General features: G+C 45.8%; 4 protein-coding genes and 1 long non-coding RNA gene across 7 annotated transcripts; 1 reads left to right on the forward strand and 4 right to left on the reverse strand.

Annotated features, from left to right (window-relative positions):
• Positions 1-5,823: 5,823 nt before the first annotated feature.
• LOC103647643 (uncharacterized) lies at positions 5,824-16,062 on the reverse strand. The gene is made up of 5 exons (XM_020549129.1): positions 15,814-16,062; positions 15,255-15,355; positions 6,398-6,541; positions 5,999-6,264; positions 5,824-5,919 (listed from the first exon to the last, which is right to left on the reverse strand). The coding sequence occupies exons 1-5, from the start codon at positions 16,060-16,062 to the stop codon at positions 5,858-5,860; spliced, it is 822 nt and encodes a 273-aa protein (XP_020404718.1). The 3' UTR covers positions 5,824-5,857.
• A 319-nt stretch (positions 16,063-16,381) lies between these two features.
• Positions 16,382-19,641, reverse strand: LOC103647644 (mitochondrial phosphate carrier protein 1, mitochondrial). 2 transcript variants are annotated; one of them, XM_020548553.3, is made up of 7 exons: positions 19,277-19,622; positions 18,665-18,792; positions 18,443-18,580; positions 18,279-18,322; positions 17,493-17,707; positions 17,276-17,400; positions 16,382-16,798 (listed from the first exon to the last, which is right to left on the reverse strand). In XM_020548553.3, the coding sequence occupies exons 1-7, from the start codon at positions 19,448-19,450 to the stop codon at positions 16,750-16,752; spliced, it is 873 nt and encodes a 290-aa protein (XP_020404142.1). In that variant the 5' UTR covers positions 19,451-19,622; the 3' UTR covers positions 16,382-16,749. The 2 variants fall into 2 exon arrangements, with proteins under 2 accessions (XP_020404142.1, XP_008670370.1); XM_008672148.4 differs by having other exon boundaries at positions 18,443-18,792; positions 19,277-19,641.
• A 4,912-nt stretch (positions 19,642-24,553) lies between these two features.
• On the forward strand, positions 24,554-25,254 carry LOC109944601 (uncharacterized). The gene is made up of 2 exons (XR_002267702.2): positions 24,554-24,664; positions 24,779-25,254. It is a non-coding gene; the product is annotated as an uncharacterized lncRNA (long non-coding RNA).
• A 316-nt stretch (positions 25,255-25,570) lies between these two features.
• On the reverse strand, positions 25,571-26,453 carry LOC100284418 (Ubiquitin-60S ribosomal protein L40-like). The gene is made up of 3 exons (NM_001370624.1): positions 26,075-26,453; positions 25,884-25,950; positions 25,571-25,747 (listed from the first exon to the last, which is right to left on the reverse strand). The coding sequence occupies exons 1-3, from the start codon at positions 26,392-26,394 to the stop codon at positions 25,703-25,705; spliced, it is 432 nt and encodes a 143-aa protein (NP_001357553.1). The 5' UTR covers positions 26,395-26,453; the 3' UTR covers positions 25,571-25,702.
• Positions 26,454-28,804: 2,351 nt separating this feature from the next.
• On the reverse strand, positions 28,805-34,537 carry LOC103647645 (putative E3 ubiquitin-protein ligase RF298). 2 transcript variants are annotated; one of them, XM_008672149.2, is made up of 3 exons: positions 34,244-34,537; positions 31,907-34,074; positions 28,805-29,600 (listed from the first exon to the last, which is right to left on the reverse strand). In XM_008672149.2, exons 2-3 carry the CDS (start codon positions 33,950-33,952, stop codon positions 29,076-29,078), a joined length of 2,571 nt encoding a protein of 856 aa, XP_008670371.1. In that variant the 5' UTR covers positions 33,953-34,074; positions 34,244-34,537; the 3' UTR covers positions 28,805-29,075. The 2 variants fall into 2 exon arrangements, with proteins under 2 accessions (XP_008670371.1, XP_008670372.1); XM_008672150.4 differs by lacking the exon at positions 28,805-29,600 and adding an exon at positions 29,736-30,096 and having other exon boundaries at positions 34,244-34,535.
• Positions 34,538-70,797: the final 36,260 nt, after the last annotated feature.

Raw genomic sequence — 70,797 nt, forward strand, 5'->3', positions numbered from 1 at the left:
TATGGGCTCAAGCAAGCCCCAAGAGCATGGTATGAATGCCTTAGAGATTTCCTTATTGCTAATGGCTTCAAAGTCGGCAAGGCCGATCCTACACTCTTTACTAAAACTCTTGAAAATGACTTGTTTGTATGTCAAATTTATGTTGATGATATTATATTTGGGTCTACTAACAAGTCTACATGTGAAGAGTTTAGTAGGATCATGACACAGAAATTCGAGATGTCAATGATGGGGGAGTTGAAGTATTTTCTAGGATTCCAAGTCAAGCAACTCCAAGAGGGCACCTTCATTTGCCAAACAAAGTACACTCAAGACATTCTAACCAAGTTTGGGATGAAGGATGCCAAACCCATCAAGACACCCATGGGAACTAATGGGCATCTCGACCTCGACACGGGAGGTAAGTCTGTGGATCAAAAGGTATACCGGTCAATGATTGGTTCATTGCTTTATTTATGTGCATCTCGACCGGACATTATGCTTTCCGTTTGCATGTGTGCAAGATTCCAATCCGACCCTAAGGAATCACACCTTACGGCCGTAAAACGAATCTTGAGATATTTGGCTTATACACCTAAGTTTGGGCTTTGGTACCCTCGGGGATCCACATTTGATTTAATTGGTTACTCGGATGCCGATTGGGCGGGGTGCAAAATTAATAGGAAGAGCACATCAGGGACTTGCCAGTTCTTGGGAAGATCCTTGGTGTCTTGGGCTTCAAAGAAGCAAAATTCGGTCGCTCTTTCCACCGCCGAAGCCGAGTACATTGCCGCAGGACATTGTTGCGCGCAATTGCTTTGGATGAGGCAAACCCTGCGGGACTACGGCTACAAATTAACCAAAGTCCCTTTGCTATGTGATAATGAGAGTGCAATTAAAATGGCCGACAATCCCGTCGAGCATAGCCGCACTAAGCACATAGCCATTCGGTATCATTTTCTTAGGGATCACCAACAAAAGGGGGATATCGAGATTTCTTACATTAATACTAAAGATCAATTAGCCGATATCTTTACCAAGCCACTTGATGAACAATCTTTTACCAGACTTAGGCATGAGCTCAATATTCTTGATTCTAGAAATTTCTTTTGCTAGCTTGCACACATAGCTCATTTAAATACCTTTGATCATATCTCTTTTATATGCTATGACTAATGTGTTTTCAAGTCGATTTCAAACCAAGTCATAGGTATATTGAAAGGGAATTGGAGTCTTCGGCGAAGACAAAGGCTTCCACTCCGTAACTCATGCTTCGCCATCACTCCGAGCAACTCTCTCTTCTTCAGGGGAGAAATGAGCATCAAGGAAAAGGACTTCATCCCTGGGGGAGAGAGTAAAAGCTCAAACGCAAAAGGACTTCGTCTTTGGTATAATCTTAACTCACTTATTTATGACCAAAGGGGAAGATTGCACACCAAGGGCTCTAATGATTCCGTTTTTGGCGATTCATGCCAAAAAGGGGGAGAAATGAGCCCAAAGCAAAAGGACCGCACCACCACCAAATTCAAAAACTTAGTGCTTTCCAAAAGCCTTTATCATTTGGTATCCTATTGTGTTCAAAAGGGGGAGAAAGTAGTATTTCAGAAATGGTATATCAAAACCCTCTTGAACACTAAGAGGTGATCTCTTTTAGGGGGAGTTTTGTTTAGTCAAAGAAAAAGCATTTAAAATAGGGGGAGACAATTTCAAATCTTGAAAATGCTTTGCAAACTCTTATTCATGTACCTTTGACTATTTGCAAAAGATCTTTGAAATGGATTTACAAAAAGAATTTGCAAAAACAAAACATGTGGTGCAAACGTGGTCCAAAATGTTATATAAGAAAGAAACAATCCTTGCATATCTTATGAAGTAGTTACATTGGCCAAATTCCAAGCAACCTTTGCACTTATTTTATGCAAACTAGTTCAATTATGCACTTCTATATTTGCTTTGGTTTGTGTTGGCATCAATCACCAAAAAGGGGGAGATTGAAAGGGAATTAGGCTTACACCTAGTTCCTATATAATTTTGGTGGTTGAATTGCCCAACACAAATCTTTGGACTAACTAGTTTGTTCTAGTGTATAAGTTATACAGGTGTCAAAGGTTCACAACATAGCCAATAAAATGACCAAGTGTTGGGTTCAACAAAAGGGCAAATAGCCAACCGTAGGCCCTCTGGTCTGGGCGCACCGGACTGTCCGGTGTGCCACCGGACAGTGTCCGGTGCACCACCGGACAGTGTCCGGTGCACCAGGGGACTCCAGCTCGAACTCGCCACCTTCGGGAATTTCCAGGGGCTCTCGCGCTATAATTCACCGGACTGTCCGGTGTACACCGGACAGTGTCCGGTGCGCCATGGAGAAGCGGCCTCAGGAACTCTTCAGCTTCGGGAAAAGCCAACGGCTCGTCCGCTATAATTCACCGGACATGTCCGGTGTGCACCGGACTGTCCGGTGTGACTCCAGCACAACGGCTATCCCGCGCCAACGGCTACCTGCAAAGGCATTAAATGCGCCGCAGCGCGCGCAGACGTCAGGTTTGCCCATACTGACGCACCGGACAATGAACAGGAGCTGTCCGGTGCGCCACCGGACATCAAGGGTGGCCCACAAGTCAGAACTCCAACGGTCAGATTCCAACGGCACTGATGACGTGGCAGGGGCACCGGACATGTCCGGTGTGCACCGGACTGTCCGGTGCGCCATCGAGCAGACTAGCTCCCCAACGGCCACATTTGGTGGTTGGGGCTATAAATACCCCAACCACCCCACATTCATTGCCATCCAAGTTTTCCCACTTCTCAACCACTTACAAGAGCTAGGCATTCAATTCTAGACACATTCAAAGAGATCAAATCCTCTCCAATTCCACACAAAACCCTAGTGACTAGAGAGAGTGATTTGCCGTGTTCATTTGAGCTCTTGCGCTTGGATCGCATTCTTTCTTTCTCTCTTGCTCTTGTGATCAACACTCAATTGTAACCGAGGCAAGAGGCACCGATTGTGTGGTGGCCCTTGCGGGGAAGTTTTGTTCCCGGTTGATTGAGAAGAAGGAAAGCTCACTCGGTCCGAGGGACCGTTTGAGAGAGGGAAGGGTTGAAAGAGACCCGGCCTTTGTGGCCTCCTCAACGGGGAGTAGGTTTGCAAGAACCGAACCTCGGTAAAACAAATCCACGTGTCACTCTCCTTATTTGCTTGCGATTTGTTTTGCGCCCTCTCTTGCGGACTCATTTATTATTGCTAAAGCTAACCCCGGCTTGTAGTTGTGATTATTTTTGTAAATTTCAGTTTCGCCCTATTCACCCCCCCCCTCTAGGCGACTATCAGCAGGTATCAGTGCAGCGCTTTCTTCTGCAGTGATACCCATCACTGAAGGAAGGGTTGATTCAGGACACCCTTTCCTTCCTCTTCTTCATAGTGACAACCTTGCGCCTCTTAGCAGGAAATATCAGTGGCCTGATGTGTTCCAGGCTGTGTTCAGGTCTATCAATTATTAAGAGCAACATGTAAGGTTGTGCTCTTACCATGAAAAGTTGAAAGGAATTTCAAGCTGAGTGCTATATGTTAATCATCTAGTTGGAAAAATAGTTCAAGTGGACAAGTAGATCGTTGGCTACTGCCACAGGCTCATGAGAACAAAATATTGTCATCAGTATATCATGAATCCTCATGATGCACATCACAAACAATAGTCATCTATTTTACACACAGCACTTCAGATAAAGTTAATAGGTAGAGAAAATGTAATTAAGCCAGTTTAGTTTGACTGCTACAGAAACCCATCAAACGCTAAGTAGCTACCACCACCTATCAACCAGCGAGGTCTCGAAGCTAGCTGACTGGGGCATGAAGCATAATTATTCTTTCTTGTAATGGCATGAAGCATAATGATGCAAAAGAGACCGAAGTACCAATTGCGAAACTGAAGCAACAACACTACAGCTATGAATAGAAGGAAAATAGATAAAAAAAATTAAGTACTGACCCTCAGAGTAGTTTTTCTGTAAATTAAGGTCAAGCTGGTGAACATCTCAATATAAGGTCAACCAACCAGTACGGATATGTAAATTACCAGTTAAGATCCACAGTCCACGCCACCATAATAGTTCACACAGTCTCAAGCGGGTGAGACCAAATCTTTTTTATCCCAAGTTGAATCTGAGTCAAACATGAAAACAAGGAAAACAATATTGATGACAAATAAAGGCAACCTGAAATTCAAAGATGGGTTACATCATATACCTTGGTATTTTTCTTATCATTCAGAATTGAATTGCCTTCGTCCTTCAATGGAACATAGGAGCTGCTCCGATGTCTATTTCCTGTACTATAAGATAAATACCATAGCCTCTGACCATTATATGCTGAACTTCATAGTTTGTTTAACAGATAACCGTGGTAATAGATAAATCTCAATTGAAACTAAGGAAAACCTTGAAATGGACGCGTCTGATTGGCTGGAGTCAAAGGAAACCCTGTCCTAAGGGGAGTAGAACGACAAACAGATAGCTGGTAGTAGCACAGAACGACAAAGAGAAATAGTACAAGCACCAAGGGAAGAAATGTCTTGTACAGGCCTAGACTACATAGGCATGCTTTACATACCGCGAGTATGGTCCTCGCAAGATCGCACGCATAGAACAGTTATGAGCAGTTAGTACCCTAGAAGCAACAAAATACACAACTTGCAGTGAAGCACACAGCATAGCGCTGCTCATATCTTACAAGCATAAAACCATACTCCCTGCACAGCAGGGGAGGCAAGTTCTAAGAGTAACCTAGATGAACTGGGATAATGACACATATGTGGGGTTTACTTCCGGTAGCGGTGCGTTTATGTACCACTTGCATGATGATCCACCCGATAATGACACATTATCTAAAATACAATGGAACCTTTCAGATGCTCATGTGTATTAGCAGTGCAATGAAAGGGATGTAGTAGACTGACCAGCGTAACTCCTCACGAGAGTGCCAACAAATACTATGATCTGCGGTGAGGATCGACTGTCCTTGTGGATCTGTTCAGCTGGGAAAGCTGTGGCCCGCTCGCCCCAAAGGACAACATCAACGGTTGGCCCAGTATCCCTGTCAGAGCGAAGAACAGCGAGTTTACAGATAAACTGTTCATTGTATTGTGTTAGGTGTAGATATCGCAAAGAAACCAAAGCTGTAAACTGTGCGTCTAGAGGGCTATTTCATACTGCAAATTACGCGCGAAGTACGTAAACCATTAATTGGTAGGCCTCAAAATAGTTGCTCGTTTAAATGGCCGATTGCAGATGAAGTTGTCTAGTAACCTTCTATATGAACACAGTGTGCATGGTAAGCCCATGTACTAAACGGAACTTTGAGTCGGCAATAGATAATCTTAGACATGGAGGACTGGCCGAGCAGGGAAAATGAACTCTTCTAGGGTATATTGCAATGAAGTATGGTGAACTGAAGGCATAGGTAGTTTAGAACCAGTTTTCCTTTGCAAGGAAGATGGCATTTTTTATTTTCCACTATGGCCAACCTGTTTGTAGCATAACCCCTGCATGATTTGTGGACATAGTCCTGCTAAGTTTTAGGACGCAAATTGACCCCAGTGTGATCTAATGGCGTTCCTACTGTCTAGGCGCATTTCCCCTTCATCTATTCCCTTGAGCGTATGGGCAATTTTGCTAGCGTGGAGAATAAGAAGCGGTAGCCCCCACACGGACGATAATATGTGGTTTAGGTTGAGGTTGTTCATGGGTTCCTTGCTATGCTGGTGCAAACAGAATTGTGCTACATACGCGTATGTGGAACCCAACAGGAATGTATAGCAGGATAGGAATGCAAGTGATACCTTGCATTGCTTATAGTGACTGTTCTCTTCATAACCTCAGCCTATCGTCCCCTTGTGCGCAGCGATGAAACATGGGAGATCACACTGACAACACCGACCACATCTACAATAGAAATGGCGAGGGCATTAGCACTGTACGCATGCTACCTGTAACATGTAAACCATTATGCCTAGAAGAGTACCTGTGAAATATTCCTTGTAGTCCACACGCGCTTGGAGTTGTTCTATGGGAGTGAGGTTATATGTGCAAACTGGAAAAGCAGGGGGGATCTGGAGGACAACTTCAACCGTAGTCCACTTTGTAAAGCTGATCATGTTGCAGTTTTCAACCGGTTTGTAGAACCTGTTAGCTTTCCTGACTAAGAAATACTTCAGGTTGTATACCGCTCCCTCATCAAGCAGCGCACTGAACTGTTGGCATAACGGAGGATAGATCTGGGCATGTATGCTGTTTTTCTAACAAAAGGAGGTAACATTTTAAACAACACGCAAGAATTGCATAGAACATTGTATATCATGTTGTATAAGCTGATGGTTATTATGCATGCACAAGTATTAGACCAGTATACAGATGGATGTACCTCTTCATCAAGCAAAACAAGATCAGTATGCAGGAGCCTACTGTCATCCTGAGGATCAAGGAATTCCCAAAGCCTAGAGGCACGCACACACAAGCTATGAGAGCAGTCTCCAACCATAAGGCTAGGTATGAGTATGTCCCCCATCTGCAGTAAAGAAGCAGCGGTCAGTCATTTCCAGGGAAATAAGCAACCAACAAACATTACACTCGATATTGATAAGGGCAATATGTTCACCCAAAAAAATATTTAGGATAGGAGAAACATGTCAGGTAAAGTTAGTCCAATATCATTGAGTAGGCATCTACCACGAATGTTGTATGACAAGATCTACTGGAGCATGCAGACATAATGGCCTCCCTTTGTAAACTTGCCACATATAGTTCTTGCATGCCGGTAGGCTCATAGATGAACGGTATAGGAGATAAAAAATGTTTTGCTGGGGAAGCAACTGTACAATAGAATAGGTACGATAACTAAACGCGTTGCTGGTATACACATTTTTATTTTACATATTGGTTATGTACAAGTCTGAGTTGATCATGCACTAAGAAGTCTGTAGGGGGTCCGCATCAACGGCCCGCAACACCTCCCGGTAAACAACGTTTCGAGTCTGTGATCCGCAGGAACCATCAGGATTTTCAATCAAAATTCTAAGACCACTTCTAGATGTAACCCTTGAAACAGCGACGTAAAGCTGGCCATGCGTAAACACAGGTCTGTCAAGGTAGAGGCCAACCGTTGAGAGGGTCTGACCCTGGCTCTTATTAATCGTCATGGCATAGCATATCCGTATTGGAAATTGTCTTCTTTGCAATGTGAAGGGCCATTTCACGTCGGTAGTGTTAAGCGCAATCCTCGGTATGAAAACCTCTTCTCCGACACCGGAGGGCGTTAGTACTACGCATTTAAGAACACGTTGGCCGATCTCAGTTACAAGCATCCTTGTTCCGTTACAAAGCCCCGCAGTCTGGTTCAAGTTACGTATCAGCATGACTGTGACGCCTCTTTTTAGCACGAGTTTGTGGCAAGGAAAATTTGCTGCATTAATAGAGTTTAGGAACTCAGTAGGATACAACATGTCAAAATCAGGTATTCGTTCAGACGCCTTTGAGATCGTGTCGCAACTAAGGCATTGGACACCATGTCCAGGGAGCATTGAGACAATGTAGTCGTTTATTTTATCAGTTGTAAGGTTATTAGGACATACAATGGCGCGTGTAGCTAGGTATGTAGGGTCCATATATCTCTCTAACAAATCTGGGTAGACCTCGGATATGAGGGCCGCAGCGGCATCACCATCCGTGCGTATCAACAAATCTTCAGGAATCGTAACCCATGTAGGTTCGGACTCGTCTCCTCTTGTCATGGCTGGCAAAGCACCGTCGCCGATATCTAAGACCCATTTACTAAATTGTTCCAAGTCTGCACGTTCCTTCCCATGTAAAGAGGGGTTGGAGAGCCTCATATTTGTTCGTAGTTTTAAAACGGTTGCATGCTGCCACAACGGTGAGCTGGTAATCGATGCGTTCACTATGGCAGACCGTGAGCCTTTGCACACCACGGGTAGAATCTGGCGAAAGTCTCCTCCAAGCACAATAGGTTTGCCACCAAATGGGATGTTCGCATTTTCCGCTTTGTGTTCCGAAAGAATATCACGCATAGTCCTGTCTAGGGCCTCAAAGCAATGCCTATGGGTCATCGGCGCCTCATCCCATATGACAAGAGAAGTACGCTGTATAAGTTCAGACAACATGGTACCTCTCTTGACACCACATACACCTCTCTCATCTAGATCGAAGGGTATTTTGAAACGTGAATGAGCAGTACGACCTTTTGGTAATAGGAGCGAAGCCACGCCAGAGGAGGCAACAGCAAGCACAATTTTTTGCCGGGATCTCAAATGTGTGAGTATAGCGTTCCACAAAAAAGTTTTACCTGTCCCACCATGCCCACATACGAAAAATATGCCCGGCGAGCTGGAGAGCGCAGATTCAGTTAGCCTTTCGAAAATGAGCCGTTGGTCAGCATTCAACTGCGAGACAGCAGCGGCAGCATGGTCACGCAATAGCAATGGTTCAGACCTCAGTTCGTCGTTTATCAGTCGGTTGCCAAACATTTCGTCACCACAGGCCGATAAGATTGGCAGGTCATAGTCAGCTATGTTGGCACCACTGTTAGCAAACGTGTCCGCTAGTTTCCTCGAAAGCAATGTAAGGAGTTGTTCATGTGGAGCTGTGTAGCGTGGATCGCCAAGGGCCTCTCTAAGTCCACGGTGTATGTCATCGGTGAAGTAGACCCAATATTTGTCAAACAAAGCACGAACATTGCAAACAGGACAGTGAACGACAATGGTAACGAACAGCTGTCGAAGCTGAAACGCCGAGGCAGAGACTATTGCCTCATCAAATAGAAGGTTCCACTCATTGTCACCTTCGAGCAAACCACGTGCTTCGCAAGCCTCTCTGAACGTATCGTACACAATATCCTGGAAGGTTCTTACATCAACAAAGCTCGTTGCACCGGAAACAAACATCAAGAGCATGCGTAGATAGTATAGCTCCCCAGCTGTTGGGTGTACGTAGTACATGCGACCAATCTTGGCAGACGTCAACCTCCTTCTACGCCAACACCTAGTAGAAGCGTCCCACGACCACTCTTTTGGGAAATCACAATAAGTCAAGTGACGTGCATCACTATATTTTAGGTTTATTTCAAACCATTCAGTTAACATTGTCTTCTTCGCTGCACGGCTCAAAAGTAGTGCTTGTAGGTCTGCCCCAGGCTCGTATTGTACAATGTTTTTTGCAGGCAAGTGTACCGCCAGGCGTTCCACAGAAGGAATTCTAAAGTGTATGTCGAATTCGAAGATTCGCCATAGAGCCTCACATGTTGATAGGTATCTGGCATCTATGTATTCGCGGATCTCATTTGGCGGGGCTATTTGAGGCCCTGGAGATGCATTAGTTGTGTTCGCAGTCAACTCAAAATATATCTTGGCTCGATCACTTCCCTTGGTAACATATTTAAACAAGTACTTGATCATGTGTGTTTTGTTGCACCACTCAACATTAATATGTGCATTGTATTTTTTGAGCAGTTGCATATTGTACGGCACTACGCTCCTATTGTCCAATTTTATTCCACCTTTCACTACGAACCGACAATTGTTTCGCCTTCTGTAAAGGGTATAGCCAAAAGCGTCGATGATAGTCTCGTCTTGGTACGTCTTAGGGAATTTCTTAGAACATCTGTCGTTTTTCATGCATGGACACCGCCTGTTGTAATCACCGCATGGACCATGTATCATGAATTCATCAACGAGAGCATAGCCCAAGGGGTCAATGGCAACGTCAGGTATCTCAGCACATATGAAAACGTCAATGGCACAGGCTTCTGTCTCTGAATGAGCACCAAGCAGCCAAAGAAGACAGTGTATGTGTGGTAGGCCCCTTTTTTAGAATTCTACGGTGTAAATCACTGCATAGGACGGACTACAGTTGAGAGCAGGCAAAGTAATACCAAGGAACCATTCAATGTGTCAAGTTAAAAGGAAGCTCACCAGCGCGGATAGGACCAAAAATCTTATCTTCTCTAATGTCTGCTATGAATTCATCGACCTTCATATGGAAGACCCTTACAACGATATCGGAACGATCACATGCTTGCTGACCAGGTTCAAAGCGAAGGGCATCGACTATCTCCTTCCATTTAGGGTTGCATGTGAAGGTGACGAAGAGATCTGGCGGGCCGTATACTCTGCAGATGGCCATCGCATCCTGGTAGTTCATCACATGGTACCTTCGGCCGCCCGTAAAAGATGCAGGGACAATAACTCTTCCACCCACCGAGTCTGCACTGGTGAGACCCCTACCAATGGCGTCAGTTATCCCCTGTACGGATTCACAACGCAATTCTTTTTGGTGGTCTGCTATGAACTGCAATCGAGACGCCTCGATCGTAGAATACGCATCGACAGCTAGCTGGTTGCTTAGCCTACCATAGCAGGTGAATGGGTTCGGTTCGTTGAGCCTATAGTGTGAACGATGTCTAACAAATTCAAGCATTGTAACATACTTGCGGCATGCGACATCGCCTTCTCCCACGTCAGCGTATTTTATTCCAAGGTGATATCCACGATCACCGTAAGGGAAGAGCAGCGGGTACTGCAAGGCCATGTAGGACGGGTGCAAGCACGAAACATGTTTCAGACCGCCCTCTCTAGCGTGCACGAGGACGTCATACTTGTACTGTGAAGATGAGCAATCACCCACTATTACAGCAGCGAGCTCACCATTGGTTGGTAAGTTGTATTGTGCGTCATGACGTGTGTTACAGCCTAACAATCGCAATGTCACCTTTTGGTCGCCTTCTTCGTCTAAACGTTCTTTAGCAAAGCGAAATGCCGCGACCAGCTTGTTATGCTCATCTAGCATGTTAAGTAATAAACGGGCCACCTCTGGATCCGGACGATCATGGACATCAGCCTCATTCTCAAACATGCCCAACCTATTTTGTACCTCATGTTCAGTGTCATATATGTAAAGCTGTGCAAACTGTGGGCGCAATCCATGATTGGGTAGTAGTGAGCCAATGCGATGGTGTACGACGCCATTGATTTTGAAAACATAAGGTGCAGTACCGTTATTTATCGATCGATCAACGACAGCACCCAGTGAGGTAAACGCGAAAAGGGAATTGTACGAGCGGATTTGCCTAAGGAAACGTCGTGCACGACTATCACCATCGAATCGCAGTAGGTCACATAAAGGCGACGGTGGACATCTGTAAGGCTCTAAAACAATCTTACCTCCTCTGCAACAAAGATTGTACACAAGCCTGCGCTGCGAAACAGCAGACAAACTTTTGACCCGTTCCTGAAACCAGAAAACGGCGCCACAATGTGGGCACTCGTCTGATGGGCCACCATAGTATGAGCGATCTTTGTAGGTCTCTACAGGCAAAGATGTGTAAATGTTGCATGGGTTACTTTAGAAATATGTAGAGAAAATAATCCAGGTGGTACACAAGCACCTTTAAGCAGCTCGACGTATGATCTTTCAAGAGACGATGAGGTTGCATCCGTGCTAACTATAAGCAGAAAGTCGAGCATAAATTCATAGGATTTTTTACGCGTAGCACACATGAAACCTAAAGATTATTTTGAAAAGATGGACGGTAGGGAAAAACCGTTGTTGGCACATGCTCGTTCAGCAGACGCAAGCGTACGACGCATCCTCTGTCTGCGATGGTGTCTGTTAGCGGTGGCAACCGTTGTAGGAAAGTCTAGTAAGGACTTGTCGCCTACAAACGGCGTGCACACACATCTTAGCATGCGTATAGAGTTGTAGTAGATACAAGGAACATGAAAAGCCTGACAGTCACTAACCTGGCCGCTTTTGACGAACCAGCTGAGAGTGCAACGAAATCGCATAACGCGACGCATGTGCCGGCATCGAAGCGGATGGCTGATCAAGCGTGTTCATGTGTTCGATAGTAGCTGTTCAAAGACATAATGAATGTGTGGTTGTCTATGCGAAAGGGAAAGAGACATATTGCCCTAAATAAAGGCTATATTGAACCCAAAGAGCGCATAATATTAGTGCAGACTCCGCGAAATTGCCAAACGTTGGGCACTGGGGCTTCGACGGCAACACGCCATGTGCTCACATGTACCATCATCCATTAGCGACAACGCACACAACAACAGGGACGCCAAACTAACAGGGTCGTCTGGAAGGGAAGATGCTACAGGCATATCTTTGCGAGGAAGTAGGCAGTTGGCGGGAAGAGGAGGAGGTCCCGTGAAACGTTGGGAAGGCAGCTGATGTGCTGGACAGCGGCTCTTCGAAGACGAAACGGATCTAAACATTTTGGAGTGTAGAATTCAGTTTATGGTCCATCATTTGTTCACGACATTGGTGATACAGTTCAGAAAGACATCTCTGAAAAGTCACATAAGTTTATTTGTACTCTAATATGTTGGCTGAGCCATATTTTGTGTGATGAACTTAATCTTAGCCCCGGGGACAGCCTAGATAAATCTGTTTTCCCCAAAAAAGTATAGTTCCAAGAAACTGATGTTGGTGATACAGTGGAGGAAGACATATTTGAAAAGGCATATAAGCTAATCTGTATTCTAATATGCTGGCTGAATCACAGTTTGCGTGATGAACCTAATCTTAGGCCTGGGGATAGCCTAGATAAATCTGTTTCTCCCCAAAAAAGTATAGTTCAAAGAAATTGATGTTGGTGATACAGTTGAGAAAGATGTATTTGAAAAGTCATATAAGTTAATTTGTATTCTAATATGTTGGCTGAGCCATATTTTCTGCGATGAACCTAATCTTAGGCCTGGGGATAGCCTAGATAAATCTGTTTCTCCCCAAAAAAATATAGTTCCATGTATGCATTTTAGTCAAATACTCTAGGTGTATGCAATTTTATTCAGATTAGGTGTATGCATTTTATCCATGTATGCATTTTAGTCAAATGCTCTAGTGCTCTAGTACCTCATGCATTTTGTTCAGATTAGGTGTATGCATTTTATCCATGTAGAGTTCCAATAATACAGACATAGATATCCATGTATGCATTTTATTCAGATTGGAACTCTACTTCATGCATTTTATTCAGATCAGGTGTATGCATTTTTTTTCAGATTAGAGTCCCAAGAAACCAATCTGAATAAAATGCATACAGTCTATCCATATATGCCTGTATCTATGTCCTTCACCATAGTCTATCCATGTATACATAATGATATCTAAGGAAGCCCCCTAAGGTGATGATAATTGGTGATTTCTGTGCTTCCCCTTTTTTTCTTTGCTCAACAGTTTTAACCTACCACCTTGCTTATTAAACAGGAGACATATTTTTACTGATTCCCGTGTATTTCTTCTATACAGCTATTTGCAGAAGTTGATGTGAAGCTAGTCTTCAAGGAAATTTCTTCTAAATATTTACGAAAGCGCATTGTAGAGGTATTGCTTGCACTTGTCACCTAAAATTCCCCCCCCCTTTCTTATGTGATCAATAGCAGGATGCTTACTTCTTTCTATTATATCGACTTGCTAGGTTTTTTTCTGCTAAAAAAACTTGTTACTTGTTGGAGATCTAGCTTTATGTCCATATTTCTGAACTGCACTGTTGTGGTCATTGCAATCATGATAATATCTATCTTGACTCATCATGGATTTTCAGTGACTGCATTTATTCGGCATACATATATATGGTTACGTCTGTGTAAAAACAATAAAAGATCATATGTACTTTCTAGTTCTTACTACAAAGGATCTGACTTTCTTCCTATATGCGCATTGTGTTTTCAAATGTCCCTTTGAACTCTTTCTGTAGAATGTAACATTATTGTCCAGCAACTGGAAGCCAATGCGACAGGTATTAACTGCCACTGGCCATCCAAAAGTAAAGTGAAAACAAAATTATAGTCGCCATATTTAGGAGAAAATTCTGCTATGCCGAAACATGATATTAAAGAAACTAATAAGGTCAGTTTAGAATAGGGGTCCTCTCACAGTCTAGCATTGTGTATGTGCGGCAATGCCTGCTATACATGGCTTTGTTCTTCTATTGTGACTGATTATTGATTTTTCTAGTGAGCTACATCATTCTGTCTGGTAATCACAGTTCCTTGGGACTTTCATGTGATTTAATATGGAATTTTTTGTATGGAATATCAATGCCTCAAATTTTAGGGAGGAAAGCGAAGTGATGGACGGAGTCCTTGGGAACTTCGGCCCATCAATTCTCAACGTGGCTTACCTCCAAGAGCTCATGGTAGTGCTCTGTTCACGAGGGGAGAAACACAGGTAAGGTAATACACCTCATTTGAGAGTACGTTGTATTTGTCACCTCTGATTGTCATAGTATGGCATGTCTCGTGGTTTTATTTGTCACATATGCTGTTGTTGGTGTCTTGCTGATCTGTTCGATACCTGATGATGTTTACAGAAATTTGCGTGTGTGTTCTATTTATATCCATCCCACTTTTATTTGTAAGAATCCTACTTTATTACATCAAACATTAACTGTTGCAAAACTTAATTTGGTGTGTTTTATTGTGGAGTTCATTTCTAAATAATACATAACGCAACCATTAACTGTACTTTAGAGCATTATATTTTCTGCTGCTTTATTTATAGTCTGTTTCAGCTAGAGTCAAATGCATATTAGGTTTGCTACCTTATATATTTTTTTTCACTTATTCCTTTTGTTCGACCATACAGTCACTGGCTAATGGCATTGAATCTGAGCTAATTCATTGTAGATTGCAAGTAAAAATGAGTTGTCAAGATGCCATCTTATATTAAAATGTCTTGTCATTGAGCTAACACAGTCACTGTATTGTAGCTGTAAAATGTGTAGGGCAAAACGAATCACGACACCAGTCTGTTTCTCCCCAAAAAGGTATAGTTCCAAGAAACTATTGCGGGACATAGTAACATCTAAGGAAGTGCCACATGACCACACCTAACCTGAAAAAATGCAGACAGCCTATCCATGGACACCAAATCAACATAATAACAAAGAGAGGAGTGTATGCCTGTATCCATGTTTGTATCAAGAAAAATGGGAAACAACTATCCACGCATGCAAATAGAAGAGAAAGTAGCTGTAAAACGTGCAGGACAAAATGAATCAAGACACCACTCTGTTTGTGCAGCAAAAAGTAGAGTTCCAAGAAACTAATGTGGGACATAAGGACATCTAATCAACGCTGCAGAAGAGGGATGGTGGACATAAGGACATCTAATCAACAACCATCTAAAAATGCAGACAGTGTATCCACGGACACCAAATGAACATAACCAAGAGAGGGATGGTGGAAGGAGTCGCTCACCTCGAATAGCTGCAGAAGAGACCGAGAGGAGAGCCTGAGGACCTGCGCGTGTCTGCCCTGCTGGTACGTAGCAGATCTACAAGAACAACAGTTCCTATGAGCTAACACATATGATGCAATGAAGAGACGACCAAGAACCAACAGAAAAGAAATTAGCATCAGAAGAAAGGAACGGACGATGAGAACGACGGAGTCGAGGAGGAGAAAGGCGCTTCCGCCGGGTACCAGGCCGACGGAAAGAGAAATACACCAGCGTAGGGGCTCCATATATGTAGCAGAAAGCTGCGGGATGGGCGCTATGGTGAAGGACACGAGAACAGTGAGGTTGCGCTGTTGATAAAGCACAGGCGACGGGACGGAAGAACAGCGAAGGGGCTCCCCTCACCTAACGTCATGGGCAGATGCACCGGAGCACAGCGACGCGTGACGACCTCGACAGGAGATTTACAGGGGCGCAATGGCCTCGCTAACGGCGATTTTCGAAAATCGTAGATCTACAGTATCCAACGAGCTGTACCCGGTGCGTGCGCTTTTGGAGAAGGCGAGGCGGCGCACTCACCTGGCTAACGGCGAAGCGCCGGCCGCAAGCCCCCGCCGTCCTTGGCCCGTGCCGCTCCGTCGCAGATCCGGTCGCCGCGCCGTTCGTGGAAGACCCGGTCGGAGCCGCCCAGGTCGCGACACGACTCCCGGGGCAGGCGTGGACGAAGCCAGCTCCTCTCCCGCAGGCACGACGGCGGTCCTCAGGCGCGGACGCCGGCGCGTCGCCGTGGGAGGCCGTGTCGCAGAGGCCCAGGTCCGAGCCGTCCATGTCGCGGTACGCGGCGTTGAGGCGGATGCGACGCGCTGGATTGCTCACGAGCAGTGTTTGTGGCCACGGCGGATGCGACGCGCTGGATTGCTCACGAGCAGTGTTTGTGCCCACGCGTCAAACGTGCAACGGTTGAAGAGCCCTGAATCGCGGAGAGGGCTTGAATCCCGTGTGCCTTTTAACTAAAAGAAATTCTGCTGTCCAAAACGTCATAAAAAGATGACTGGAGGTAGTACAAGGTAAAGATGAACACCTTCAGGAAATATCGACCATGTGACAGGAAAGTAAAAAAAATCAAGACCACCAGCATAGCACAGAATTTCACTTCAAATCTCGGTCCTTCAGAGGGATTATTTACTTTCAAGGTCGCGTGTATACATCACAAGTGCATTTTTCTCATACATCAAAATCTTACGAAACACACTTACTAAAGCACCACCTGGCCACAATGCTGTACCTGGAGGGGTGCTGAAGCTCAAGGTTGTTTAAGACGTGGAAAAACATACGACACGAGGCAGTCTTCCATATCCAGCAGCAGAAACCTTACGCATGATGTATTCAGGTCAATTGGCTCTTCCCTGAAAACTACCAACTATACTCTTCCCCTAGTAAGTCAGAACCATAGACAAATACTTGTCCATACGATACCAAAAAGTGCGTCGAGAAGCCTATCTCAAACTGGTCAGATTATATGTTAGCCTCTTCTAGTTCGCGCGGAAGTCCTCCAGTCGTTGGCCTGAAATGATTAGATCTACAGTCATAAGCTACCGCAGAAATGTACCAGGAATCCAAGCAAATGCGGCATGCCAATAAAAACATAGATGGACATTTCAATTTTCAGATGGATATCTTTATGTTAGCCTAGCCTTGTTGATACTGACAATGTAGAGCACTGTCTTTTCTGTCTGACTAGTAGTTGTGAACTAGTGGTGCATCTGAATGTACATAACCATTTTCCCCACAAGTTTCACAAAAGGAGCCTTCAGAACAGTGTTAGCATCAGTGGACACTGGAAGTGCCAATATAGAAGAACATTGTATAGGATAAGTAGGTCATTTTACAATGATATAGTGTGACATCAAGCTCCATGGTATTGTTCGGAGTTGTAAAACTAAGATCCACTTGTATGTAGAGCTATCAACATTTTAAAACCATACTTATTTATTTTATGAAACAGAAAACACTTGAGCTAACAAGGAAACTGCAGACTTACAATCCAGTTAATATCTTGATTGTATCGTAGAAGAACCATTGCATGGTTATGACGGGTCCGACAAGAGCGATTCGGATGGGCAGGCTTCTTGTGAGCAAATTGCGAAATCCAATACTTTTCACAGCCTGAAATCATAGGGTGAGATCATTAGAAAAAGGTATGGTGGAGTTTGATGACAATGATTTCTTAGGCTCGAAAACTACAATTATATACTCACATGTATGATATTTTCAGCCTTTTTGTTATACAGGGATGAGACGATATTGTCTGCAGGATTCGAAACAACAGTACCGACGGCACCAGATATATAACCAGCCAGACAAGTAGCACCAAGTTGCTGGATCGTTGAGCAGTCCTCCTTTTTCTTTTGAATAACTTTCTGATATAGGAAGTCCACGGTATGCTCAAAAGTCGAAAACATAAGCATAGAAACTACAAGAAGCAGGAATGATGGTAAATAAGAGAGATATTATTCCCTAAAAGAAATTAAGATAAAAGGCATCCAAAAGATAAGAATGTGAACATGTTGAAAGCAGAAGATGCATTAATGAACTGACACAGTAGAGAAAAACTAGAAAATATGCAAACATTGCACAGAGGGAACTTTTTAATATGTTTGAAGTAGGGACAGGTCGCTGATGCTAATTCTAACACTTTATAGTCTAGTTCACTCTTCACTGAGCAGAAATATCATGATCTTCAAAAAACAGAATTGGCAATAGAGATACCAACATAGAAGTGATTGGTTCTCAAACTTAATAGCCAGGGGACAGGGTAAGAAATGTAACTCAGTCTGAAAATCAGTTAAGGCAAATAAGCTCATATTCATTCTTACAGACATATATGGAACAACTTTGGAAAGAAATAAAGTAAATGCTAATATCCAACAGTAATCGGACATAATGTAACATCAAGTCATATAACCATCATATACATTACTTTATATGATCAAACAGCATTTTGTGGAATGTAATAAGTACAGAATAGCGGGAAGTTCAATTACATGGAAGGTTCCGTCCCCAAAGAGGTAAAAGCCCCCTGTAAAAGCTGCAATAGAACAAGAAATATACTTTTCTCAGGATGGTAGATGAAGGCTTGTATTTTCAAGCACACGCGGAATGCATCAAATTGGGATAAACAATATATATCTTATTCATGATAGCTTACCCAGATAGGCCTTCAGTTGCATACACCCTTGGAAAGCCATCAACCAAACCTTTAGCGAACATGGGCTGAGTCTGAACACGGACTTTCACCGATTCAAACGGACACAGGCCAACATCAGCTATGATTTGAGCAGAGGCACTGCTAAGGAAGTATATGGTGCTCTTGTTACTGTCTACAAGCACGTCAGAGTACCTCTTCTTGAAATACTCATAGAGGCCAAACCTGCAGCCACCCTGAACACCATAGCCAAAAAATTTCCCTCCCCAGCCTCTCCAAAGTGACGAAGGTCCCTCTTCTTTCACAAGAACATTTAGTCCTGAAAATATACTGTTATACTTCATGGGATTCACCTGGCAAACAAAATGGAAGGAGAAGTAATTATACACTGCCTTTTCCCTGAATCAGTTCTTACAGTAGATAATCAAAAGGCATGTATCTGTAAGTCGTTTCATTATTTGATATCTACAATTACCCTTCAATTCCATCCTTTATTCCTTTCGAAAGCGAGGCGTGTTACTTTTATTTCAACATCTTTCACAAAGTTCTTTTACTGAAAGTCTGAAACGAATGTCCACGGAACCATTTCGGCGGTAAGTTTCAGGCACTGCTAACATATCACGCTCGCTGCTAAACAGAAATACTAGAAAACCCCAAATTCGCACAGCATTAGAAAACTGCAACCTCGGGTACTAAGTTACAAATCCATGAGGCCACGAGCTAACGGCCTCAGATTAAGCTCCCCCCGACTCCCCGGACCAAGGTGCCGCGCGGCAGCGCCGCAAGACTGCAAGTTGAGCACTCGGCGTCTCGGCCAGCCAAGAAAGACCCACTCACCTGCATATTGACCTTGAGCACATCGAGCGGGGTGATGGCGAGGTGGGTGGCGCCCGCCGCGAGCATCCCGCCGCCGGCGCACAGCGCGTAGTACTCCGGCGAGAACAACCTCATCCCCGCGGCGGCGGCCGCCCGCCTCCTCCCCGCCCTCGAGGCGGACTCCGCATCGTCCATTCGCGGCGGGCGGGCGTATGCGAATCGGAATCGATCGGCGTGCTCGCCTCGCCTGCGCTCCGGCGTTGTTGGAGACTGGACTGGAAATGGACCACGTAGCGCGGGGCGGGGCCGGGGGGCGCGTGCCGCCCCATCCCCCTTGTGGCCTTGTCTCACTTCGTTTTTCGGGCGTTGAACTTGAACGGCTGACTTGTCCAATCGGAAGGAGCTTAAACCCTAGCTTGGTGGCCGGCATGTCAGCGAGCGAAGCACGACACGTAACTGAAAAAAATCCCTGGGCCGTACAGCGGGGACAGCTGTAGCTGGGTCTGGATGGGCTGCACGCCGCACTTTGCTGAAAGAATAGGCCGGCTTTGTAGATGCCACAGGCCACAGCTTTTCTCCTCTCCAGATGCCACAGGCCCAGAAGATTCTTTCTGGCCACTTGTGGAAGTTGTTACAATGAGGTTTTATGTTCGTGTTCGATACCGCCATACCGGTGAGAAAAAAATATACGATAAAACGCATTAAACTTGGCACGCTAGATCTTCGAAATCAGAAAATAAAAAAAATGGATGCTAAAACTTGGTCTTCCATACAAAATCGATTTTGCTCAAGCCAAATGGCGTCCTGGCGTGCAGCAGCATAATCTACAAGCGATTCAAGCAAGGCAGGCATTTCGGATTCCGTAAAGTTTTGAACCACCCGATTTCTCACAATACATACACGGCCGTCTTTTGGTGGATACGGTAAAATAGAGGGACGTGGAACTATAGATAACATTATTAACAGAGTAAAATTTAAAATAAGAGATAAGATAGAGAATAAAATATGCTGTTGGAGATAGCCATGTCGAGCCCCCGAAAGAAAGATCAACGGCCCAAGCGCCCAACGGTAAAAAAAAAAGATAATCTGTACCATATAAAAAGCAAACACTAGCTGGTTTCCTGTATATTAGACCGAGCAGAGGACCTAATAGTGAAAATCTAGACTATATTACTTATAACCGAGAAATGAGCGGGGTCTGTGTCCTCACTGGGCTACACATAGGTCAGCCCCTGCTGATGGTGCAGTTCGTCGTGCCTCAACATTGGTACGCGCTGCAGATAAGCTATGAAACCCAGTAATTAATGGCGCTCTGTTTCTGTTATATGTCAGTAACTTAGTATGTATGGCATGGCATGGCATGGCAGCTTGTTTCGTCGTGTGGTTCAGGATTCAGGAACCATGCCGCAGTTGTTCGACGTTGGGCAAGAGGAATGCTCCGTGATCTTTCTTGCGGTTGCGCTGACGGTGTGGTCGACGATCTTCATGTCCGGTCTGTCCTGATTGAAGTCGCCGGAACCAATATTGTACGGTCGCATTTTTCTGAGCCTGTGTTAGGAGTGGCTACCATGTGGGGCCATTGCCAGGGAGCAAGTGAGTTTCTACAACTATAAGGGCTGATTTGGTGATTAGAGATCCCTAGGGGATCCATGGAGGAGGAATCTCCTTGCAATTCAATTTTGAATAGCAAGAGGATTTCTTCCCCTCGGGATCCCCGGTCACCAAATCAGCCCTAAAAGGACATTTGTATAGGCTAAGAAGGACATCAATTACCAATTATCAGAATACAAACACTGTCATTGTCTATTCTCTCGTCTTCTTCCTTCCTTTATCCCTCTCCACGCTCAAGCTAGCTTCCTCTCTACCCTCTATATCTGCTATTTCTCGCTAGAAGCATCTGTGACGCTAACATTTGGTATCAAAGGAGCGCAATCCTGAATTCCTGATCGTCATCCGCGTTCGATTGCTGTGGTCAGAATGGAATCCGCGATGCAGTAGATTTTGGAAGCTTTGGGCCACATGGAGGAGCGATTGATGGCAACGCTGGGAGGCAGATGCGACGCGATCGGGCAACGCAGCACGACGACCGTGGCAAATCTGAGGGGCGACCGCGTAGGGCTGGACGCTGGCGCACCCGTGGTCGTCGACAACTTCTCCTTCGATTCGTTCCAGGGCCCCACCACTTCCTCCATCGCCGCGCCGATGTACGACGACGACGTGTTCGCCTCTTCGGCGACCTCGGCGTACGATGACGAGTTCGGCTCTTCGGCGACCTCGGTGTACGATGACGTGTTCGCCACTGTCGTCCGCTTCGCGGCACCTTCTCCTTGCCACGGCGACGACCTGCTTGGTGCGTTTGGGATTTTCATCCCCAACCGCGAGGCGCTCAACGGCAAGGCGACGACCCACAACCGCTTCGACACCGCACCGCGCATGGAATCGGAGTCGGAGTCAGAGTTCCTCACCTCCCTTGCTGCCCAGGCTCCCTCGGCCGAGGAGGCCATGGTCGCGGCCGCGGACGCGGGGAGCCCCGCGAGGCTCAACCCGCTCCCCAACACCGACGCAGAGGAGGAGGACGAGGTTCTCACCATCACGCCCACCAAGTGTTCGACAATAGACCTCAACCGCAGCATCTACTTCGTCCCCGACCCGATCCTCGACCGTCAGCACCTACTCCAGGACTGCGACGGCAACCACGTCGGAGTCGACGTTGACATCCTTCCTACCTCTGAGTTCGACGAGGGTCCCATCTTCGACGAGGAGCACTGCTTCCACCGCAGCCTCCTGGATTCAGATCCAAACTCTTCCTACGACTGGGTCGTCCCCGTCATCGCCGTACACGGCAGCGACGACACTGAGCTGTCCCACAGCGAGGCCGACAAGGTCCCCGCGACCGCCGCGCTACCCAACCCGCACGAGAAGATCTGGTGTCGGTTCGTCGACAGGACGAAGCTGTCCGTCCGCCTAATCCACTTCTCCCTACCGTCGCCGGACCAGGCGATCGGCATCCCCACCGACACACATGTCTTAGACTGCACCAGCACGCTGACGAGCAAGGAGGACGAGGTTCTCGCCACTACGCCCAACAGGTGTTTGATGAATTGCTTCAACCTCATACACAGTGCTTTCAGCTGGGATGCAGTTCCACATCGGCAACCTTGGCCACCACCACATTTGCACGGTGAGTTTGGGTGTGGCCGTGCTAATTTACGTCCAATCCCATGGCCATCTTTCACCATAGGGGTTTATGAGGTTCTCAAGTTATACACCGGTAACTACAATCAATATGTTCTAACTCACTCTGAGCTTGAAGAGAATCAAATGAAGCAGTACAAATGGGAGCAGGAACTCATCAACGAAGTACTACCAGTAGAAAGTCGTCGACCTATGTTTGGTGTGGCTGTGGATTTTGCAGACTCTGATGGGTGCACAGAGGTGAATGCTTGCTCGTCGCCACCTTGCGGTTGCTGCTACGATGAGGAATTGGTACCCCACTGCTTAGTGAACATGAGCATGTTAATTACCCATTGCCACTTCAGTGTGATATGTTGGAAACATTGCTTTGAGTTTCTAGAAAATACATGGTCGGAAGTGGACACGGCTACTACACTGCATCTTCGAGGTACTGTTCAGCAACATGAGCTCCTCATTCTCATTTATTCAGGATCGTCACATATTTTTATCAGTGACAAATGGCAGCCAAGGTTGTTAGGTGTTCAACCATTAGATCACAGACTGGCAGTCAAAGTAGCTAATGGGCAGAGTGTCTCCTGTCCTCATCACTTGCCAGATGTTGGGTGGTTTATATCAGACTACCAGTTTCATCACTTGCCAGATGCAGAGTGGTTTATATCAAGCTACAAGTTTGTGAATGACCTGGTATTTTTACAGCTTCCACTGGTTTATGTCATCGTAGTTCGTGAAGTTCTCCTAAGGTCATCAGACACCAAGCAGGTGCAGGACAATGGATTAACACAGCAGCTAAGAAGTTCTAACGATGACCTGAAGTATGCCGTCAAGGATAGTTTCCACAACAACAACCAATTTCTGGTGTCCATATCCAGTAATGAGCAGGCATCTTTGAGCCAGTCGGCATGGCACTTGCCGAACAACTACCTGATGGTGCCCATGTCTGCTCATCAGAAGAAGGTTGTGCCCAGTTCGTTGCCATCTTGTGCAACAGTGCATCCCAAGAAGTCTATAACGCCAAGCTTGGTAGCCAAGCTCTTGGGTCTCGACGGATTGGCCTCGCCGGAAGGACGATGGAGATCAAGACAGCGAGTTCACCAAGAGACTTGTTCGATTCCGAGAGGTCCAAGCCGCAGAGGCTACTGCGACAGTTATTCAGACAGGAGTCTGGTGTAGATACTGAGATGCCTCAGTCAAAAGAACTGCCACGAGAGCAATTTAGTGTCCAAAAGAATTCTACCAGTTCAGAGAAGGGCATCGTCGCCACTTCATGTACTACCAGAGCGATTCAAGAGGTGGATGTCGAGTCTGAAGCTGAAGCTACGGTCCTCTACACACTTGAAGAAACTGATCCTACACCATGGGCGGCTTGAGGGCAAGCCGCATTTCAAGGAGTGAGGAATGTTAGGAGTGGCTACCATGTGGGGCCATTGCCAGGGAGCAGGTGGGTTTCTACAACTATAAAAGGACATTTGTATAGGCTAAGGACATCAATTACCAATTATCAGAATACAAACACTGTCATTGTCTATTCTCTCGTCTTCTTCCTTCCTTTATCCCTCTCCACGCTCCAGCTAGCTTCCTCTCTACTCTCTATATCTGCTATTTCTCGTTAGAAGCATCTGTGACGCTAACAGCCTGCCGCTGCCGCTACTCGAAACATTCAGCTTAGCAGGAGGAAAGGAGGAGGGGATGATCATGGGTCTCACAAGAGTCAGTCAGAGCAAGGGCTAATGGAGTACTGCCTATTTAGAATATATAATCGTCGTTCTAGATGATGGCCACACTAGAATAACTTAACAAATCTTTATTAAATGTTAAGTCATTCGTGATAGATGTGTGTATGTATGTATAACTAGAATATGATCAAATGATCATTTAGGTAATTATTTATTATTATATTGTGTTAAGTCATACATATTTAGTTCTGACGTCTTCCAACGTGAACTGGTCTTCCAAGAACCCCTGACGTCTCATCTCTCCGAACGTGCCTCTCTAGTATCCCCAGAGAGAGCAGTTTGCGTTTTGTGAGGTTGTGGGGGAAAGCCCAGCCCATGGGCCGCGCATGATTCCTACTGGACCCTGGGCCAGCTGCTTTATTACATGTCCTTTATACAACTGGCAAAGCGCCGAGCAGCACAGGGCACAGCACTGGCGGGGCAGCATGAGGCTGTTCGGCAAGCACGTGTTCCCTAGGCAGATCGTCTTGTTCGCCGCAGGGTATGTGCCTGTGCCTCCCCCGTCGTTCTCCTTCGAATTCTCCTCAATCGCAGCCGGGCGGCGGCGCGGCATCGCTGAGGACTGCATGCTCGATTAAACTGAGTTGCATCGCAGGATGGTGTTCTTTGGGGCGACGACGTACGACGTGCACCGGTCCATCAAGAACAACGAGCAGCCGCCGACCAGGGAGCAGATGGAGGCGCTCCAGGACTACATCAACTCCAAGAATCCAAGAGGACCTCCAAGAGATTGAGGGGAGCTGGGGAGGCCCTCCACGAATCCAAGAAGCAGTGAGGGGGCAACAAGCGGGTGCGTGCTATTTGTTCGACGATATCTCACTGAGGACTTCTGGAAACTGGATTGTGTATAAGAAACCAGTAAAATTAAGGCTGTCTGGTTGTAATTGTAAATCAGTAAATGGCTGTGTAATTATGAGACTAGTTGGGCATGTTTCGAGGATCCTCGTTCTCCGGTGGACGTACGTTCGTAAGGCTAATCAGAGTGAGGATTTCATGTCCCTATTTCTAAAAATGCCACGTCAATTTTATGGTTGAATGAAACATCATCTCTCAATAGAGAGTTTTATCTCACTATTTTATATATCAACATACTTCTTAAATGCTGCATATAAATAACCAATAGTATTTACTCAATTATATGAAGATGAAACAAAACACTCTCAGTGGAGGTTTCACACAGTTTTCAGACCTTGGAAACGAGTTAACATAGTTTCATCTCATGAAGCTCCATGAAACTCTTCCTTATTAAATGATGTGACATGTCATCGAAATAGCTGATGTGTCAAGCTAATAAATACATGAAACACCTCATGAAACCTTCATTGTGATTAGCCTAAGCAAACCACAGCGAAAGGGCGTATATGAAGAAACATCTCGATCAAGAGTAGCACGAATTTTTTGTTTCTACTACAACTTTATTCAGTAAAATATCACATCCACGGCGTTAAAGTAAAAATTATTAAGCGTCTAAGAAATTTCAGCTGATGCTCCATATATGTCACGCAATGACAAAAGCCGATCATTTCCCGCCAATCTTGGACATGAACCTTTTCTTCGACCTCAGCTGGAAAAAAAATCAAAATAAAGGGCGCAGGTTAGACGAAATGAAAGAATGACCAAATGGCACGCAGATATGCTGAATTGGTATATATATCGGATGAACAAAGAGTAAAACTACTGATGCATGCATGGATTCTCACCTCGTTACTGTGCCCACACTTTTTCTTGCGGCAGTTGGTTGCCCTGGGCGGAAGCCGCGCATAGCACCTGCGCAGGACAAAAAAAAAAAAACGGATCAAAGTTAATCAGCGCATCCATATGGATATGAAATAATAATAAAGCTATAGCAAAGCGAGCTCGATCGGCTGGCGTATATATGTGATACACATACTTGCGGCAGACCATCTTGTTCTCGTTGTACTTCTGCGCGAGCTCGCGGAGGCTGGGCGGGATCCCCATGGGGTAGCCGCCCCTGCTGCCGCCGCGGAGGCGCAGCTCCAGGTGCAGCGTCGACTCCTTCTGGACGCCGTAGTCGGCCAGGGTGCGGCCGTCGTCGTCCAGCTGCTTGCCCGCGAAGACGAGGCGCTGCTCCTCCGGCGGGATGCCTTCCTTGCCCTGGATCATGGCCTTCACGTTCTCGACGGTGTCGCTGCACTCCACCTCCAGCGTGATCGTCTTCCCCACCAGCGTCTTCACGAACACCTGCATCATCTTGCCCACGTCGTCCTTGATGCCCCTCTCTCTCACACTCTGCGCTTCTTACGGTTTCGTGGGGTGGGTGGTAGTGTGGTACGGAAGGACCTGTGCTCTCCCTCCCCTCTTTATATGGACACGAGGAGGTGACTTGCCCGCCGCGAAACAATTTTTATATATGCATGTGCGGAGAAATTGATTAAAAAAACAGGAGATAATTAGGCTACTTCGACCACTAAACAAAACGAAATCTACAAATAGCGAACGTGACTCCTACGAAACTGATGAAGATTCTCTCTCTCTTTTTCATTCGTCATCAATTGAAATTACTAATTTATACGTAGCACTAGTACTACCTGCATGCCTAGCTAGTCGTCCCAATATGTCAAGCCTGGGAGAATCATATACAGGTCTAAGATTCAGGGGATGTTTAAATATAATAGACTTAATAGTTAGTTGTTAAAAATTAGCTAAAGACATTTAAACATTCTAGCTAATAATTTAGCTATTATCTATTTTTATCAAATTAGCTAATACCTGGTTTGGATGTAGATATTGGAGCACAGAACTGAGAATTTGAATCAGCTTTACTAAATCTTGTTTTTTGGTTGCACGTGGAATTGAGACTTAGAAACAGAGACCCAATTTCCTAGATTTCGACTATAACTAGAAACCTTCTCTCCCAATATAAAGCCTCACCCCTCGATATTGTGTGGAATTAGACCGCACAATTCTAAATTCCAATTCAGTGACATCCAAACAATAGAATTGGAATTACATCACATTTCAATACCATATCTGATTTGTATTCAACCTAATTCAATTCCATCCCCTCCAATATCAACATCCAAACGGAGCATAATAGTTAGCTAGCTAATTCTACTATCAATTTTTTAGCCAACTAACTATTAGATCTCCTTAGTTTGGGTTGATCCTACATACACAGAAGCACTCTTCGGTTGACAGAATTACATGGGGCTCCTATCTTCTTCCTCATTCTTTTCACTTTATGAATTCACCCCACGTTTCTTTTTCAAAACAAAACTATAGAGTTTACCCCTATATCATCTAGAGGTGTTAATGTTATAAGTTCAAGTAACAAAAAAGGACTGGTTTTCACATGTGAATTTGCCCTGTGATTTTTAGGCAAATTGGGATGCGGACCTTGACATGGAGTCGTATGTCTTCTCTTTCTGGTCCACATATTTTTGAAAATTGAAATGGACATACGATCGGAAATGGTCGGAAACAATATAGTCTCGTACGAAAACGATTGTCGATGGGTCAGAAATTTTACCCAATTTCATAATCAATATATATATGACAACTACAATACATTGTTGACAAACATTTTTTATTTAACATTTAAACATGAGAGAGTATAGAAACGATGTTGTATTTACGGAAATGATAAGGTTACGAGACTCCTGTTACAGTTTTCAACAGCATCTGTGTTATGGGCCGCGCGGTCAGGGCCATTGAACGGCTTTTTTGGGCCAACTACTTCGGTCACGTGACATGCATGTCCTCCGTGCTTCATTGCTTGGGGTTCCCCAGCCCAGAAATTTCCTTCTCAGCTAGACACAAAACGTTTCTTTTTGTCAAGGGAACTAGACACAAACATCTGCCTCGGGATTCAGATGTGCGTCGCTAGGTGCTACTCCTTCCTTCCTTCCTTCCTTCCTACTGTATGCTGCTGCTTCTAGATATGACCCTTCACGGCGTCGAGCATGTCGTACGGGCGGCCGGCGAAGATGTCCTCCAGCCGCGACTCCCACCGGTCCAGCGCCAGCGCCGAGATGTGGGACGCGTTGGGGCCGTCAACGAGCTCGTCCGTTCTCCTGCACCACACTGATGAACACGCGCGGCATACAGATGGAATGGAGCACCACGTCAGCTAACTGCTATCCATCAGTGTCATCCCTTCCCTACTGGTCAACTATCAAGCCATAAAAATTGTATGAACAGGATTTTAGATGACAACATCAGCAAGTATCGTCTCTGCAAGTCCTATGGTCGCAACTCAACTAGTGCTAGGAATATGTGCTAGACTTTTTTGAGCAACCACGAGCACCTAAAAACAAAAACCTAAAGCACGATCTAATACCAAATAATGAACCGAATTAGCAAGCACGAAATAATATAGGTCAGATTAGCGCGACCTAAAGATAAACTTAGTCTAGAAGGTCAACTAAGCATAGACCGAGCTTAGGTATGGGTTAGTAACACTCGTGAGTATTTATCCATTGCCTCCTAACGGAACAAATTCTAAGCTATTTTTTTTTTATTTTTGACTGACAAGGGATTTACGTAACCGAACGAGTGGGGTGAGTGAAGCTCGCTCCATTTTTAGGACATCAATACCTACAGATGATTGCAACAGGGCATAGCAACATCGATCAAAAGGTTTCCTGCCAAGCATTGCACAGAATGACATCCATACCAAACAGTACAGACAGGACTAAGAAGCAGAGTGCAACAAAACCAAAGCATTCAGAAGCGGCCGGTATATCCATATAACAAACCCAACCAGTACCCACTGTCCGCTGGGGCTTGTTTGATGTTTAACGATGTATTATTGTCCAAGTTTCACCACTCACATCCCCCCCATTATTCTCTCCAATCTTCCATCAACTCAAGCTGAGCAATCAAGGTAAAACAAAAAAAACAGGATAAAATCCAAATGGTATATGTGAAATCTAGCAACCTGCGGGGCGGGCGCGCACCCTGCGCTGGATGGGGGTCCGGCATGAAGGGCATTCCTTCATCCCTTGCTTCTCATGGAGGTCGCTGCATTTGGCACAGACCACCTGGTGGGCGCAAGGGAGGAACACCACGGACATCTCCTCACTCAAGCACATGACGCACTCCCGGTCACGCTGTATATCATCAAAACTGGGATCTTGGGGTACTGCTATGTTGGACAAAATTTGGGCACTGCTGTTCTTTCTCCCTTCAGAAAGATGCAATGCATATGTTTTATTGTCAGCACCCCACTTGGGGGCAGCAACCTTTGAAGAGTCCAAAGAAACCTTCATCTGTGCAATACGCTGCTCAAGAGCACGGATCTCACTCTTGTATCTTTCTGTGTCATTCGCTGCTTTAAGATGCAGTAAATTCTCTTCTGACCTCATGGAGGTCTCAATTTGCTCCCTCTCTTTCTTCTTTGAGGTTACAAGGGCAATTACCTCAATCTTTCCAGCTTCCTCTTGTTTCCATCTTGCCTGCAAGTATTCAAAACCATAGAGAACACCAAAGATGTGATGATAACTAAGTAGATATAGCAAGTAGCAATTTTATAACACTAACAAGACTTTATACAAGTGTATACATAGAATTAATCATCACTCAGCACAAAATAGCAAGCACAATCAATTCAAATTGAATTCAAAAAGAAAAATCCATGAAGCACAATCGGCACATGTCCTTTTTTTAAGTCTCGAGAAGGAATAACAATATTGGCCATTAATGAACCTTGTACAGGGATGGTATAGAACACCTCAAGCCAGATTTACTAGTAGTCTGCAATAAGCCAGCTTCTGTACTATTATTCAGTGTCTTGACTTGCTAATCTAAAGAAGTATCAAGTGATTCTTGTGTCTACGTAATTTCCATCCCAACATCTGAAAGGTACGAGATATAAGGAAGGTTTTCATAACATGCCAAACTCAACAGATGGTCAGAGAAACCATAAAGGTGCTATGGAATGGAGACAATGGCCTGTTTAAACAACAAATTTATTAGATATCATATACAAATAGTCAAATATGCAATCTTGTTTCAACTTTATCTAATGTTGTAAACAGTTGACAAATAGCTAGTAATTAAGTGCAAATGCCATATAAAGCTCCAAACTTCTTCCAGAAACTTCTACATGCAAAAGTTTGCAGCTTACTCCTCTACCTGGGTTAGTTAGGTGGCTTGAGACAGAACCAGCCCGGGAATTTTGAAGGCTCTGTGACAAATCTAATATTAGGCCCTAAACTTATTTATAATATGTAATGGTAATGCACACATATTGCTTGAAAATATGTCTTTCTTTCTTTCTTTCCAAACATGTCTTCAAAATATCAATTAACCCTTATTTCAAAAGAACTATTCATCGACTAATTGTTAAATCATTTTAGGACCATGCTTTAATAAAACTGTTCTGTTTTAGAATTCGTTGCATCCTAATAAGTTAGACCAACCTGTTAGGGAGTCAGGGACTCCTTTATTGGCCGGCAATATCACAGGCGTCGCAGGCAAAAGCCAGAGCAAGGAGAGTCCAGATAAGTCACTATACATACTAGAGTTCAGAGTTCATTAAGTAGGAGATGGGATAGGAGATATTAGTTGTTTTTGGATCTGTTAGTACTGGGAGTTTGTTAGAGATAAAATAGGGGTGTCAGTCTTATAAGGAAAGATAGTTTGTAATAGGAAGTTATCGAAGGAATAAAGATCTCCCAAGAGGGGTGATCACCTTTGGCCGTCCTGGCCACCCAGGGTGATTGTTCCTCTGTTCCACCATATCTCCTCCGCTCCTTTCCCAACTTCTCTTCTCTACTGCTCTCTCCCTGGCACACACCTAGAAGGAGAAGGCAGGACCTACCACAATATTTGGTATCAGAGTCATCTTGTCATCCCAAAATTTTACTACAGAATCCTTGGCTTCTTCCATTTTCTAGCTAAGCCAGCACTAATGGAGTAACTAATATAGAGATTAAATTTTGGGGGCCTGCGTGGTCGCACAGCTAGCACATGCCTAGGGACAAGCCTGATTGAGTAGCCCTCCTCACGCCTTGGGTTCAACTCCCTGTGAGAGGCAAATTTCAGGCCGAGGTCAAAAAGTTTCCCTCGTTTGTCTCACGCCAAAGCACAGGTCTAAGGCCCGACCCTGGTCAGTGGTCGCTCTCACATGTCTATGGTGCCGCTGTGTATGGGTGGGGTAAAGGTAGGGGGTTCTCGATCTGCATGAGGTTTTCTTCTTAATAAAATGTTTGAGGGCTGACTTAACCCCCATAGATTGAGTTTTATTTTGAAATACTAAGTATGCTTAGATCAGTCATAGCTAGGACAACAAGTTATCTACCATTTATTCCGTAAGCTTCTCAACACCCCCAATCTCTCAAGTTGTGAGAACATACACAAAAAAAGGTGAAATGAAACCTTACTAATAGAATCACGATGTGTGCATGCTATAAACAAGCCACAAAAACATCATTATCTACTACGAAATATAATGAAGCATTGGTACAAAGTAGAATCACATCACACAACAAATTGCGAGATATTTTTAGTATCCCATACAAGTTTCTCAGTGACACCACATCATATTTATTAAATTTAGTGTTCAGTCTAAGAGAAAGAACTGACCCGGCTATTCTATTCAGCACGCAGCCTAATAGAGTCAAATACAATAACAGTAAAGAAATTTCCATGAACTATATGAATAAAAAAAACAAGTATAGGTTATATGATTATATTATTTTAGCTTCCAATTAAAATAAGGTAACAACTTACAATGAGGTAAAAATAGAACTGTTAGTACCTGCACTTGATCCTTTAGCTCTTTAGCATGCTGAAGGTGTTCTTGGACCCGAGATAACCTGCTCTTTTGTGCTGCAAGATCCTCTTGTAACAGGGCTCTGTCAGATTGCCAACGCTGAGACCTTTTGCGACTGTTCTCATCCTTCTTTACAAGCTCTGAAATGTTTGTTGCTGACTCTGCTGCATGTCGCTTTGCAGCTTCCATCTGTAACGTAAGTTGTGCATTCTCAACCTCACGTCTGCGAGCAGAAGCTTCTGCCTTCTCCAACTGAGCATTTGCCCTAGAAATTGCAGACTCCATCTCTAGAAGCTTTTTCCGAGTACTCTCTTCCAAATGATGCCTCTCTTCTTGCAGACGGTCTGCCTCTTCCTTCTCTTTCCTGAGTGACTGAAGTTCATCCTTCTCCTTTGCAAGTCGGTGTGCGACCTGCATCACTTTCTGTTGAGCCCAGTCTGTCCAGTCACGTGTATGTGCTTGCAGTTCTTTCTGCCTCTGGACAAGAATCAAGACAATTTCATCCTTTTTATCTTGTGGGATCCAGACCTTCTGTTCTTCATCATATGAAAAATTAATTTTGCTACTAGAGTCCACTACCTCAGTATTGGAATCATGACTCAAAGATGGTGTTAAACTATCACTTGAGGACAATGCCAATGAAAGATCTGTGCTAGCAGCAGGTGCTGAGTTTGAGTTACTAACTACCTTGGCATCAAATGATGGAGAAGGGGAAAGGGTACCAGTAAAGGAAAGGTCAACTGATACTTCTGATCCAGATATGCTTGCAGCAAACCCTTTAGCAACTCTTGATGAGCCCTTCAAGTTGCTAGTAGTAGAATCGGAAAATGACCTGCACTTCCTCTCCAATACTGCACTGGCTGAAGAGCTTTGCTTGCCAGACCTAAGAGAGCCTTTGGAACCCAATGCTCGGGAACTTTTATCATAGTTCGTCAACTTCTGCCGATGAAAGGAGTCCCTCTTAGAGCCCCCCCTCTTGCTTGGGGACGACTTGTCATTTTTCACAGATTGTGTCGCAGCAGCAACAAATGGTTGGTCCTCTGAATGATCACATATAGGAACATGGTGTTTTTTTGGCTCAATATTCGGGATGACACACTGAGTCTTGTCCGATACCGAGGGTTCGGTATTTGATACATTCGGGCTTGCTTGTGCCGTTGATGAATCAGCTTTTATAGCACCATACGAGCCAGGTGGCACTGGGGTAAGTTTTCCACGGAAAGTAACGCCAGTCTGCGGGTTGGTAATAGAAACTGACAAATTTGAACCTGAACCGGGTTCGTAGTTTCCCGCGACTGGTTGGGCAATAACTTGAGCAGACACAGCTGGGAGGGAGAAACTGTTATAGTCCATGGCACATGCATTTGCCACATTCATATCCGACATAAGCAAGCAATACATTACATCGCCTGGGGTGTTGAATGGCTGAGCCTCAGTTACCAACGTAACCATACTGCCAAGCACAGCCTCCTCAATCTTCCTCATGTCTTCAACAGAGGCACCCTCCCTTGGCAACATGTCCCCTTCCGTCTTGAGAACCTCAACCGCCGCCTCTCCAAACCCAGCAAGGCTCTCCCTCCAGTCGTATTGCGCAGCTGTCCGCATAATAGCAGCACGTGCGGCCGCCTCAGAGTAGCCCATTGTGGTGATCAGACTCACACTATTGTCAAAGGTGGTGTCCAGACTCTTGAGAAGGATCTCCTCCAGCTGCATCTCATTTGGGTCACCCCAATTCACATATCGCTGGCACTCCAACAAGTCCTCCGCAGTAGGGTGGAGATCCTTGCAGTTTTCGCACGAGTTCTGGAGGAGGTCAAGGCTGACACCCTCAGCGGCGGCTACCGCGGCTGCCATGGCAACCTTCTCGGGCGACATAAACTCGAATCCCACGCAGTCCGTCGTCAGTGGGTACTCCAGCCCGAATGGGCCCAACTCCGTGGATGGTGTCTCGGCACGGTACTTTCGCTTATTCCGGCTGGCGGCCTTCTCTTGCGCCGCCGATGGCGGCGGCGGGGTCGCGATAGTAGACATCAAGGACGCGGCCCTTTTTCCCCCAAACGCAGAAGCGATGCGATGCAAACGAAAATAAGGATAAGTTCTTCACGGACGGATTGAACTGACAAGGTTGCCACGCGCATTATCAAGGAAAAAACCTGGAAAATTCAGAAAAGGGTATTGTAAGAATCGTGAAGCTTGGACGAATCAACAAACAACCAACGAAAAACTCCTATGCGCTGAGTCGTAAGATCAGATGGTCACGACGCCTTAATCCGATCTGGTACAGCCCGACGAGAGAATCAGGTGACGGATCGACACACGTACCGGATTGGATCGGACGGGATCGAGGCGGTGGCGGCGGCGGCTGGTGATCAGGGGATGGGCGATAAGCGTATGGCGAGATGGGGGTGAAGGGGAGGCGGAGGAAGAAGGGCTCTGATGTCTGATGAGAGGGGGAGGAGAGATGACTAGACGAGGAGGAGGACTGCAGGAGGCGTGCCTCGCTATGTAGGCCTCGCCGAGTCACACGAGTCACTCGCCAATCGCCACCACCAGCCAGACCTGGGAGAAACTGGGCTGGGTTCGGTAAAATCTCTATCCATTTCAGGCCCCAGCCGCATTCCGATATGAGGCTCAACCCTGTAAAGATATGGGCCCCTGTACGATGAATGACTATCCCAGTGATTGCAGCCATCGTGTTGTGTTATATTTCCATACCAAAGTTAGCCCTCCAAATCCCCAATCCGAATAGGCATCTGTTAGATGATGTATAATGTTTTGCTTACTTTTTTTACTTAACTTATTGTAGGATTTCCTACAGTATTTTTATTTTAGAGCAAGAATTTACAGAGCAAGGGGAGTAAGGGGGTTAGTTTACAATGCTTGTAACCAGGTTATAATGTCTTATGTTAACTGATCTCTCATTTTATATGTGATAAGGAGCAACTCCTTTTTGAACATATCTTTGCATAATTGTGTTGTTGGAGGGATACTGAAAGGGAATTAGGCTTACACCTAGTCCCTAATTAATTTTGGTGGTTGAATTGCCCAACACAAATATTTGAACTAACTAGTTTGCTCTAGTGCATAAGTTATACAGCTGCTAAAGGTTCACACTTAGCCAATAAAAAGACAAAGTATTGGGTTCAACCAAAGAGCAAAGGGACAACCGAAGGCATCTCTGGTCTGGCGCACCGGACTGTCCGGTGTGCCACCGGACATGTCCGGTGCACCAGAGGACTCAAACTTCGAACTCGTCACCTTCGGGAATTTCCAGAGGCGACTCCGCTATAATTCACCGGACTGTCCGGTGTACACCGGACATGTCCGGTGCTCCAAGGAAGAGCGGCCTCCGGAACTCGCCAGCCTCGGGAATTTATTGAAGCTGCTCCGCTATAATTCACCGGACTGTCCGGTGTACACCGGACTGTCCGGTGTAACAGCGGGGCAACGGCTATTTCGGCGCCAACGGCTACCTGCGACGCATTAAATGCGCGCGCTGCGCGCGCAGTGGTCAAACACGCCCATGCTGGCGCACCGGACAATCTACAGCGCATGTCCGGTGCGCCACCGGACATCATGGCGGGCCCAGAGGTCAGAGCTCCAACGGTCGGAACCCAACGTCTTTGGTGACGTGGCTGTCGCACCGGACATGTCCGGTGCGCCATCGAACAGACAGCCTCACCAAAACGGCTAGTTTGGTGGTTGGGGCTATAAATACCCTCAACCACCCACCATTCATCGCATCCAAGTTTTCCACTTCCCAACTACTTACAAGAGCTCTAGCATTCAATTCTAGACACACTCAAGAGATCAAATCCTCTCCAAATTCCACATAACGTCCTAGTGATTAGAGAGAGAGATTTGCTTGTGTTCTTTCGAGCTCTTGCGCTTGGATTGCTTTCTTCTTTCTTGATTCTTTCATTGCGATCAAACTCACTTGTAATTGAGGCAAGAGACACCAATCTTGTGGTGGTCCTTGTGGGAACTTTGTGTTCCAAGTGATTGAGAAGAGAAAGCTCACTCGGTCCGAGGGACCGTTTGAGAGAGGGTAAGGGTTGAAAGAGACCCGGCCTTTGTGGCCTCCTCAACGGGGAGTAGGTTTGCAAAAACCGAACCTCGGTAAAACAAATTCGCGTGTCTCACTTCATTACTTGCTTGCGATTTGTTTTGCACCCTCTCTCGCGGACTCGATTATATTTCTAACACTAACCCGACGTGTAGTTGTGATTATTTTTGAGAATTTCAGTTTCACCCTATTCACCCCCCCTCTAGGCGACTTTCAATTGGTATCGGAGCCCGGTGCTTCATTAGAGCCTAACCGCTCGAAGTGATGTCGGGAGATCACACCAAGAGGGAGATGGAGACCGGCGACAAGCCCACTACAAGCCAAGGGAGCACTTCATCGGAAGAGTCCCGCACCAAGAGGAAGGAAAAGAAGAAGGACTCCTCCAAACGGAAGGAGAAAAGATCTTCCTCTTCTCACCACAAAGAGAAGAAGGAAAAATTTTCTTCTCACAAGTCGCATCGGAAAGGCGACAAGCACAAGAGGATGAGGAAAGTGGTCTACTACGAGACCGACACTTCATCAACATCGACCTCCGACTCCGATGCGCCGTCCATAACTTCTAAGCGCCAAGAGCGCAAGAAGTTTAGTAAGATCCCCCTACACTATCCTCGTACATCTAGATCTACTCCATTACTTTCCGTTCCATTAGGCAAACCGCCAACCTTTGAGGCGAAGACTATGCTAGGTGGAGTGATTTAATGAAATTTCATCTAACCTCACTCCACAAAAGTATATGGAATGTTGTTGAGTTTGGAGCACAGGTACCATCCGTAGGGGATGAAGACTATGATACGGACGAAGTGGCCCAAATCGAGCACTTCAACTCCCAAGCCACAACCATACTCCTTGCCTCTCTAAGCAAGGAGGAATACAACAAGGTGCAAGGGTTGAAGAATGCAAAGGAGATTTGGGACCTTCTCAAGACCGCACACGAGGGTGATGAACTCACCAAGATCACCAAGCGGGAAACGATCGAGGGGAGCTCGGTCGTTTTCGTCTTCGCCAAGGGGAGGAGCCACAAGATATGTACAACCGGCTCAAAACCTTGGTGAACCAAGTACGCAACCTCGGGAGCAAGAAGTGGGATGACCACGAGGTGGTTAAGGTTATTCTAAGATCTCTCATTTTCCTTAACCCCACTCAAGTTCAATTAATTCGTGGTAATCCTAGATACACACTAATGACCCCCGAGGAAGTTATCGGGAATTTTGTGAGCTTTGAATGTATGATCAAGGGCTCAAAGAAGATCAACGAGCTTGACGAACCCTCCACGTCCGAAGCACAACCGGTGGCATTTAAGGCAACGGAGGAGAAGAAGGAGGAGTCTACACCAAGTAGACAACCAATTGACGCCTCCAAGCTCGACAATGAGGAAATGACTTTAATCATCAAAAGCTTTCGCCAAATCCTCAAGCAATGGAGGGGGAAGGACTACAAACCCCGCTCCAAGAAAGTGTGCTACAAATGTGGTAAGCCCGGTCATTTTATTGCAAAATGTCCTATATCTAGTGACAGTGACAGGGGCGACGACAAGAAGGGAAAGAGGAGAGAAAAGAAGAAGTACTACAAGAAGAAGGGCGGCGATGCCCATGTTTGCCGGGAGTGGGACTCCGACGAGAGCTCCACCGAGTCCTCCTCCGACGAGGACGCCGCCAACATCGCCGTCACCAAGGGACTCCTCTTCCCCAACGTCGGCCACAAGTGCCTCATGGCAAAGGACGGCAAAAGGAAGAAGGTTAAATCTAAATCCTCCACTAAATATGAATCCTCTAGTGATGATAATGCTAGTGATGAGGAAAATAATTTGCGTACCCTTTTTGCCGACCTAAACATGCAACAAAAAGAAAAATTAAATGAATTGATTAGTGCTATTCATGAGAAGGATGATCTCTTGGACTCTCAAGAGGACTTCCTTATTAAGGAAAACAAAACGCATGTTAAGGTCAAAAATGCTTATGCTCTACAAGTTGAAAAATGTGAAAAATTGTATAGTGAGCTAAGCACCTGCCGTGAGACTATTGACAACCTTAGAAATGAAAATGCTAGATTAATTGCTAAGGTTGATTCTCATGTTTATGATGCTTCAATTCCCAATCTTAAAAATGATAATGATGATTTGCTTGCCAAGATTAAGGAATTGAATGATTCTCTTGCTAACCTTAGAATAGAAAATGAAAATTTGATTGCTAAGGCTAAGGATTTTGATGTTTGCAATACTACTATTTCCGACCTTAGAACTAAGAATGATATGTTGCATGCTAAGGTTGTAGAACTAAAATCTTGCAAACCCTCTACATCTAATGTTGAGCATGTTTCTATTTGTACTAGATGTAGAGATGTTGATATCAATGCTATTCATGATCACATGGCCTTAATTAAACAACAAAATGATCATATAGCAATGTTAGATGCTAAAATTGCCGAGCATAACTTAGAAAATGAAAAGTTTAAATTTGCTAGAAGTATGCTCTATAATGGGAGACGCCCTGGCATCAAGGATGGTATTGGCTTCCAAAGGGGAGACAATGTCAAACTTAATGCCCCTCCTAAGAACTTGTCTAACTTTGTTAAGGGCAAGGCTCCCATGCCTCAAGATAACGAGGGTTATATTTTGTACCCTGCCGGTTATCCCGAGAACAAAATTAGGAGAACTCATTCTAGGAAGTCTCACTCTGGTCCTAACTATGCTTTTATGTATAAGGGTGAGACATCTAGCTCTAGGCAATCAACCCGTGCCAAGTTGCCTAGAAAGAAAACTCCTGTTGCATCAAATGATCATAGCATTTCATTTAAGACTTTTGATGCATCTTATGTTTTGACTAACAAATCCGGCAAGGTAGTTGCCAAGTTTGTTGGGGGCAAACACAAGGGCTCCAAGACTTGTGTTTGGGTACCCAAAGTTCTTGTTTCTAATGCCAAAGGACCCAAAACCGTTTGGGTACCTAAAGTCAAGAACTAAAATTGTTTTGTAGGTTTATGCATCCGGGGGCTCAAGTTGGATACTCGACAGCGGATGCACAAACCACATGACAGGGGAGAAGAAGATGTTCTCCTCATATGAGAAAAACCAAGATCCCCAACGAGCTATCACATTCGGGGATGGAAATCAAGGTTTGGTCAAAGGATTGGGTAAAATTGCTATATCACCTGACCATACTATTTCCAATGTTTTTCTTGTAGATTCTTTAGATTACAATTTGCTTTCCGTATCCCAATTATGTCAAATGGGCTACAACTGTCTGTTTACTGATGTAGGTGTTACTGTCTTTAGAAGAAGTGATGATTCAATAGCATTCAAGGGAGTGTTAGAGGGTCAGCTATACTTGGTAGATTTTGATAGAGCTGAACTCGACACTTGCTTGGTTGCTAAGACTAACTTGGGTTGGCTCTGGCACCGGCGACTAGCCCATGTTGGAATGAAGAATCTTCATAAGCTTCTAAAGGGAGAGCACATTTTAGGACTAACAAATGTTCACTTTGAGAAAGACAGGATTTGTAGCACATGCCAAGCCGGGAAGCAAGTTGGCACTCATCATCCACACAAGAACATCATGATAAGTGACAGGCCACTGGAGCTCCTACACATGGATTTATTCGGCCCGATTGCTTACATAAGCATCGGCGGGAGTAAGTACTGTCTAGTTATTGTGGATGATTATTCTCGCTTCACTTGGGTATTCTTCTTGCAGGAAAAATCTCATACCCAAGAAACCTTAAAGGGATTCTTAAGACGGGCTCAAAATGAGTTCGGTTTAAGGATCAAGAAAATTAGAAGCGACAATGGGACGGAGTTCAAGAACTCTCAAATTGAAGGCTTTCTTGAGGAAGAGGGCATCAAGCATGAGTTCTCTTCTCCCTACACTCCACAACAAAATGGTGTAGTGGAGAGGAAGAATCGAACTCTATTGGACATGGCAAGAACCATGCTTGATGAGTACAAGACACCAGATCGGTTTTGGGCCGAGGCGGTCAACACCGCTTGCTACGCCATCAACCGGTTATATCTTCACCGAATCCTCAAGAAGACATCCTATGAACTCCTAACCGGTAAAAAACCCAATATTTCATATTTTAGGGTTTTTGGTAGCAAATGCTTTATTCTTGTTAAGAGAGGTAGAAAATCTAAATTTGCTCCTAAAACCGTAGAAGGCTTTTTACTAGGATATGATTCAAACACAAGGGCATATAGAGTCTTTAACAAGTCCTCAGGACTTGTTGAAGTTTCTTGTGACGTTGTGTTTGATGAGACTAACGGTTCTCAAGTAGAGCAAGTTGATCTTGATGAGATAGGTGAAGAACAGGCTCCATGCATAGCGCTAAGGAACATGTCCATTGGGGATGTGTGTCCTAAGGAATCCGAAGAGCCTCCACATGCACAAGATCAACCACCCTCTTCCACACAAGCATCTCCACCAACCCAAAATGAGGACAAGGCTCAAGTTGATGAAGGAGAAGTTCAAAGAGATGAGCCACCTCAAGATGACGGCAATGATCAAGGGGGAGATGCAGATGATCAAGACAAGGAGGATGAACAACCAAGGCCGCCACACCCAAGAGTCCACCAAGCAATCCAACGAGATCACCCCGTCGACACCATCCTCGGCGACATTCAAAAGGGGGTAACCACTCGATCTCGTGTTGCCCATTTTTGTGAGCATTACTCTTTTGTTTCCTCTATTGAGCCACACAGGGTAGAGGAAGCACTCCAAGATTCGGATTGGGTGATGGCGATGCAAGAGGAGCTCAACAACTTCACGAGGAACGAGGTATGGCATTTAGTTCCACGTCCTAACCAAAATGTTGTAGGAACCAAGTGGGTCTTCCGCAACAAGCAAGACGAGCATGGTGTGGTGACAAGGAACAAAGCTCGACTCGTGGCCAAGGGGTATTCACAAGTCGAAGGTTTGGATTTTGGTGAAACCTATGCACCCGTAGCTAGGCTTGAGTCAATTCGCATATTATTAGCCTATGCTACTTACCATGGCTTCAAGCTTTATTAAATGGACGTGAAGAGTGCCTTCCTCAATGGACCAATCAAGGAAGAGGTCTATGTTGAGCAACCTCCCGGCTTTGAAGATAGTGAGTACCCTAACCATGTCTATAGGCTCTCTAAGGCGCTTTATGGGCTAAAGCAAGCCCCAAGAGCATGGTATGAATGCCTTAGAGATTTCCTTATTGCTAATGGCTTCAAAGTCGGCAAGGTCGATCCTACTTTGTTCACTAAAACTCTTGACAATGATTTGTTTGTATGCCAAATTTATGTTGATGATATCATATTTGGGTCTACTAACGAATCTACATGTGAAGAATTTAGTAGGATCATGACACAAAAATTCGAGATGTCGATGATGGGGGAGTTGAAGTATTTTCTAGGATTCCAAGTCAAGCAACTCCAAGAGGGCACCTTCATTTGTCAAACAAAGTATACTCAAGACATTCTAACCAAGTTTGGAATGAAGGATGCCAAGCCCATCAAGACACCCATGGGAACCAATGGGCATCTCGACCTCGACACGGGAGGTAAGTCCGTGGATCAAAAGGTATACCGATCGATGATTGGTTCATTGCTTTATTTATGTGCATCTCGATCGGACATTATGCTTTCCGTTCGCATGTGTGCAAGATTCCAATCAGATCCTAAGGAATCCCACCTTACAGCCGTAAAACGAATCTTGAGATATTTGGCTTATACTCCTAAGTTTGGGCTTTGGTACCCTCGAGGATCCACATTTGATTTGATTGGTTATTCGGATGCCGATTGGGCAGGGTGTAAGATTAATAGGAAGAGCACATCAGGGACTTGCCAGTTCTTGGGAAGATCCTTGGTGTCCTGGGCTTCAAAGAAGCAAAATTCGGTCGCTCTTTCTACCGCCGAAGCCGAGTACATTGCCGCAGGCCATTGTTGCGCGCAATTGCTTTGGATGAGGCAAACCCTGCGGGACTATGGTTACAAATTAACCAAAGTTCCTCTTCTATGTGATAATGAGAGTGCAATCTGCATGGCGGATAATCCCGTTGAGCATAGCCGCACTAAGCACATAGCCATTCGGTATCATTTTCTTAGGGATCACCAACAAAAGGGGGATATCGAGATTTCATACATTAGCACTAAAGATCAATTAGCCAATATTTTTACCAAGCCACTTGATGAACAATCTTTTACCAGACTTAGGCATGAGCTCAATATTCTTGATTCTAGGAATTTCTTTTGCTAATTTGCACGCATAGCACACAAGTATACCTTTGATCATGTCTCTCTTATATATACTATGACTAATGTGTTTTCAAGTGTATTTCAAACCAAGTCATAGGTATATTGAAAGGGAATTGGAGTCTTCGGCGAAGACAAAGGCTTCCACTCCACTCTACTACTCATCCCTCGCCGTCACTCCGAGCGTCTCTCCAACTCTGGTATAATCTTCACTCATTTATTTTATGACCAAAGGAGGAGAAAGTACTTCGTTGGGCTCTAATGATTCCGTTTTTGGCGATTCATGCCAAAGGGGGAGAAAATATGAGCCCAAAGCAAAAGGACCGCACCACCACCTAATTTTTAAATTTTTTTTTGGAAATTTTCAATTGGTCAATTTCAAATTGGTATCCTATTATGTTCTAAAGGGGGAGGAAGTAGTATTTCAAAAATGATAAATCAAAACCCTCTTGAACACTAAGAGGAGGATCTCATTTAGGGGGACTTTTGTTTAGTCAAAGGAAAAGCATTTGAAACAAGGGAAGAAAATACTTAAACTTGAAAATGCTTTGCAAAAATCTTTTTCATCTACCTTTGACTATGTTGCAAAAGGACTTTGAAAAGAATTTACAAAAAGAATTTGCAAAAACAAAACATGTGGTGCAAGCGTGGTCCAAAATGTTAAAAATAAAGAAACAATCCATGCACATCTAGTAAGTAACATTTATTGGCTCAATTCCAAGCAACCTTTGCACTTACATTATGCAAACTAGTTCAGTTATGCACTTTTATATTAGCTTTGGTTTGTGTTGGCATCAATCACCAAAAAGGGGGAGATTGAAAGGGAATTAGGCTTACACCTAGTCCCTAATTAATTTTGGTGGTTGAATTGCCCAACACAAATATTTGGACTAACTAGTTTGCTCTAGTGCATAAGTTATACAGGTGCTAAAGGTTCACACTTAGCCAATAAAAAGACAAAGTATTGGGTTCAACCAAACAGCAAAGGGACAACCGAAGGCATCTCTGGTCTGGCGCACCGGACTGTCCGGTGTGCCATCGGACATGTCCGATGCACTAGAGGACTCAAACTTTGAACTCGTCACCTTCGGGAATTTCCAGAGGCGACTCCGCTATAATTCACCGGACTGTCCGGTGTACACCGGACATGTCCGGTGCTCCAAGGAAGAGCGGCCTCCAGAACTCGCCAGCCTCGGGAATTTATTGAAGCTGCTCCGCTATAATTTACCGGACTGTCCGGTGTAACAGCGGGGCAACGACTATTTCGGCGCCAACGGCTACCTGTGACGCATTAAATGCGCGCGCTGCGCGCGCAGTGGTCAGACACGCCCATGCTGGCGCACCGGACAATCTACAGCGCATGTCCGGTGCGCCACCGGACATCATGGCGGGCCCAGAGGTCAGAGCTCCAACGGTCGGAACCCAACATCTTTGGTGACGTGGCTGTCTCACCGGACATGTCCGGTGTGCACCGGACTGTCCGGTGCGCCATCGAACAGACAGCCTCACCAAAACGGCTAGTTTGGTGGTTGGGGCTATAAATACCCCCAACCACCCACCATTCATCGCATCCAAGTTTTCCACTTCCCAACTACTTACAAGAGCTCTAGCATTCAATTCTAGACACACTCAAGAGATCAAATCCTCTCCAAATTCCACATAACGTCCTAGTGATTAGAGAGAGAGATTTGCTTGTGTTCTTTCGAGCTCTTGCGCTTGGATTGCTTTCTTCTTTCTTGATTCTTTCATTGCGATCAAACTCACTTGTAATTGAGGCAAGAGACACCAATCTTGTGGTGGTCCTTGTGGGAACTTTGTGTTCCAAGTGATTGAGAAGAGAAAGCTCACTCGGTCCGAGGGACCGTTTGAGAGAGGGTAAGGGTTGAAAGAGACCCGGCCTTTGTGGCCTCCTCAACGGGGAGTAGGTTTGCAAAAACCGAACCTCGGTAAAACAAATTCGCGTGTCTCACTTCATTACTTGCTTGCGATTTGTTTTGCACCCTCTCTCGCGGACTCGATTATATTTCTAACACTAACCCGGCGTGTAGTTGTGATTATTTTTGAGAATTTCAGTTTCGCCCTATTCACCCCCCCTCTAGGCGACTTTCAGATACCCTCGAAGATCTAGCTATTTCTGCACTTCCAGATGTACCATGCCATGGTGATTAACAGTTCCATGGACCATGGTTTTGTCAGCTTTCTTTTTAGTTCTTGAACCATCACATGAGGATTTGAAATTCTGAGAGGGGCCACGCCAATTATTTGCCAACACCTTTTGGCGGTGTTTTTCTTACTTGTAAAAGAAAAATTACAGGGAAGGAAGAAGTTGTATATCCATACAAATACAGGTCTCACACGAAATCCAGTAGTTTTGGCATTAAATTTAATAGTTTGTAATCATTTTGGTAGTATTGTATATAGTGTTATTGTTATGATTATATGGAGGTTATTCCTCCCTAAGGGCTTATTAAGCTAGAAGTGGATTGAAGTTCAGGCTCTAAGCCTCATACCTTGTCAAGATTCCACTCAACATTCTTGTCCAAATTTGAGCTCGGCTCTAAACATGGTACCTCATCAAGATTCCACTCTGCATTCTCATCCAAATCGGAACTTGACTCTAAGCCAAGTACCTCATTGAGATTCCACTCGATATCCTCATCCAAATATAAACTCGGTTCTAAGCCCGGTACCTAGCTGATATTCCACTCAACACCCTCCTCCAAATCTAAACTTGGCTCTTAGCCCGATACCTCATTGAGATCCAACTCAGGATCCACATATAAGTCTGAACTCTGCTCTAAGTCTAGTATGCTATCAAAATTCCACCTGGCATCCTTGACCAAATCCCAACTCATCCTCGATACTTCGAACTTGGCATGTTGCCTAGCGCCTCCTCTTTGGGCATTAAACATGTTGCTGCATTGAGACCCTAGCTTGCCACCATTGCATTGAACTCTAAGACTGGTAGGTCCCTTCCTACTGCCTTGTCGATATCCAAGCTCATCAATAATGTCGCTCTGGTCTCTAGGCTTGTTACCTCTTTCAAATGATCTTGTGACGTCCCATTAAGATCCGAGGTTATCGCTACCACTTTGGGCTTATGACTTTTGTCTCTTCGAGATTCCATATCGACGCTTTATCAAGATCCAAGCTTATCACCATCGCCACTTTAGGAGCCTGTCTTGTTTCCCCTCTGAGATCCCATCGAATTGACTTATCGAGATTTAAGGTTCTTACTGGCACCTCAAACTCTTGACTCCCTCCTCCTTGAAATACCATCCTACTACCTCGTTAAGATCCCAACTCATCACCCACAAACCATAGACGCCTTATCCACCACACACATTAGCTTTAACATAGGATTCACAAAGTTTGTAACCTATATTAAGGTCCCATTATGCCAGATTGCCATAATCTTTATATCTTTCCTCGCCCCACACTAAATTTAGATGTTGCGATGATGTGTTGGGTGAGAAAGCATACAAGAAGGACAAGTGAGGCGGTATAGAGAAAAAGGCAAGACATAAAAACTCCATACATTTATGTTTGGCCCCACAACTATAAATGTAGCACCACCACACATCAATATCTTGTGTGAGCATGACTCCTAGTGCATCCAAAGAAAAAAAAACTTTACATGAGGGAGAAGGAACTTTACATATTAGATGTGTGCATTGTCTCTCTCTATCTCGACACACATGGCCTATTTGCTTTGAGGATAGGAAATTTGTCCAGCTCTCTATGCTCCTCAAGGCGTTGCATTTTAAGCATATGGGTGGAGATCTCTGTCTGGCTGGTGTTCTCCTTGCCTCTGAGGCCTTGAAGCAAATAGGACCACATGGTCTCTTTTCTCCCCTTTTTGTGTATTCATTTCTTTGGGTTTGCTAGTTTTTCATGATCTTTTTAGTCTAAAATTTGGTTCCTCTCAAAATTTACGTATTAAAATTGAATAGACACTTGCATAAATTATTAAAAATTGACTCATTTAAATAAGCATTATATCAAAGTTGAATTATTAAAGTTTACAATCAATCATTAAAAACATTTGGGTCTATTTGGTACAGTTGCCTCACTTGGGAAGCTAGTCCATCCTTTCTGAGTATGGGTTAGCTAATCTCTACCTGTCCCATGAAATCAAGAAAAAATCTTACCGTTATAGGCTTCTAGGTAGCTTGCCTAGGATTCAAAGCACTTGCTATCCTTTAACTTCTTTCTCAGCAAAGAAACCAAACGACCCCTTGATCTTGACTAACATGTATACATTCAAATGCACTAAATTTGGATTCCAAATGTTGAAAAACGGTAACAGTGGCAATATATTTTTGTGGTTGTTCAAAGAAGCCAGTGCATTAAGTAGCTATGCACCAATATATATATATATATGACATCATATAACACAACCACACTTATGTATGTAAAAGGAACCAAATGTTGGCTCAAGAGGGGAGGGATGCATTGGGTTGCAAAAAACAACAACATGGGAATCTACTAGAAACTATAAGCACAAAGATGTTCACTTCAATTTATCTAGTGCTAATTACCCAAATTATGAAAGAGTTTTGCAAACTAGAAAAGCTTTATGTAGCTGATGACGCGATATAGTGTCACACCCGAAATTAAGGATAAATTTGGGTGCATCTCATATGTGCACCAAATCAAGACTTACACATATAACGACTCAGTGTATAGAGACACATGTCATAATCTTTATTACATAACGAGTGTATTTTACAAAATAACTGATAATAAATAAATTGATCTAAGATAACTATCTCCATGACGCCATAACTGACTAGGAGACGACGCCTAGATCTCATCGAACTCGTTCTAGTAGTCCTCCTTTAGTCGTACCTGCTCTTCACCTGGTGTGATTATAGCAAGGGTGAGCTCTCATACAGTCATCGCTCGACAATTGTGGGAAAAGTGTGTTTGAGCTCACTTATGGTGGGGTCTCAAGTGTAAGGCTTACCAAGGAAAAAAGGTTAAGGTTGAGCATCACTTTTAAATAAGTTGGTCAAAATTTTATTAGCAATTATTAAGTATAAGTAAATACCAACCCAATAAAATACTTGATCTATATAGAAATACCATATAGAAACCACACAATGCAATGCATGACAGGTTAAGTTTAATTCCATAAATTACTTATGTGAGGGTCTGAGCCGCTCATAGCCATAAGTATGGCTGATATATCAGTTTTACACTCTGAAGAGGTGGCTTATATTTCAACCCACCTCTTGTCGAGCCTCTTTTGGGCCTCTGACGTAGAATAGGAGCGAACAACAATTATTTTATTTAATTGTGCTAGCCAGGGTTCGAACTCGAGATCTCTGGATCTGATACCATATTAAGTTGTATGCACCAACCAATTCAACTCAAAAGCTTAAGTTGATAGGAGAAGGTGAGCAATTAACTTATATTATATTTCAACACCTCAAAACAACATTAGTCGTCATTTGAAATATGTAGTTCAACTCCGTAAATCTAATTAATTAGATCAAACCGATGAATGAACATGTAGATTTGTCTTGAAAACAAATGTCAAAATATATTTATAACAAATACATTACAATAAAACTCAATATCATAGTTCACATTTTAAAGATTGCATTCATGTTCAAAACACAATCAGAGCGAGTACACCCACTGGTAGTGATAATTGCCTAACATAGTTTCATGTAAGGCAATAAGAGGAACTATTATATATTGCTATACAACCCATACGATGTCTATTTTGGACTTAAGTAGTATTACATATATGAGTTTGGTGAAAAGAAAGGAACAAAAACGCTATTGTCATAAGCTAGGTAAAACGCTGCCAAAATATAACAAAAAATATGACAAATCAATCATTTAGACTGTATAAACAATATTCTGCCCACCTATATATGCATAATAATAAATACCGAGGGGAAAAACGAAGATTATATCGTTTCAATGCAAACCAAATCAGATGATATGAAATACTACATCCACATCAAAAGTACAACCCTAGAGTAACAACTGCTATTATTATTGCCTGTCACCTTAATGGCTCGTTCATTTTGAGCGGATTAGGTCGTTCCTGACCGCATTCCAGGCAGAATGAACGAGTCTGGTTTGGAATCCGGTTCCACCTGTTAGAACTGTTCGTTTTGATGTTGGCCGAAAAGAAAACCGCCCTGATTTCGAGTCAACCCTTCAATCTTTGGCCTGGAACAAACACGGGCAATCCACCTTCTAGATTGGTTTCCAGCCTAGAAATGGACGAGTGACCAATAATAAGTGTCCACTCGATCCTAGGCTGGATTGGTTATCTGGTTTAGATCCACATCTGCCTAACAAGGCCTAAAGGAATCAATTATCCAAGTCAGTAACCAATAGGACTTCACCCATACTTACTCATAAGTCACAAGACATCAAGGTAGAACACATGCGCCCTCGTGCATTTGTGACAAAAACAATATCCATACTTATTAGGAGTCCATAAAACGGCTAAAGATTTCTACCTGATAAATTGTACATAGGTTGGCGGGCAAGGCTTCTTGAAACACCAAACAAACCCATATGTACCAACTTCTGCTCTGGTACACCCTGCAAGCAAGCTAGCATTTAAATCTAGAGCGCATACAGAAGAAATAATCATCTTAGGGTGTGTTTGGTTTGACTTTTAGCTTTGGCTTTTGCCCCCTAAAAGTCAAAAGCCAAACCAAAGGGTTAGATCTAGGAAGCAGTTTTTTTAAAAAGCTGACTCTCGCAGTGCAAAACTGAAAGCACCCTTGGACCTGCTTTTAGTGGCTTTCGGATGGAATTGTGAAAACATATATCGAAGAACTTTTAATAGCTTTTAGTGGTTTCCACCAAACTGTTTTTAGCTTTTTAATAGCTCACAATCCACAACAATTTTTTCCACAGCTCACAGCCCACATAGTTTTTTTTTCACAGCCACAGTCCAATCAAATAGACCCTTAATAGCTAACCGCATGGTGGAGCTCATACCCAACAAACGTCAAAAAGCGATGCTCCAAACTTACCGGATAGCGCTTCATCATGTACAAAAGGGGATTCACCGTTAAATCAAGCCCATCAACATGGCGTTGATTGAATACAGCCATGCGAACATGCAAAAAAAAACCACAGGGAAATTTCAAACAAACAAAAAGAGGGTCCTGCATGGAAAACATGGCAATCAACAGCAACAGGAAATAGATCTCAACATCTACGAAATACTGTTCCAGAAGTTGGCTGCAGATCCCCAAAAATTAGTTTCAGTATAATGGACTTGCCGACGCCATTAGGACCAACCACTAAAACAAGAAGTCAATAAGGGCCTGTTTGTTTCCTTGGAAATGAAACTCATTCCATGAATAACATTCTAGATATTAGATTCCTAAAGAAAGTAATTCCTTAGAATTTGATACAATTCAATTTTTTTGTTTGGATGCTAATGGAATTCTTTTCTATGAATCAAATTCAATATCCTGTTTGGATAGTTATATATGGAATTTATATATTTGGAGGGAAGTAACCACATCAACTTGTACACGACAAAATACACATGTTTCTTGTGTGCACATGTGCCTTGATGAGTCATATACATGTGCAATAGATTAGAGACAAGTTTTCACCCTACAATTTATCAAGCAACATGCATCACGAGAATAGTAATAATAATGTAGATTTGTCTCAAATGTCTACATATCATTGGAACACATTACTTGCTACTCAATGTGATGTTCAATTCACCCAACATAAACTAAGACATCAACATCAACACACCCAGCAAAAGTTGAATTCACCCAACCACAACTCGGTTCACTTTTTAAGTTGCTTCAACAGCCATCTCTTCCTTAGGATCACGACAAGTGCCAATAAGGACTCGTACTTGCGCGCATCACATGTTAAGATATCAAACAAGTCTAAAAATGTGTCTTCATCTAACCCATCTATCTCCTCCAATGTGCTAAAAATTTCTTATGATGTTGGCCCTTTTGGTGCTTCATCCCTAATAGTTTCAGTGAACTTGTCTAATTTCTCCGCCATCATTGAGGTGAAGGAATCACTAGACCGCTGCCTCTTCAAGCTTCCTGAAGTTGTTGATGAAGTAAGATCTTTACCGGTTCCCTCTTCCTTACTCATATCTCTCGCACCATCAGCTGGGGTCTTTGCCGCTTCACCATTTGCATGATCTTTCCCAAACACCAAGCTGATCAAGTCCCAATATAAGATTGTCTTGTGTCTGTACCCATTAGCTTCTTTATTTTTCTGCAGAAAACTATTTGAGGTGAGCTCTAGATGATACCATTACTGTCCAGTTTTACTGTAAGCAGCAAACAAAATCTAAAATAGCATCAATCAACAACAGCCCTTGGCCATGACCTAATATAAAATAGCAGCTCTAGGTGGGGCTCATAGCTGCCAGCGTGTAACACCCCTGGTGTTACTATAACTAAAACTTGAGCATAGCATCATAAGCATTGGCATTGCATATGTTTAATACACCTAGAATGCATTCACTAGGCAAAAATTTCAAACAAGTTGTATTGTTTTAATGTTTTTGCAAATGGAACCCTGGTTAAGGAACTTAACCCTAAATAGAGGTTAAAGGGGTAAAGCTTAACCTAAGGTGAGAAAACCTAAAGACTTTAGGGAAAGAGTCATAAAATATCCCTAAAAACAAAGTGGAGTCACATTTATACCCCTGGGATGCCAGAAACCCTAATTGGAACCCTGGAACTAAACCCTAGGGGCCTATGTGCAAAATTAGTCCACTTTTGGGCTAAAGTGCAAAAACCAAGCTAAATAAGTATCTTAAATCATTTGGGTCACAAATATGTGAGTTTGCAAGTTAAACCCTAAGTTTTTGGACTCATTTGCAAAAAGGACCCCAATTTTGATTCCTATGCTAAGTCTGAAATCAGGGTTATAGGCCCAACTTTGGGGCTGTGTAGCTTTCAAAATAATGAGAATTTATATTAGGACACCACATCAAAGTTGAAGACCAAACATAGGAGAACAACTTTGCTTAAGGTGGTAAGCTCACTTGTTAAGAAAAACCCAGAGATAATTAAGCCCAAAGTTGGACTGTCAGGTCATTAAGTCTGAATTTTTAGAGAAGCAGTGCAACCACTGAGACTTTGAGCAAAGATTCCTCTATGGTCCAGCATGAATCTGCCCATGGCATCTATGACCAACTTGTAGCTGGTTAGTAGATCTATAACTTTGCTGCAGAGTTTGGTTTGTGTTGCCACAGAAATTTGGAAGGAAATCGACCCTCAACTCTGGCTGTCAGGTTCTCTGATGGGGTGTTCACCATGGTACAGTGTACAGCTGAAACAGATAAGGTCGCCAGCAAACCCACCGCCAACGACCAATTCCACCGTGATTCGTGCCGTTGCCGGCCCGACTTGTGCTCGGGATGGGCAGATAAGGGCACATGGTAAAAGATCCTCGCCGACGGTGAGCTGGAGAGCACTCCGGTGATCCCCGTGGCTCCCTCTTCCTCGTTGCGGCTGTGCCGATAAAATCACCGATGAACGCCGCTTCCCGGCTATGCGCCGCGTGTCCAAGCCTTTCCACCGCGTCGCCATGACTCCCTATACCCGTCCCATCGTCGACGGGGAGGTTGCCACGGCGGTGGACACGAATTCACCGCACCCACGTTCCTCTCTAGCTCCGGCCGCCAGCACGGCTCGGCCGAATTGATCACCACCGCCCGTCCTCCCTATAAATTGAGCCTGTGACTAGCTCCGCAAGGTCGTCAGCTAACCAGCCACCACTAATCAGCCACAATCGTTCACCAGAGCTCGATAATTTCTGATTCTCCCCAAATCCACTTTCCGCCACCGTGAACTCGCCTCACCGCGGCTAGCCCCTCTCCCGGTCAGTTCACCTCTTCCTCTTCCTCGTTCAAGTTTTCCCTTAAGCCTACGATGCTTGCCGAGCCACTGAATTGAACTAGGAGTTCTCTGGTCGCCGGGCACACGACCGTATAGCCGCCATGATCACGGCCGCCGTGGCCAGAGCTTATTAGTTAGTCAATCGTGAAATTAAGTTAGGGGAATCGTTCGGGGAGGGTCTAATCCGGTGTGCGCCGCTCGGGAGCACCGGCCATTGCTTAAATCCGCCGGCACAACCTCACCGGAGTTCATCCTCCGCGCGGCCGTTGTCGTGGACCTCCCTCTGCGAAGAATTAGAACTGCAGGGGCTTCTTTGCAATCTGTCAGCGACACAGTGCAACAGTAAAGAAGCTCGTTCTCCAATTAGCCAAACCCCGAGGGCCCCTGTGCAAACTTGCCCAGCGGGTGCGGGCGCGCGCAATTCTTCTGGTCGTGGGCCGACCTGGGCTGGATTCAGTCCAATACTATTCATCTGTTTTCTTTTTCTTTTATCTCCAGAGCCAAAACAATTATAGAAAACAGTAGAAAAATGATAAAATTGTGAAACCAATTTTCCTAGGATTGTTATTTTCCCTAGAATTTAATAAAAATAGTTTTGTGATTTTTAGTGGAAATAAGAATTTTTAGAGTATTTAAAGTGGTTAAAAGTAATAGTTATGAATTTTTAGAAAATAATGGGTAAGTCCATAAATGCCCAAATTTTTTATGGGAACTTAAAACAATATTTAGAAGCCTTGGGTAGAGTTTGAATTGATTTGGACCATGTTTGATAACTAGAACCCAAAACCACCCCCTGCCCTATGAACTCCTTTACCGACTCCGGAAACCCTAAGTTCTCGGAGTTCCATGAAGGAAAGTTGTATTCAAGACATAGATAATAAGTTTATATTATCTTTGCATCCTCATGAGCATCCCATGGCATCCATTCTTATACATATGTATGGTTATGATTAGAACGTGAAGAAGAAATAGAAGTCACCGAGGAAAGGACACCACCACCTTCGGAATCTCAGGCCGGAAATTGTTTCTACTTTGATATCTGCGGATCCGAGCCTGACTCACCTACTAACGAAGGCAAGCCCCGGTGCATGCAACCCCTTTCCTTGTGTTTTTAAATACTTTTCGCACACTTTAAGTCTAGTGAAATGTGCATTAAGTTCATAGGAATTGCTTGAAACCCTTTGATGCATTGCTTTCCTTGATATCCGTACCTTTATAGATACTTCTGTGAAGTATCAAAATTATGATTTACAAAAATGCTTAGCCTTGCTTAGATCTTGTGGATAGAGGTTGTCCATAGCCTAGCCCGGGAAAGGATGGCTTCTACCTGCAAGAATATTTTCATTTGGAGCAATAGTGGGATCTTACTGCAAAGTTCCCTGTGATGCTCTTTCATCCTAAGGAACAAACACAATCCTGAGGATGGAAATACTTAAATTGAGACTTGGGTTAGGAAGAGGTGATGTTCTACCCAGGTTGATTAAGGATTGATGCGTATGTAGGCGTGCTGACCGAGGACCCTTTAACTGGTCACATGCCTCGTCATGGGTAAGCCTTGCCTCGAGCAGACTAAGGCCAGAATAAGATAACACGAAATGGGCGTGGAGCGGTGGCGAGAGTAGCGTGTACCCTCCGTGGCAAGAGGCTGGACGGTGGTGTATCTGTGCTCTCGGTTTGCGTGAACCTGATCTGGTCTTAAGAACCCCGGTGGCGGGTTGACATATGCAAGGGTTAAGTGCTACATATGTCGTGTGATTGGAGATCCTCAGCTGAGTATAATCGATTCGGATCGCCGTACCTTCGCGGTTATGAAGACTTGGTCACTTTTCTACAACCTAAGTCAGGATATGAACACTATGGATAAAAATGATGTTGTATTGATGAGATGTTGAAATTAGACTAGATGCAAATAGAGTCTATTAATACTTAATATGGCGTTAAAAGATTGAAAGTAAGGACTCACTTTAGTAAGCTACTTCTGCAAAAGTATAAGTTGATTTTTGCTAAAGCCTCTCCTTGACTCCTATTTATCCAGCATACCCTTGAGAGTCTTTTCCTTAGTCGGGTAAGACTTGCTGAGTAATTCCATACTCAGGGTTTATCCCTTTGTTGTTTTTAGGTGAGGAAGCGACAAATTTTTGTTGCTTTTGCTCCAAGGTGGTACCAAATGAAGAAAAACAAGAATGAAGTGCGGGAGGACTTGGTCCTCCACATAGGATCTTTTGCTTAAAACTTATCGGGAGGAGTTTTTGCCTCCCTTGGTTTGTATAATATTACTACTCAGCACTCGCCTTTTTAGTTCTGGTCTGTAATAAAATAACTTAAGCTTGCTTTTAAAATAAATGTAATTTATGTAATCGCTTCCGCATTCCTTTATCTCCGATGTTCTATAATGTCTGCAAGACGGGTGAAACGTTCCTGGTAAGGTAAGGAAAGATACCGAGCTTGTCAAGTAGTTCAGGGGCACCTACAGGGTTGTCTGAGGTCCGTTGGACAAGGACAACTGTAGGTGGGCCTAATTACTTGGGAGGTTCCGTCACACAACGGACCTTGAAACTATACAATAGATAGATATTTGTAGATAGCCAATATATATGGGTCGGGGGAGGAAAAAAGGATAAGGAGAGCAAGTCCCCTTATTTTTGTATATATTATAATGGATTGGAATATTTGGTTGCCAAGTGGTCTTCCAGCAATAGCGCCATATGTTCTGATCCACTGGCTGTTGGCCCATCGATCTCAGTGGACAAAAGTGGTCCACCTTATTCTGGGAAATTTCAGCATATATTCAGTTTGTTTCCACTTGTCTACTTCCTGCTGCATAAGAATTGTCTGCAGGTGCTGATGAAACAATATCTGACTCGTTCTTTTCACAAGATTGCACCATAGGCCCAAAACTTGCATAGTTGTCGTCTCAGCTTGCCCTCCAAACTCACAGTTTGCATCCTTAACCCCAAACGAGCTTGCAATTCAAAGGGGATTAGGTGAGATAACCATGTTCAGTTTAAGGGGATTAACTTGCACAAAAAAACAGAAAACCATCCTCATACCATTGATGATAGTGTAACAACAGAAAACTGAAACTTACCGCCACATAAGCCTCCCATACAGAATCACTATCGACGGATATCTTGTTCTTGTTCCAATCCCAACCAAAGCCACTTGTTTCTAGCATACCATTGATAATAGTGTGGTGCTTGTCAAATGTCTTGTTCCTTGACATGATGTTGTCTTTTGTGATTTCAACATTGCACTTTTCTCGGACATTCTTGATAGCAGCCGTGTAGACATGAGACTTCCACCCATTTTGGCATCGGTCACCCTTGTTGTAATACTCCACAAATGTGTCAAGAAGTGCCTTGTCCATATCATCATTCCAAGAAATGTACCCCCTGCCCGAGCCTGACTTCTTACCCTTCTCCATATCCTACAAATAAAAAAATTACAAAGGTTAGTAGAGTTATTGTGGAGCAACACAATATTTGCAAAAAAGAAATCTTTAAAAAATTATCATACATTGTCCACGTCTCACTTGGTAATCATCAAACATTTGGTTAGCTTTGGTGTCCCTGAAGTTACTCCATTGATTTGATGATTGCACATTGGTAATTGTCGGGGACCATAATTAGGGGTACCCCCAAGACTCCTAATCTCAGCTGGTAACCCCCATTAGCACAAAGCTGCAAAGGCCTGATGGGCGCGATTCCGGTCAAGGCTCCGTCCACTCAAGGGACACGATCTCGTCTCACCCGAGCCCAGTCTCGGGTAGGAACATTAGACCAAGGCAGATTCACGCCTCGCCCGAGGGTCTTCTCAAGCAACGGGCGCACCTTTGACTCGCCCGAGGCCCAGCTCGGGCAGGCTTCGCGGAGAAGCAACCTTGGCCAGATCGCCACGCCAACCGACCGTATCGCAGGAGCAATCAATGCAAGGATCGCCTGACACCTTATCCTAACGCACGCTCCTCAGTCAACAAGGCCGCAGTGACCGCAGTCACTTCGCCGCTCCACTGACTGACCTGACAGGAAAACAGCGCCGCCTGCCCTGCTCCGACTACTGTGCCACTCGCCAGAGTGAGGCCGACAACAGCTAAGTCCAGCCTCGGGCGCCATAGGAAGCTCCGTCTCGCCCGACCCTAGGGCTCGGCCCCCCGTCTCGGCCTCGGAAGACGGTCTCCGCCTCGCCCGACCCCAGGGCTCGGACTCAACCTCAACCTCGGAAGACGGACTCCGCCTCGCCCGACCCTAGGGCTCGGACTCAACCTCGACCTCGGAAGACGGACTCCGCCTTGCCCGACCCCAGGGCTCGGACTCAACATCGACCTCGGAAGACGGACTCCGCCTTGCCCGACCCCAGGGCTCGGACTCAGCCTCGACCCCAGAAGACGGTCTCCGCCTCGCCTGACCCCAGGGCTCGGACTCAGCCTCGACTCCGGAAGACGGTCTCCGCCTGGCCGGACCCCAGGGCTCGGACTCAGCCTCGACTCCGGAAGACGGTCTCCGCCTCGCCCGACCCCAGGGCTCGTACTCAGCCTCGACTCCGGAAGACGGTCTCCGCCTCGCCCGACCCCAGGGCTCGGACTCAGCCTCGACCTCGGAGGAGTCACCGCCTCGCCCGACCTTGGGCTCGGACCGACCACGTCACAGGGGGGCCATCATTACCCTACCCCTAGCTACCTCAGGCTACGGGGAACAAGACCAGCGTCCCATCTGGCTCGCCCCGGTAAAACAGGTAATGATGGCACCCCGCGTGCTTCATGACGACGACGGTTCTCAGCCCCTTACGGAAGCAAGGAGACGTCAGCAAGGATCCGACAGCCCCGACAGCTGTGCTTCCACAGGGCTCAAGCGCTCCTCCGATGGCCACGACATCACATGAACAAGGCAGCAACACCTCTCCGACAGCCACGATGGCATGTACATAGGGCTCTGGCTCCCCTTTGCTAGACACGTTAGCACATTGCTACACCCCCCATTGTACACCTGGGCCCTCTCCTTACATCTATAAAAGGAAGGTCCAGGGCTCTCGTACGAGAGGGTGGTCGCGTGGGAGAACGGGCCGACGCACAAGGCTCTCGCTCTCTCTCTCTCTCCCTCGCGAACGCTTGTAACCCCCTAATGCAAGCGCATCCGCCCTGGGCGTAGGACAACAAGAGGCCGCGGTTTCCCCTTACTGTTTTCCCCCTTGTGTTCCGTCTCGCGCCGACCCATCTGGGCTGGGACACGCAGCGATAATTTACTCGTCGGTCCAGGGACCCCCCGGGGTCGAAACGCCGACAGTTGGCGCGCCAGGTAGGGGCCTGCTGCTTGTTGACGAACAGCTTCCCGTCAAGCTCCAGATGGGTAGTCTCCAGCAACTTCTCCAACCCGGGACGGTGCTCCGTTTTGGGAGCCTTGAGTTCATGTCCCTCGACGGTAGTTGCGTCATGGTACTCCTTCCTCCGCCGCGCGACAACGACAATGGCGGCCGTCAGCCCGCCCGCCGGCGGCGGAATCGACGACGTCTTCCCCGCGTGACAGAAGAGCAACATCTGGGTCTGTCTCGTCACCTTCCTCGCCGACGGAGGAGGAGGCAGGGCGGGCATGGCCAAGCAGGAGGCGGCACCTCGTCGGCTGTCGAGCGAGTCGACGGCGCCGGCGCCCCAGCGGGGGACACGTCGGGCGTTGACCTCGCGTTTGAGACGAAGACGAGCGTCGTTTCCCTGCAACACGCCAACCCCAAGCAGACGGACGACGCCAGCATGCTCGCGAAGGACTTGCTGGGCGTTAACCTTGTACCTGAGATGACGGTGCGGTCCGTCCCTGACGCGACTTCGTCACCATCTGTCGATCAAGAGGTACCGTCTGTTTCCCATCTTGTGCCTTTTAGATTCAGCTTCGACCCACCAAGCGATCCCGCTTCGGTGGACGCTTTCATAAAGGCATATCCGAACCTTCCGGGGTATCACATGTGGTCAACCTGGGACCGACTGATGGCCGTCTCGACCTACGGGCCCCCGGGTTCCGAGGAAGATGACGAGCCCGACTATGGTTGGGATTTCTCTGGGCTCGGTAACCCCAGTGCCATGCGGGACTTCATGACCGCATGTGACTACTGCCTCTCCGATTGCTCCGATAGTATCCACAGCCTCGGCGACGAGGACTGTGGCCCAAGTCGCGAATGTTTCCATGTCGATCTAGGGGGTCTCGACGAAGGCAACCATCTTGGTATGCCGGAGGACGGCGATCCCCCTAGGCCTACGCCTCGCGTTGACATCCTTCGGGAGCTAGCTGTGGTCCCAGTCCCTGCGGGGGGTCAGGACGCACAGCTCAAGCAAATCCGTGAGATGCAGGCCAGGTTCGACGAGGAAGCAGGACAACTTGTGCCGCTCTGGCAGAATATCGTGCAGGAGTGGGCAGGCCGTGCGCCGACCGGAGAAGCGCGTCATCTGGCCCAGGACGTCCAGCGCCGCATCGCCGACGATGCCAGGGCAAGGCTGCCCCCGGCTTCCAGTGGGGTTGGCCAGAACCTGGCTGCAGCAGCAATACTACTCCGAGCGATGCCGGAACCATCCACCACCGAGGGGCGGCGTATCCAGGGAGAGCTCAAGAATCTCCTAGAGGATGCCGCGGTCCGACGGGCCGAAAGCTCTACCTCCCGAAGGCAGGGGTACCCCTAGAGCATCGCGCCGCAACTTCCCGATTCATGCGGGAAGCCTCGGTCCACACTGGGCGCACGCGGAACATAGCGCCTGCGGCCCCGGGTCGCCTCGACAATGAGCACCACCGCCGTGACCGTCGAGCCCACCTCGATGATAAGGTGCGCCGAGGCTACCACCCTAGGCGTGGGGGACGCTACGACTGCGGGGAGGATCGGAGCCCCTCGCCCGAACCACCTGGTCCGCAAGCTTTCAGCCGGGCCATACGACGGGCGCCGTTCCCGAGCCGGTTCCGAACCCCGACTACCATCACCAAGTACTCAGGGAGACAAGGCCGGAACTGTGGCTCGCGGACTACCGGCTGACCTGCCAGCTGGGTGGAATGGACGATGACAACCTCATCATCCGCAACCTCCCCCTGTTCCTCTCCGACGCCGCCTGAGCCTGGCTGGAGCATCTGCCACCTGCGTAGATCTCCAACTGGGACGACCTGGTCAAAGCCTTCGCCGGCAACTTCCAGGGCACATACGTGCGCCCTGGGAACTCCTGGGATCTCTGAAGTTGCCGCCAGCAGCCGGGAGAATCCCTCCGGGACTACATCCGGCGATTTTCGAAGCAGCGCACCGAGCTGCCCAACATCATCGACTCGGATGTCATCGACGCATTTCTCGCCAGCACCACTTGCTGCGACCTGGTGAGCAAGCTGGGTCGCAAGACTCCCACCAGGGCGAGCGAGCTGATGGACATCGCCACCAAGTTCGCCTCTGGTCAGGAGGCGGTCGAGGCCATCTTCCGGAAGGACAAGCAGCCTCAGTGGCGCCAGCCGGAAGACGTCCCCGAGGCGTCCGCTCAGCGCGGCACCAAGAAGAAGGGCAAGAAGAAGTCGCAAGCGAAACACGATGCCACCGACGCAGACCTTGTCGTCGCCGTCGAGCACAGGAACCCTCGGAAGCCTCCCGGAGGCGCCAACCTGTTCAACAAGATGCTCAAGGAGTCGTGCCCCTATCATCAGGGTCCCGTCAAGCACACCCTTGAGGAGTGTGTCATGCTTCGGCGCTACTTCCATAAGGCCGGGCCACCGGCGGAAGGTGGCAGGGCCCACGACAACGACAAGAAGGAGGGCCATAAGGCAGAAGAGTTCCTCGAGGTCCATGACTGCTTCATGATCTACGGTGGGCAAGTGGCGAACGCCTCGGCTCGGCACCGCAAGCAAGAGCGCCGGGAGGTCTGCTCGGTGAAGGTGGCGGTGCCAGTCCACCTAGACTGGTCCGACAAGCCCATCACCTTCGACCAGGGCGACCACCCCGACCGCGTGCCGAGCCCGGGAAAGTACCCGCTCGTTGTCGATCCCGTCATCAGTAACGTTAGGCTTACCAAGGTCCTCATGGACGGAGGCAGCAGCCTCAACATCATCTACGCCGAGACCCTCGGGCTCCTGCAGATCGATCTGTCCTCGGTCCGGGCCGACGCGACACCCTTTCACGGGATCATCCCCGGGAAACGCGTCCAGCCCCTTGGGCAACTCGATCTGCCCATCTGCTTTGGGACTCCCTTCAACTTCCAAAAGGAAACCCTCACGTTCGAGGTGGTCGGGTTCCGAGGAACCTACCACGCAGTGCTAGGGAGACCATGCTACGCCAAGTTCATGGCCATCCCCAACTACACCTACCTCAAGCTCAAGATGCCGGCCCCAACGGGGTCATCACCGTCGGCTCCATGTACCGACACACGTACAAATGCGACGTGGAGTGCGTGGAGTACGCCGAGGCCCTCGCCGAATCCGAGGCCCTCATCGCCGACCTAGAGAACCTCTCCAAGGAGGTGCCAGATGCGAAGCGCCACGCCGGCAACTTCGAGCCAGCTAAGACGGTTAAGTCCGTCCCTCTCGACCCCAGCAACGACGCCTCCAAGCAAGTCCGGATCTGCTCCGAGCTCGACCCCAAATAGGAAGCAGTGCTCATCGAATTTCTCCGCGCGAACGCCGAGGTTTTTGCGTGGAGTCCCTCGGACATGCCTGGCATACCGAGGGATGTCGCCGAGCACTCGCTGGATATCCGAGCTGGAGCCCGACCCGTGAAGCAGCCTCTGCGCCGATTCGACGAAGAAAAGCGCAGAGCCATAGGCGAGGAGATCCACAAGCTGATGGCTGTAGGGTTCATCAAAGAGGTATTCCATCCCGAATGGCTAGCCAACCCTGTGCTTGTGAGAAAGAAAGGCGGGAGATGGCGGATGTGTGTAGACTACACTGGTCTAAACAAAGCATGTCCGAAAGTTCCCTACCCTCTGCCTCGCATCGATCAAATCGTGGATTCCACTGCTGGATGCGAAACCCTGTCTTTCCTCGATGCCTACTCAGGGTATCACCAAATCAGGATGAAAGAGTCCGACCAGCTCGCGACTTCTTTCATCACACCTTTTGGCATGTACTGCTACATTATTATGCCATTCGGTTTGAGGAATGCGGGTGCTACATACCAAAGGTGCATGAACCACGTGTTCGGAGAGCACATTGGTCGAACGGTCGAGGCTTACGTCGATGACATCGTAGTCAAGACGAGGAAAGCCTCCGACCTCCTCTCCGACCTCGAAACGACATTCAAGTGTCTCAAGGCGAAAGGCGTAAAACTCAATCCCGAGAAGTGTGTCTTCGGAGTCCCCCGAGGCATGCTCCTGGGGTTCATCGTCTCCACGCGGGGCATCGAGGCCAACCCGGAGAAAATCGCGGCCATCACCAACATGGGCCCCATCAAGGACTTGAAAGGAGTACAGAGGGTCATGGGATGCCTTGCGGCTCTGAGCCGTTTCATCTCGCGCCTCGGCGAAAGAGGCCTACCTCTGTACCACCTCTTAAGGAAAACTGAGCGCTTCACTTGGACCCCCGAGGCCGAGGAAGCCCTCGGGGACCTAAAGGTGCTCCTTACAAGCGCGCCCATCTTGGTGCCCCCCGCTGCCGGAGAAGCCCTCTTGATCTACGTTGCCGCTACCACTCAGGTGGTCAGCGCTGCGATCGTGGTCGAGAGACGAGAAGAGGGGCACGCATTGCCCGTCCAGAGGCCGGTCTACTTCATCAGTGAGGTACTGTCCGAGACCAAAATCCGCTACCCGCAAATCTAGAAGCTACTGTACGTAGTAATTCTGGCACGGCGAAAGTTGCAACACTACTTCGAGTCTCATCCGTTGACTGTGGTGTCATCCTTCCCCCTAGGGGAGATCATCCAGTGCCGAGAGGCCTCGGGTAGGATTGCAAAGTGGGCGGTGGAGATCATGGGCGAGACAATCTCGTTCGCCCCTCGGAAGGCCATCAAGTCCCAAGTCTTGGCGGACTTTGTGGCTGAATGGGTCGATACCCAGGTTCCAGCAGCTCCGATCCAACCGGAACTCTGGACCATGTTTTTCGACGGGTCGTTGATGAAAACAGGAGTGGGCGCGGGCCTGCTCTTCATCTCACCCCTCGGGAAGCACCTCCGCTACGTGTTGCGCCTCCATTTCCCGGCGTCCAACAACGTGGCCGAGTACGAGGCTCTGGTTAACGGGTTGCGCATCGCCATCGAGCTAGGGGTCCGACGCCTCGACGCTCGTGGCGACTCGCAGCTTGTCATCGACCAAGTCATGAAGAACTCCCATTGCCGTGACCCAAAGATGGAAGCTGAAAGTCGCCTAGAGGGGGGGTGAATAGGGCGAATCTGAAATTTACAAACTTAATCACAACTACAAGCCGGGTTAGTGTTAGAAATATAAAACGAGTCCGAGAGAGAGCGCAAAACAAATCGCAAGCGAATAAAGAGTGTGACACGCGAATTTGTTTTACCGAGGTTCGGTTCTTGCAAACCTACTCCCCGTTGAGGTGGTCACAAAGACCGGGTCTCTGCCTCAATTACAAGTGAGTTTGATCTTAAGAAAGAATGAGAAAGAAAGCAATCCAAGCGCAAGAGCTCAAAAGAACACAACAAATCTCTCTCACTAATCACTAAAGCCTTGTGTGGAATTGGGAGAGGATTTGATCACTTGGGTGTGTCTAGAATTGAATGCTAGAGCTCTTGTAAGTAGTTGGAAGGTGGAAAACTTGGATGACTCGAATGTGGGGGTTGGTTGGGGTATTTATAGCCCCAACCACCAAACTAGCCGTTTGGTGGAGGCTACTGTCGCATGGCGCACCGGACAGTCCGGTGCGCCATCGGACACTGTCTGGTGCGCCAGCCACGTCACCTGGCCATTGGGTTCCGACCGTTGGAGCTCTGTCTTGTGGGCCCGCCTGGCTGTCCGGTGGCGCACCGGACAAGTCCTGTAGACTGTCCGGTGTGCCACCCGCGCGTGCTCTGTCCTCTGCGCGCGCAGGCGCGCATTTAATGCGTTGCAGTCGACCGTTGCGCGCGAAGTAGTCGTTGCTCCGCTGGCTCACCGGACAGTCTGGTGTGCACCGGAAATGTCCGGTGAATTATAGCGGAGCGGATTCCTGAAGCTGGCGAGTTCAGAGTTGCTCTCCCCTAGGGCACCAGACACTGTCCGGTGGTGCACCGGACAGTCCGGTGAATTATAGCGGAGCGCCTCTGCGTTTTCCTGAAGGTGAGGAGTTTAGCTCGGAGTCCCCTGGTGCACCGGACATTGTCCGGTGGTGCACCGGACACTATCCGGTGGCACACCAGACGGTCCGGTGCGCCAGACCAGCGCAACCTTCGGTTGTCCCTTGCTCTTTTTGTTTGAACCCTTTTCTTGGTCTTTTTATTGGCTTAGTGTGAACCTTTAGCACCTGTATAACTTATAGACTAGAGCAAACTAGTTAGTCCAATTATTTGTGTTGGACAATTCAACCACCAAAATCAATTAGGAAATAGGTGTAAGCCTAATTCCCTTTCAATCTCCCCCTTTTTGGTGATTGATGCCAACACAAACCAAAGCAAATATAGAAGTGCATAATTGAACTAGTTTGCATAATGTAAGTGCAAAGGTTACTTGGAATTGAGCCAATATAAATACTTAGAAGATACGCATGGATTGTTTCTTCATTTTTAACATTTTGGACCACGCTTGCACCACATGTTTTGTTTTTGCAAATTCTTTTGTAAATCCTTTTCAAAGTCCTTTTGCAAATAGTCAAAGGTAAATGAATAAGATTTTGCGAAGCATTTTTCAAGATTTGAAATTTTCTCCCCCTGTTTCAAATGCTTTTCCTTTGACTAAACAAAACTCCCCCTCAATGAAATATCATCTTAGTGTTCAAGAGGGTTTTAAGATATCAATTTTGAAAATACTACTTTCTCCCCCTTTTGAACACAATAGGATACCAATTTGAAAATCATTAATTTTAAAATTAGGTGGTGGTGGTGCGGTCCTTTTGCTTTGGGCTAATACTTTCTCCCCCTTTGGCATGAATCGCCAAAAATGGATACTTGAGTGAAATATAAGCCCTTTGTAACTTCTTTCTCCCCTTTGGCAAATAAAATATGAGTGAAGATTATACCAAAGACGGAGAGTTGCTCGGAGCGATGGTGAAGGATGAGTTATGGAGTGGAGTGGAAGCCTTTGTCTTCGCCGAAGACTCCAATTCCCTTTTAATACACCTATGACTTGGTTTGAAATAGACTTGAAAACACATTAGTCATAACATATATAAAAGAGACATGATCAAAGGTATACTTATGAGCTATATGTGCAAGACATCAAAAGAAATTCCTAGAATCAAGAATATTTAGCTCATGCCTAAGTTTGTTAAAAGTTTGTTCATCAAGTGGCTTGGTAAAGATATCGGCTAATTGTTCCTTAGTGTTAATATATGCAATCTCGATATCTCCCTTTTGTTGGTGATCCCTTAAGAAGTGATACCGAATGGCTATGTGTTTAGTGCGGCTATGCTCAACGGGATTATCCGCCATGCGGATTGCACTCTCATTATCACATAGAAGAGGAACTTTGGTTAATTTGTAACCGTAGTCCCTAAGGGTTTGCCTCATCCAAAGTAGTTGCGCGCAACAATGTCCTGCGGCAATATACTCGGCTTCAGCGGTAGAAAGAGCTACGGAATTTTGCTTCTTTGAAGCCCAAGACACCAAGGATCTTCCCAAGAACTGGCAAGTCCCCGATGTGCTCTTTCTATTGATTTTACACCCCGCCCAATCGGCATCCGAATAACCAATTAAATCAAAAGTGGATCCCCTAGGATACCAAAGCCCAAACTTAGGAGTATAAACTAAATATCTCAAGATTCGTTTTACGGCCGTAAGGTGAGCTTCCTTAGGGTCGGCTTGGAATCTTGCACACATGCATACGGAAAGCATAATATCCGGTCGAGATGCACATAAATAGAGCAAAGAGCCTATCATCGACAGGTATACCTTTTGATCGACGGATTTACCTTCCGTGTCGAGGTTGAGATGCCCATTGGTTCCCATGGGTGTCTTGATGGGCTTGGCATCCTTCATCCCAAACTTGGTTAGAATGTCTTGAATATACTTCGTTTGGCTGATGAAGGTGCCCTCTTGGAGTTGCTTTACTTGAAATCCCAAGAAATACTTCAACTCCCCCATCATAGACATCTCGAATTTTTGTGTCATGATCCTACTAAATTCTTCACATGTAGATTCGTTAGTAGACCCAAATATAATATCATCAACATAAATTTGGCATACAAACAAATCATTTTCAAGTGTTTTGGTAAAGAGTGTAGGATCGGCCTTTCCGACTTTGAATCCATTAGTGATAAGGAAATCTCTAAGGCATTCATACCATGCCCTTGGGGCTTGCTTGAGCCCATAAAGCGCCTTAGAGAGTTTATAAACATGGTTAGGGTACTCACTATCTTCAAAGCCGGGAGGTTGCTCAACATAGACCTCTTCTTTGATTGGTCCGTTGAGGAAGGCACTCTTCACGTCCATTTGATAAAGCTTGAAGCCATGGTAAGTAGCATAGGCTAATAATATACGAATTGACTCAAGCCTAGCTACGGGTGCATAGGTTTCACCGAAATCCAAACCTTCGACTTGGGAGTAACCCTTGGCCATAAGTCAAGCTTTGTTCCTTGTCACCACACCATGCTCGTCTTGCTTGTTGCGGAACACCCACTTGGTTCCTACAACATTTTGATTAGGACGTGGGACCAAATGGCATATCTCGTTCCTAGTGAAGTTGTTGAGCTCCTCTTGCATCGCCACCACCCAATCCGAATCTTGAAGTGTTTCCTCTACCATGTGTGGCTCAATAGAGGAAACAAAAGAGTAATGTTGACAAAAATGAGCAACACGAGATCTAGTGGTTACCCCCTTATGAATGTCGCCGAGGATGGTGTCGACGGGGTGATCTCGTTGGATTGCTTGGTGGACTCTTGGGTGTGGCGGCCTTGGTTCTTCATCCTCCTTGTCTTGATTATTTGCATCTCCCCCTTGATCATTGTCGTCATCTTGAGGTGGCTCATCTCTTTGATCTTTTACTTCATCAATTTGAGCCTCATCCTCATTTTGAGTTGGTGGAGATGCTTGCGTGGAGGAGGATGGTTGATCTTGTGCATTTGGAGGCTCTTCGGATTCCTTAGCACACACATCCCCTATGGACATGTTCCTTAGCACGATGCACGGAGCCTCTTCATCACCTATCTCATCAAGATCAACTTGCTCTACTTGAGAGCCGTTAGTCTCATCAAACACAACGTCACAAGAAACTTCAACTTGTCCAGAGGACTTGTTAAAGACTCTATATGCCCTTGTGTTTGAATCATATCCTAGTAAAAAGCCTTCTACAGTCTTAGGAGCAAATTTGGATTTTCTACCTCTTTTAACAAGTATAAAGCATTTGCTACCAAAGACTCTAAAATATGAAATATTGGGCTTTTTACCGGTTAGGAGTTCGTATGATGTCTTCTTGAGGATTCGGTGTAGATATAATCGGTTGATGGCGTAGCAAGCGGTGTTGACCGCCTCGGCCCAAAACCGATCCGAAGTCTTGTACTCATCAAGCATGGTTCTTGCCATGTCCAATAGAGTTCGATTCTTCCTTTCCACTACTCCATTTTGTTGTGGCGTGTAGGGAGAAGAGAACTCATGCTTGATGCCCTCCTCCTCAAAGAAACCTTCAATTTGAGAGTTCTTGAACTCCGTCCCGTTGTCGCTTCTAATTTTCTTGATCCTTAAGCCGAACTCATTTTGAGCTCGTCTCAAGAATCCCTTTAAAGTATCTTGGGTGTGAGATTTTTCCTGCAAAAAGAACACCCAAGTGAAGCGAGAATAATCATCCACAATAACTAGACAGTACTTACTCCCACCGATGCTTATGTAAGCTATCGGGCCGAATAGATCCATGTGTAGGAGCTCCAGTGGCCTGTCAGTCGTCATGATGTTCTTGTGTGGATGATGAGCACCAACTTGCTTCCCTGCTTGGCATGCGCTACAAATCCTGTCTTTCTCAAAATGAACATTTGTTAATCCTAAAATGTGCTCTCCCTTTAGAAGCTTATGAAGATTCTTCATCCCAACATGTGCTAGTCGGTGATGCCAGAGCCAACCCATGTTAGTCTTAGCAATTAAGCAAGTGTCGAGTTCAGCTCTATCAAAATCTACTAAGTATAGCTGACCCTCTAACACTCCCTTAAATGCTATTGAATCATCACTTCTTCTAAAGACAGTGACACCTACATCAGTAAATAGACAGTTGTAGCCCATTTTGCATAATTGAGAGACGGAAAGCAAATTGTAATCTAAAGAATCTACAAGAAAAACATTGGAAACTGAATGGTCAGGGGATATAGCAATTTTACCCAATCCTTTGACCAAACCTTGGTTTCCATCCCCGAATGTGATCGCTCTTTGGGGATCTTGGATTTTCTCGTAGGAGGAGAACATCTTCATCTCCCCTGTCATATGGTTTGTGCACCCGCTGTCGATTACCCAACTTGAGCCCCCGGATGCATAAACCTACAAAACAAGTTTAGTTCTTGGTTTTAGGTACCCAAACTGTTTTGGGTCCTTTGGCATTAGAAACAAGAACTTTGGGTACCCAAACACAAGTTTTTGAACCCTTGTGTTTGCCCCCAACAAACTTGGCAACTACCTTGTTGGATTTGTTAGTTAAGACATAGGAGGCATCAAAAGTTTTAAATGAAATACTATGGTCATTTGATGCACTAGGAGTTTTCCTTTTAGGCAACTTAGCACGGGTTGGTTGCCTAGAGCTAGATGTCTCACCCTTATACATAAAAGCATGGTTAGGGCCAGAGTGAGACTTCCTAGAATGAATTCTCCTAATTTTGCTCTCGGGATAACCGACAGAGTACAAAATGTAACCCTCGTTATCTTGAGGCATAGGAGCCTTGCCCTTAACAAAGTTGGACAATTTCTTAGGAGGGGCATTAAGTTTGACATTGCCTCCCTGTTGGAAGCCAATGCCATCCTTTATGCCAGGGCGTCTCCCACTATAGAGCATGCTTCTAGCAAATTTAAATTTCTCATTTTCTAAGTCATGCTCACTAATCTTAGCATTAAGTTGAGCTATGTGATCATTTTGTTTCTTAATTAAAGCTAGGTGATCATGGATAGCATCAACATTAATGTCTCTACATCTAGTACATATGGAAGTGTGCTCAACGATAGATGTAGAGGGTTTGCAAGATTTTAATTCTACAACCTTAGCATGCAATATATCATTTTTACTTCTAAGGTCGGAAATGGAAGCATTGCAAACATCTAGTTCTTTAGCCTTAGCAATTAATTTCTCATTTTCAATCCTAAGGCTAGCAAGAGAAATGTTCAATTCTTCAATCTTAGCAAGCAAATCAACATTATTATTTCTAGGATTGGGAATTGAAATATCACAAGCATTTGAATCAACCTTAGCAATTAAACTAGCATTCTCATTTCTAAGGTTGTCAATAGTCTCATGGCAAGTGCTTAGCTCACTAGATAATTTTTCAAAATTTTCAACTTCTAGAGCATAAGCATTTTTAACCTTAACATGCTTTTTGTTTTCCTTGATTAGGAAGTCCTCTTGGGTATCCAAGAGGTCATCCTTCTCATGGATGGCACTAATCAATTCATTTAATTTTTCTTTTTGTTGCATGTTTAGGTTGGCAAAAAGGGTACGCAAATTATCCTCCTCATCACTAGCATTATCATCACTAGAGGACTCATATTTAGTGGAGGATTTGGATTTAACCTTCTTCTTTTTGCTATCCTTTGCCATGAGGCACTTGTGGCCGACGTTGGGGAAGAGAAGTCCCTTGGTGACGGTGATGTTTGCGGCGTCCTCGTCGGAGGAGGAGTCGCTAGAGCTTTCGTCGGAGTCCCACTCGCGACAAACATGGGCATCACCGCCCTTCTTCTTGTAGTACCTCTTCTTCTCCTTTCTTCTCCCCTTCTTGTCGTCGCCCCTGTCACTGTCACTAGATAGTGAACTTTTAGCAATAAAATGACCGGGCTTACCACATTTGTAGCAAACTTTCTTGGAGCGGGGCTTGTAATCCTTCCCCCTCCTTTGCTTGAGGATTTGGCGGAAGCTCTTGATGATGAGCGCCATTTCCTCGTTGTCGAGCTTGGAGGCGTCGATGGGTGTTCTACTCGATGTAGATTCCTCCTTCTCCTCCGTCGCCTTAAATGCGACCGGTTGTGCTTCGGACGTGGAGGGGCCGTCAAGCTCGTTGATATTCTTTGAGCCTTTGATCATGAACTCAAATCACAAAATTCCCGATTACTTCCTCGGGAGTCATTAGTGTATATCTAGGATTGCCATGAATTAATTGGACTTGAGTAGGGTTAAGGAAAACAAGTGATCTTAGAATAACCTTAACCATTTCGTGGTCATCCCATTTTTTGCTCCCGAGGTTGCGCACTTGATTCACCAAGGTTTTGAGCCGGTTGTACATGTCTTGTGGCTCCTCCCCTTGGCGAAGACGGAAGCGACCGAGCTCCCCCTCGATCGTCTCCCGCTTGGTGATCTTGGTTAGCTCATCTCCCTCGTGCGTGGTCTTGAGCACGTCCCAAACTTCCTTGGCGCTCTTTAATCCTTGCACCTTGTTGTACTCCTCTCTACTTAGAGAGGCGAGGAGTATAGTTGTGGCTTGGGAGTTGAAGTGCTCGATTTGGGCCACTTCGTCCTCATCATAATCTTCATCCCCTATGGATGGTACCTGTACACCAAACTCAACGACATCCCATATACTTTTGTGGAGTGAGGTTAGATGAAATCGCATTAAATCACTCCACCTTGCATAATCTTCACCATCAAAAGTTGGTGGTTTGCCTAATGGGACGAAAAGTAAAGGCGCATGTTTAGGAATGCGAGGATAGCGTAAGGGATCTTACTAAACTTCTTGCGCTCATGGCGCTTAGAAGTGACGGACGGCGTGTCGGAGCCGGAGGTGGATGGCGATGAGGTGTCGGTCTCGTAGTAGACCACCTTCCTCATCTTCTTCTTCTTGTCACCGCTCCGACGCGACTTGTGTGAAGGGGATTCCTTTTCCTTTCCCTTCCCTTTGTTGTAGGACTCTCCCGATGGAGCCTTCCCGTGGCTTGTAGCGGGTTTCTCGCCGGTCACCATATCCTTCTTGGCGTGATCTCCTGACATCACTTCGAGCGGTTAGGCTCTAATGAAGCATCGGCTCTGATACCAATTGAAAGTCGCCTAGAGGGGGGTGAATAGGGCGAATCTGAAATTTACAAACTTAATCACAACTACAAGCCGGGTTAGCGTTAGAAAAATAAAACGAGTCCGAGAGAGGGCGCAAAACAAATCGCAGGCGAATAAAGAGTGTGACACGTGGATTTGTTTTACCGAGGTTCGGTTCTTGCAAACCTACTCCCCGTTGAGGTGGTCACAAAGACCGGGTCTCTTTCAACCCTTTCCCTCTCTCAAACGGTCCCTCGGACCGAGTGAGCTTTTCTTCTCAATCAATTGGAACACAAAGTTCCCACAAGGACCACCACACGATTGGTGTCTCTTGCCTCAATTACAAGTGAGCTTGATCTCAAGAAAGAATGAGAAAGAAAGCAATCCAAGCGCAAGAGCTCAAAAGAACACAACAAATCTCTCTCACTAATCACTAAAGCCTTGTGTGGAATTGGGAGAGGATTTGATCACTTGGGTGTGTCTAGAATTGAATGCTAGAGC

This window comes from Zea mays, chromosome 2 (genome assembly GCF_902167145.1).
Source record: "Zea mays cultivar B73 chromosome 2, Zm-B73-REFERENCE-NAM-5.0, whole genome shotgun sequence".
Classification (NCBI taxonomy): domain Eukaryota; kingdom Viridiplantae; phylum Streptophyta; class Magnoliopsida; order Poales; family Poaceae; genus Zea; species Zea mays.

Excerpts from the sequence above, each read along its gene's own strand:
- LOC103647643 (XM_020549129.1), bottom strand. The coding sequence starts at position 16,062 with ATGGACGGCTCGGACCTGGGCCTCTGCGACACGGCCTCCCACGGCGAC. Across the intron at positions 6,265-6,397 it reads TTGTTTTGCTTGATGAAGAG|CATACATGCCCAGATCTATC; the intron begins GTACATCCATCT and ends TTAGAAAAACAG. Across the intron at positions 5,920-5,998 it reads CTACAAGGAATATTTCACAG|ATGTGGTCGGTGTTGTCAGT; the intron begins GTACTCTTCTAG and ends TTTCTATTGTAG.
- LOC103647644 (XM_008672148.4), bottom strand. The coding sequence starts at position 19,450 with ATGGACGATGCGGAGTCCGCCTCGAGGGCGGGGAGGAGGCGGGCGGCC. Across the intron at positions 18,793-19,276 it reads TGCTCAAGGTCAATATGCAG|GTGAATCCCATGAAGTATAA; the intron begins GTGAGTGGGTCT and ends TTTGTTTGCCAG. Across the intron at positions 16,799-17,275 it reads ATCAAGATATTAACTGGATT|GCCAACGACTGGAGGACTTC; the intron begins GTAAGTCTGCAG and ends TAATCATTTCAG.
- LOC100284418 (NM_001370624.1), bottom strand. The coding sequence starts at position 26,394 with ATGATGCAGGTGTTCGTGAAGACGCTGGTGGGGAAGACGATCACGCTG. Across the intron at positions 25,951-26,074 it reads AACAAGATGGTCTGCCGCAA|GTGCTATGCGCGGCTTCCGC; the intron begins GTATGTGTATCA and ends TGTCCTGCGCAG. Across the intron at positions 25,748-25,883 it reads AGTGTGGGCACAGTAACGAG|CTGAGGTCGAAGAAAAGGTT; the intron begins GTGAGAATCCAT and ends TTTTTTTTCCAG.
- LOC103647645 (XM_008672149.2), bottom strand. The coding sequence starts at position 33,952 with ATGTCTACTATCGCGACCCCGCCGCCGCCATCGGCGGCGCAAGAGAAG. Across the intron at positions 29,601-31,906 it reads AGCTAAAGGATCAAGTGCAG|GCAAGATGGAAACAAGAGGA; the intron begins GTACTAACAGTT and ends GAATACTTGCAG.